The sequence below is a fragment of the Pelecanus crispus genome, chromosome 1 (genome assembly GCF_030463565.1).
Source record: "Pelecanus crispus isolate bPelCri1 chromosome 1, bPelCri1.pri, whole genome shotgun sequence".
NCBI classification, from domain to species: Eukaryota; Metazoa; Chordata; class Aves; order Pelecaniformes; family Pelecanidae; genus Pelecanus; species Pelecanus crispus.
Window position 1 is genome coordinate 26,743,277 of NC_134643.1, and position 60,948 is coordinate 26,804,224.

The 60,948-nt window shown below is 41.2% G+C and overlaps 2 protein-coding genes across 2 annotated transcripts; one reads left to right on the forward strand and one right to left on the reverse strand.

Moving 5' to 3' along the window:
- Window positions 1-20,567: 20,567 nt before the first annotated feature.
- Window positions 20,568-36,384, forward strand: FAM3C (FAM3 metabolism regulating signaling molecule C). Its single transcript, XM_009480183.2, has 9 exons — window positions 20,568-20,580; window positions 23,289-23,393; window positions 24,583-24,612; window positions 25,031-25,154; window positions 30,488-30,546; window positions 31,971-32,021; window positions 32,500-32,584; window positions 35,074-35,200; window positions 36,266-36,384. Exons 1-9 carry the CDS (start codon window positions 20,568-20,570, stop codon window positions 36,353-36,355), a joined length of 684 nt encoding a protein of 227 aa, XP_009478458.1. The 3' UTR covers window positions 36,356-36,384.
- A 12,237-nt stretch (window positions 36,385-48,621) lies between these two features.
- WNT16 (Wnt family member 16) lies at window positions 48,622-59,370 on the reverse strand. The gene is made up of 4 exons (XM_075723044.1): window positions 59,282-59,370; window positions 58,928-59,187; window positions 56,701-56,987; window positions 48,622-49,086 (listed from the first exon to the last, which is right to left on the reverse strand). The coding sequence occupies exons 1-4, from the start codon at window positions 59,368-59,370 to the stop codon at window positions 48,622-48,624; spliced, it is 1,101 nt and encodes a 366-aa protein (XP_075579159.1).
- Between the last annotated feature and the right edge of the window lie 1,578 nt (window positions 59,371-60,948).

Below are 60,948 nucleotides of genomic sequence, written 5' to 3' on the forward strand. Positions count from 1 at the left end.
CTTGCCAGAGAAAGGAAAGAAAGGTCTTGAGGAGGAGTGGACAGATACTGCAGATCACCAGCTGGCATCACACAGCTGGCATCAGTAACAGGGATTTGCTTTTTATGATTATAAGACCCTATCTGAGGGTCAACAACTGCTAAGAAGAAATAGGATCCACCCGACAAAGTGGGGCAAAAGCAAGTCTGCCAAATGGCTGGCCAACGTGGTGAGGAGAGCTTTAAACTAGGAATAACAAGGGAGGGAGATGACAACCTACAATCAAGTAAGGAAGTGGTGGACCACTTTGGCAAGGAAATGGCGCAGGGTGCTGTGTAATCAACAGAAGAGGGTGAAAGAGGTTGACTTAAGTAAATGCACATCAATAAGGAAGTGCCAATAGTATGGCATTAAGGGGAAAGACCTCATACCTTTTCCAGGAAATCAGCATGATCGGGTGTCCATCTGAAGTGCCTGTACATTAATGCACGCAGCATGGAGAACCAACAGGAGGAACTGGAGTTCTGAATGCAATTGCAGGGCTACAATATCTCATTTGGATCACAGTGATGACGTGGGATAGCTCACACAATGGTGGTGGTGCAATGGATGGATACAGGCAATTTAGCAAGGACAGGCTGGGGCGGAGGGGAGGAATTGCCTTTTTTGTGAGAGAGCAGCAGGGATGCTCGGGGCTCTGCTTTGGGAAAGGTATAAGCCAGTTGAGAGCTTATGGGTCAGGAACAATATCTTGCTGAAATGAAGCATTAATAAACTTGGAAGCAAGCTTTATATGCTTCCTATGAGGAAGAGCTGTAGTTGGAGGAGCTTCGTTGTGCGGAAAAGAAGAGCTCTCATGCTCTTGATGCTGTTCAGAGTGGTGCTCGTGGCCTTCCACAGTGCAACTCATGAACAACACCATCTGTACTGTGTCTGTCTCAGGGCATCTACAGTTTCCAGCTGGTGATGCTTGTCCTTGATCTGAACAGGTACAATCTCAGTTGGAAGTGTTCCTCAGATGCTCCTCATCTAAAACTGGAGCACTGATTTGTAGGACTTCTAATGCTTTTGGGAGACTGCTTAGATTCAATAATGTCATATGTGGGAACCATCAGATCTCCACATCCACAGATTGGAGGTTTTGCAAAAGATTGCCAGTTTGCTCTTTATCACTGCATGCAGATTTCATGTGGGTCTCCAGCCCATTACACATTCCTTATAAGACCTCAGGCCAGCAATATTTCACTGCATCTGCACTAACACCTATGTACCAGATGTTAATACAAATATTTATGAGTCCCATATGGCAAAAGAAAATTACCACCTTCCACTTCTGTCTAAATGACAGAATATCCTGTCCTCATTGGTACCAAATTGTCTGATTTCACAAAACCCATTGTACTTCATAAGGAACTAATAGGACATCACATACAAGGAATAGCTAATGTAACATTTAAGGTACTTTAACAAACAAGGTGAGAAAGCTTCCTCTAACCTATCCTGCATATATAATTTACAGAAGACTTTGGTCTCTACTATTATCAGTCTGTAAGAGTTAAACAATACTAGATGTACTCACAGGGAGGAAAATTAAATAAGAAACTCTGTGGTCAAAATGTGACTGCAATTGCAGTTATACTGATTCCAGTGGAATTTTGTTCACTTACATACAGATTTCCTTTTATAATCATATGCACTTAATTTGAAATAAAAATAGACCTAAATAAAGGGAATGGGAAAAAAAACCCAAACCCAAAACCCAACCAAATCTGAAAGTTTGGGTATGCTTGGACCTGGAGTTTATTTTGACATTACAGAAAAAGCAGATATCTGTGAAATATTGATCAGGATCAGTGCATCAATGACAAGAAAGGTTTGGAGGTGTTCAAATCCATCCTCCAGACTTGGATTTTTGGATTACTTCCATATCCATCCTTTCTATCCATTGTTACTCAGACTTCTCATATCAGAGACCTGATATTTTGGCTGCTTGCAAATTAACTTCTGATAGCAACAGGGCAAGAAATGACAAAAATGAGAAGGTATCTATTTTAAATACCTACCACATCATAGGGAAAAGACTAAATAATACATTCTCTTTCAGATGCACGCCCATACTCTTTATATAAGACTTGACGACACCAGCCAGAAAGACAACAAAATGTTGTTTTAAGGAAGACTTTTCTGTACATGTTTTTGCCTGTTTGGAAGAAGCAGGAGAGGACAGAGGAGTGGGCTTCATGTTGTGCTTATACATTTTAGTTTCTATTTATAGTTAAGTGACTCACAACCTGGTGAAAATCACATTTTCCTATTACTTCAAGGCAAATGGCCTGGAGCATTCTCTAAGTAACTTCTTTTTTCTTTTTTTTTTCTTCTTTTTTTTTGTTCTGTATAACATTTAAAAGATGGCTTAGGCTTTGCACCTTATTCAAAACAGCACTGTAATACTGATCCTATCAAATGCAAAGATAAGTGTTTCCTATGATTGTGCTACTGCATTGAGAAAAGTAACTTTTATGCCACCGATTTCCCAAGCTTCAGAGAGCTGTGTCTCTGCCAGCAGTCTGAGGCTGGCTCATTGAAACCTCCACGGAAAGATCAGCTAAGGCAGAAGTATTAGTTTATAGCATACAAACATGAAGTTTAGACTTACAGAAAAAAGTACTTTTAAAAAGCCACCAGGAATTGCTCTGATCCCAGAACTGAGAATCAAGACTGATGACTGATTAGCTGAACACCTATTGCCAGAGGCAATAATCAACAGCCTAAAGATAAAGCACTTGAAAGGGTTTGCTTCTGTATTTTACCTTGGTTTTGTTTATCCCCATTAGCCCCAGGATGCTAAATAAGGCATGTATCGTATTTAGCTTTCCTGTAATTACATGAAAGAAATCCTTCCATTTTCTTAAAAAAAACCCCAAACCATAGTGCAGTGCTATAATTTCACTTAGTAAAAAGTAGTAGTTATGAGAGAGACAAGAAAGCAAGTTCAGGTCAAATGCTAGAGACACTAGCAAAGAAACTTGTCAAAGATGTAAGGCCAACAAGGTCATCTTTGTTCAGGCCCTAAATTCTGAAGACACCTTGGTTTCTGATGTTTGCAAAATAAATAGTTACAGCATATGTTTTTCTTAAGTTTAACAGTTTAACAGTTGAACCATAAAAGCAAGCTATTTTATTGTTTTATTGTTTTAAATAAATATAAGCATTTTGGATTTAAAAATTGTAAATTTAGAACATACTATGTTGTGATGAAACATTTAGAACATATGTGGCTATGAAACACATTCTGTTTCATACTGAATTTCTTACTCTACAGAAGCAAAAATGGTCAATTTGTCACAGACCATAATAAAAAGGAACACAAACTCTTCTAGGTATAGATATTATTTGTACTTCTTATGGAAGACCTCCACTTAATGGCCATAGCCATTTCATCATAAGGCAAATGACAAAAAAGGAAATTAAAAAAAAAGGAAAAATTATAAGGCAAATTAGGAAAAAAAAGGGAAAAGAGGAACTTGGAGACTTCTTGAGAACTGTGGGATCTGACACAACCCTGTTCTTTGGGCTCCTGCCACCTGTCACGTTTCCAGGGAACTGTGACTCTCCACCCTGCATGCGTGTTGTGGCACGCTTTCAGCCAAGTAGATAATCAATGGGATTTAATCATGGCCATTCTCAAGTTTCATTTATTTCTTTGACTTTTATACAGATGTATTCTGAGGTGTTGGTTACCATGCAGATAGCATTATTTCTCCTTCTAATAATTTGATACTGCTACTTATGTAATCCCTTTAAAATGTTTGTTTCTATTGCAAACATTTGCTTATTGAAGGAGCCAGCCTTCTTTAGCATACTGACCTTAGTAGTCTGTATTGTAGACAGTGTCACCTAATAAGTAATTGAGGGAACGTGGTGAAATTTCATATACTAAGCACTGAAGCAGCTGTCAAACTAAGATATATATAGATCATCATCTAGAATTAAAAGCTATAAAGCCTTTCTTTTCTTGAGCAATGCTCCCACTGGGTATTTCTTTGCTCATTTTGAGGTTACAGTATGCCTGAAACCTCAATGTGTCATGAGAATTTACTGAAGAAATTACTTGATGTTCAAATAACCATCCCGTACGAAGGAGCAGTTGGTATCAAAATATGTTATTTTAAACCCATTAAAAGAAAGATCTGTTGACCAGGCGTGGTTAAAATAAGGCATGGAAACTTCCTTTTGTCTACCTGACTTTGATGATGTGTGATATGCCCTATATTTTAGCTGCGGCTTTGTTCTCTGCTAGGAGAAGTGCCACGCTGATTTTGTAAAAATGCTCTCTTTGTGGCTTGACAATAGTGGAATTGACTGAATCTGGCTGGCTGCTGCCCCAGCACTTTCTATACCCACCCCAGCAATAGGCCAGCTGAGGGAATTAGACCAACAGAAATCTTTTTCCACACAGCAAAATGGTTATAGAGTGCTGCCAGCTTATCTCCCGACTCACGGTGGGGTTAGAGGAATACCAGTGCCAGAAAAAAAAAGAAAAAAAAAAAAAAGAAAGAAGAAAAAAAAAGAAACAGCAGCCACAGAGCACAGCCAAGGGTAAGAAAGAAAAAGGGATTACCTTTTCTTCTTACGCAGTAACACAGATCAGCCCTGTCCTACTGATCAAAAAGCTTTTTTTAAAAAAAGGTTGGTTTTTTTTTTAAAAAAAAAGCAGAAAATGCCTTTTCTGTTCAGTAACTGAAGGTGACTTCTCGTGTGTTGGGGGGAAGGAAAAAAAAAAAAGTATTTAAAATAGAAAAGAAAACAAGCCTGAGCATTGCAAACAGCCTCCCAGTCCCGCCGGCCCGGGACACCGAGCTGACTTTTGGGCACACCTAGCACCCTCAGTCGCCCACTGGTGGCTGCGTGGCTGTGGATGCACACACGTAGGGGATTTTTTTGCACATCAGCCTCCATGAAACTGCCCAAAAACTCGCAGTCCTGAGCGCCCCTTCCTACGCGAAGCCCCCGCGCCCCTGCCAGCCGCGACCGACCTCTCCCCAGGGCGCCCGGGAGTGCGCCCGGAGGGCAGCTGGCAGCTGCCGGGGGGCCCCGCCGCCCCCGGGACGGCACCCACCCGCGCCGGGCCTGCGGGTCGGGGGGGACGCCTGGAGAGACCCCGGGGGCAGCGGGAAGGGCTCCGGCCCCGGGCCGCCAGAGACGCGGCGGGGGCGGGGGCCGCGGGGCGGGAGCCGGGGCCGGGGGGCGGTGCTGCCGCACCCCCGGTCCGCCACCGGTAGGGGGCGGGCGCAGCGCCCTCGCCTCTTCCTCTGCCTCTGCAGCGGCGACGGCTCCGCTCGGCTTCCTGCTCCCTCGCCGGCGGGCGGGCCGGGGCAGCCTGCGCGGCGCGGCCGCTGAGGGGACGCGGGGACGCTGCGCGACGCGCCCGCGGCCGTACAGCCCAGGTAGGGGCTCGCGTTCCGCCGTGCGGGGCGGCGGGCGGCCCCTGCCCCGCCGCCGGCTCTGCCGCCCGGGCGCGCCTCGCTCTCCCCCGCCGGGGCAGCCCCGCCAGGCTGGCGCTGGCCGCCCGCCTCCCCCCCCGGCCGTGCGGCTTCCCCGGGCCGCCGGGGCCTTCCCCCGTCCCCCCGCCGGCCGGCAGCGCTTCGGCGGGCCGGGGCCCCGGGTGCGCGGCGGGGCAGAGCCCGGCGGCACCCCCGTCCCTCGGGGCCTCTCGCAGCAACCGGCCGGGCGGCGAGCGGCGCGGGGGTCTCCGCTCCTCCCCGGTCCCCGGCTCGGGGGTCTCCGCTCCCCTCTTCTCCCCCCCGTCCCCTTCCTCTCCGCCGGCCCGGCGAGGGGCTCACGGCCAGCCCGGCGCGGTGGCTGGCGCTGCCGGTGCGCTGGCCGTGCCGGAGGCGCGGGGAGGCGGCAGCGTGTGGCGGCGGCCGGCGGCGGGGCCCCCAGGTAAGGACGTGAAGTGCTCGGAGGGCGGGCAGCCTCCCGCTGCTGGAGCAAAGGCTTGGCGCAGGGGAGGGGGCACGGTGCTGCCTCTCGATGTCTTTGCTCTCTCCTCGCCGCTGAGTCGCGGAGGCTGTTGGCAGGTTAAGGCTGGGCTCCTGGTTAGCGAAGGCACCGAACGCGCCGCCGCACAGAGTCGTGAACTGGTAAGGAAGGAGAATGTGCTGTGCATCCAGGTTTGCAGAGGGGTACCTGTCGAAGCAGTCTGGGTTCCTTTAGTTTCTAGCTTCTGAGTTGCTGAAGTAGGAAAAAATATAGTAATTCTATCTCTTTTTTTTTGTGGGGTAGGTAAGTGCTACCATAGCTGAAGTTACTTTTTTGCCTGAGCTGCCGAGGGGCTGTGTAACTCACCTGATTTCTCGATCTTTCAGTTTTTTCACATTACAAGAGGTTAAACGATAACTTAATACTAACCCCAGACTTTTGTAAAGATCTCTGCAGCTATACCAGCTATTCCTTGTAATATTATGCACGCCGTGTAACACCACGCAGGCTTAGAGCCCGTGGTGGTGAACCTACCTGCCTGGTCCTCTTCTTTTAACAAAGGATTTATTTAATACTAACAGAAGAATTACTTAGGGGAAAAAAAAAAAGAAAAAAACCCAGAAATTGTTGTGCACAGTCATTAAGCAGCTGTCTTGTCTTTTTTTTAAAGCCTGCAAAACTAATCCAGGTATGAATGTCTTCATTAGCACATATTCCCCCCCCAGGGCTTCTTTTAAGTATGAAGAAATCTTTTTCATCTGTTGGTTCGCATAGTTGTCTGTGCGGCAAAACAAGTTTCGTAACTTGCTTGAAGCCTGCAGGTAGGCTCTTCACCAGCTAATAGCCTGGTATTGTCGTGTAATAACATCTAATCGCTTCGGGATGGAGGAGGCACTTGGTTTGTTGCAGGCCATTGCTTCCATCTTTTTCCAACAGTCCTGACCATTTCACCCAGTAAGAGGGCAGAGTAAATAGTTAACAAAAGTCCGCTCACGGTACCCACAAGTTGCTGCCTGGCCTCTCTCTAGGTGCAGCCTGAGTGCTTCAGGGAATACGTGCTCTATGAGAATTTTCTCTGGTTTAAGAGAAGAGTGATAATATAGAAAGATTTTGAGGATTTAATGAAACTTCGGCAAGCTGATATTTAAAAAGTGAACTGTTACTACTGAATATTTAGTTTCTGGTTTTGTTCAGAATATTAGCATAGTATGTGGGAAAGGGATTTTTTTTCTGTAAGATCACAAGATGGATTGGTAGTACGTAAGCTGCAAAAAATACCAATTTGCCTACAGATTATTTCATAGCCTAAAGGTGAGGTGTCGATGAATCCGCAACAGACACAGAGAACTTGTTCCTTAAGATCTAAATTGTTCAAAGAGAAGTTGTTATTCAAATAGTTTTTAACCTACAGTCCCAGTGAAGTCAGAGGGTTGACATGTGAGTGTAAGAGCTGCAAGTCTTACCGGTTGTATTGGCGATCAATATCTCCATGAGCCCTAATATAAGTGATATATATGTTCAGTTTTGAGTTTTTCACTAAAATCTGCTGAGAAAGTTTAGAATTGAAGGCATAATTATTGTAAACCTGCGTGTTTTCTCTGCCAGTGGCCAGCTGCACAACCCTGTGACAATCGTTTTGCTGTCAACAGCACTGGAATTATTGTAATTGTTTCACGGTTTAGAAGGATCCCTCTGGGAAGTCTCACATTGATCTGAAACCAAGACTGTCCATAAATTCTCAGGATTACTTTAGGAAAAATGTGATCTGCAGTAGTGTCAGAAGTCTTAAGAGTCTTACAATGAGATTTCATGAGATGGCTGAGCAAATCTAACATCCTGATGCTGCTGTGCTTTGCCTCCCAATGCTCCTAAAAGTTGTCCACTAATCTGGCAGAAATTATATTAATTCCCTTTTACTAGGTTAGCTTTCCTTAGTGAGCAAAGTCATGTGGCCGTTGCTGGAGAAATGGTGAGTGGGGCTGGAGGTGAGCTCACCTATCTCATGAATTTTCATGCTTCCTAGTACTATCCAGGCCTGAGGCCCAGCAACAACACAAAAGACCGGTGATGAGGAAATAACTTTAAACTGTCACTGCTGCTTGAAACCTCATTTCTTAGCACCAGAATTTTCAGGTTGGATGGATGTTAAAGCATCTGTAACCTATAAATAGGTGCTCCTGGCTTCCTACTTAGTCTAATATGCTGTGTCTAACCATGAATCCAAGCAGAGCCTCCTCATGCTTTTCTTAATGGTAGATGTGTCCTGAGAGGACTTTAGGATTTTTTTTCTTAAAAGAAAAAAATATTTTTCTAGATAATTTGTAGTTCTGATTCTGCCCTTTAATTGGTTTGTGTCTGCCTGCATCTTGATGTTATCCACAAATTTAAAAAGCTTATCCCTATTCAGTAGTCCAAGTCATTGATGACAATATTAAATATTATTTTACGCAGGCTTTCTGAAATCCAGTCACACTGAAGTTTTCACAGGGAGTCATCAATAGTTACTCTTTTGGAATTGTTCAGCTATTTTTGCTCCCCATATACAGTACCATATTTCTACAATACAAAAATAGTTTATATCTTCATTTGCAGACAGAGGTGCAACTTAGCTTTTTCCAGCTCTTGTTGGAGCTCAGTGCCAAGAGGATAGGGAAGAGGCTTTGTGGGAGAGGGGAGCAGCTTTGGAAGACTGTTGGGACAGAGGGAGCTGCCGGAGTAAACTCCGCCCTGCGTTTAATGTGCGCTGCTGTTGGGTCACTTTTAATGGCAGAAAGTTGCACAATATGTTTGTATGTACAAAAGCGTGGTAGTTCTCATGCAAGTCCAGTTAAAATCTTAATTAACATCAAAATAGATGACACTTGCAGTCTACCTTCTATTCATAAGACTTGCTTTCTTCTTGTGACTGGCTGACTTCCTTCCGTTCTCCCACGCTCTCTCCAGTTTTCTTTTATCTGGGGAGAAAGTAACCGTCTCCTAGTAGCAAAGACTTTTTTTCTTGATCTGTTTTGGTATCACCAGTTAGTTTAGTCGTCATTTCACAGACATTCAAGCTGGTATAGCTAGTACTGCTGCTGCTAGAAAGCTGCTGACCTGCTCCCAGACACTTCTGCTTTTGGATCAGCCCAGTTATTCTTGCAAGTACCAGGTGAGGTGGTTGAGGGAACTACCATGGCTGTTTGCTTGCTTGCTGGTCAGCTGAACATCAGTTGACACCTGAATGGCTTTGGAACTGCATTTGAGTTGATTCAGGCAGAAGTTTATTACAGGAATTTATGTAGTAATTGGTGAATTTCTCTTAGAACAGCATGATCCAGAGAGGCATGGCATCAGGAGTTGTTACAGTATACAGTGATTGCATATCAGCGTCTTCATGTCAGCTGTGTATAGCGTCTCAGTGGTAAGCTCACTGAGGGGTGTTGTTCCCCAAATTAGTTTATGTGTACCTAATGTGGCAAATTTCTCCATAGGTGATGACATGCAGGAACTTGCTGTCGCACATAACTTTAATATTTCCTACCTATGATGATCCTTAGATTTTAAAATCTCAAAGGATAGAAGATGGCTGTGTTGGATTTTAGTTAGTGGGGTGTGTACCAATCGTTAACTAAATATTAAAGTATACAAAGTATATATATATACACACACACACATTAAAATATAAAAAGAATACATTCCCCCTAGAATTTTTTTTTGCTGTGAAATTAATTCTTCTTGGATATGGCTTATGTGTTTACTACTGGTTGCTGGAAGATTGCACCCAGCCAGGAGGTGGGTTATGGATCTTTGTTCTAATCCCTTCATGCTCAGAAACCAGTCTAGAGAGTGCAATTTTTGTTGCTGTCTCTTTGTGTCTTCAGTAGGAAGAAGTGAGTCACTCGAGAGCTGTTAAGGATCATGCAACTGACTGACTTCCTCTCCATTTCTGCACATCTTCCGCCTCATCACTCACAAATGATGGCCTGTCCAGTGCCAATACAGACCAGTAGCAGTGACTTGCCTGTACCACAGGAGCACTGTGATTCGTGAATGATGATGCGTCATGCAGCATGGAGGTTATTTAGTCACTGACAGCAGCCTCTATCTGCAGTATGATCCCACTCTGCGGCGTCACGTAGGCACAGTGTGGCCTCTCCGCATCTTGGGCCTGCTGTGCTGCTGCTACCCCTTTTCCCCCTCTGAGCTGACACATGATGCTTTCTCTGCAGGGTGCTTCCCTCAGCCAGTGGCATCCACTTTCTGTCCTGCAAAAGGCCAAAGCCAAGTGCTGCCTCACATGGGAGATGAGTGGATGAGAAGGCGCTCTGTGGTGGAGCAGGGGTTTCTGTGTCCCTTAGAGCAAAAGAATCGTAGAATTGTTTAGGTTGGAAAAGACCTTTAAGGTCATCAAGTCTAACCATTAACCTAACACTACCAACTCCACCACTAAACCAGTTGAGGGTAGAGTAATAATTAATTTCATGTCTCCTGGCTTGGTGGCTGCATTATTTTTTAAAGAAAGTAAAACTAGGAATAACTAAGGTTGGAAAAGACCTCTCAGATCATCAGTCCAACCATCAACCCAGCACCACCATGTCCACTAAACCATGTCCCAAAGTGCCACATCTACCTGTTTTTTGAACACCTCCAGGAATGGTGACTCCACCACCTCTCTGGGCAGTCTGTTCCAATACTTGACTATCCTTTCCGTGAAGATATTTCTCCTAATATCCAATCTAAACCTCCCCTGGTACAGCTTCAGCCCATTTCCTCTCGTCCTATCGCTCGTTACTTGGGAGAAGAGACCAACACCCACCTCACTACAACCTCCTTTCAGGGAGTTGTAGAGAGCGATAAGGTCTCCCCTGAGCCTCCTTTTCTTCTGGCTAAACAACCCCAGTTCCCTCAGCCGCTCCTCATAAGGCCTGTGCTCCAGACCCTTCACCAGCTTCGTTGCCCTTCTCTGGACATGCTCCAGCAACTCAGTGTCCTAAGAGGAGGGAGAGATTCCAACAGTGCTCTGAGCAGTGGTTGTCACCGGGGAGTACTTCCCCAGGGGCACATCTCAGCATCCTGATGAGATCAGCTTGCTACTGAGCAAAGATTAAAACTCCTCTCCGACATGCAGCCTCAGATCATGCTGAGCTTTTGTTAAAGAAGCTTAAATGCTTGGTAGTATCGTAGTATTTTTTTGGGCAGCAGCATGTGGTGATGTCCCTTGCTACCATCAGTACCCTTGATCCTTTCCGCCTTGCAAAGTATACAGGAGCTCTGTGCCGTGCTGTGTCTGTGGTCTTTGTATGCAGCTCTGTGATGAGGTCGATGTGGTGGTCTTTGCAGTAAAATGAATCTCACTCATAAGGTGACGATTTCATTGTGATATCTTAAAGCTACTCTCCGGATTCTGGTTGTGCTTGGGGAGAAGAATAGTGCGGAGGAGCAGATTGGTGTTCCTGCAGTAAACTTGGACCTGTAGAGGAAGTATTTGTAATGTTCCTTTCCTGTTCTGCCTGCTTGCTTGATAACTTTATTTAAAATGGGCCCCAGTGTGAAATGACGCACTGTGACTGTAGTCTCAAATAAATTTCTGTGGTGGTTGTGTGTGGTTCTATCAAGTCATAGTAATTATATGTATGTTAATTGTTCTTCAGACCCATAATCTTTTTGTATAGTAGTTCTATTGAGAATTGCTGTATGGGGCAGGATAAGATGCATGGTAGTGATGCATTATTCTGATAACAGGCTTGCTTTTTTTTTATTGATACAGAGATGTGAAACCAGTTGTACACTTGAAACATCTTGGATTCTGGCAACACCTTGTTTTGAGTGAGAGCTGGTGATCTTGCAGCTGAATGTGTTGCAAAGCTTTTATTTACTCCTTCCTGTTGTGGAAAGACTGACCAGGCTTTGCTGCCTTATGAAATCAAGGTGGTAATTTGTTTCTTAAAAAAACACAACAGAAAACAAATCGGTGGTTTTGAACTTTTGAACAGGTAGTAATTGCAACAGTGCTTCAGTTACAAAATAGTTTGCTCATTGTGTGACAGAAGAAAATGTTAAACCTCACTTTCTTAGATCTCTGTTGTGAGATTTATGTACTTCTCTGTGATGGAGTTGGAAAGCAAGTGGGTCAATGAGGTTCAGCAATCTGTCCTTGAGGATTTTATTTATCTGAATTTACGTGGTTTTATCCAGCCCTATGAAATACAGGGCTACGATTCTCTTTAATAGGTACATCAGCAGCAATGGTACAGTTTGTCACATATAAATAGTACGGATTTTAGGGGCAGTAAATGAAATCCCATTTTTAAATGTATGGACCAGTAAATTTTGTGTAATAGTTGGGAAGAGTCTTCAAAGTATGGATGAGGTGCTTAGGAAGTTTGCGGGGGGGTGTCTTTGGGGTTTTTTGTTTGTTTTGTTTTAACTGCAAAAGGAATGTGGATTGAGTTTCATTCTCAGTGGAAAGAATGCCTTAATATCCCAGGCTTCCCAGGATGTAGGATACTTTTTCTGTGTTTGAGACTCACTAGTTTGTGTGTTGCCTAAGGTGAAAGTACTGGATTGATGCCACTAGCAAAAGCTTGCACAGTTGGTAATTTGACACGTCATTTGGGAAACATTTGTTTTGCACATCAGGTACCAAAACACTGTGGCATAATGCTTCTTGTCATGTGTATTTCCTTTCTCAGGAAGATAATGTATAGTGGTATTTGCAACATAGGACATGCAACAGTAGCTGAATTACCTATTTTTAATTTTGGAATAAGTTTGGGTTTCATTTGCTAAATTTATCTGGATTTCATTTGCAGTTGATAGAAGTAAAATAAAATCTCACTTTAACCAGCAAACACTTTAGGTCTAATTCAGTGTTATCAGAACACCAAGCTGAATCTTACATGTGTGTGGAAGAATACCATTCAGGTGGTATCATTTTTGTAAGAAGTTAATAATTAGACTTCATGGTAGTATTTGTCTCAAAGGAGGGAAAAAAAAAAACACCCCATATCCAGGAGTCTGTAAGTTGTTCTGCGTGTACAAATCTTTTGCTTGTGTGGCGTTCTGCCATAACCACAAGGAATTTGTGTGGATGTAGGAGTGCCTGTAGGGAGCATCTACTTGGGTCACAGCCTGTGTCATCAGAAGGCACAAATGGTGCATTGATTATGCAATAAAATTGAACTACAGTAGTTACTTTTTTTAAAAGATGTAATTCTTTTCTATGTGTGCCCTTCACCAGTTTCAAATCAAATGAATTTTGTAAATATGATGGAAAAACTATGCTTAGTCTAGCAGAAGGGTAAGCAATCATCTGGGTAAGGAAATGCATCTTGTATTTGGATAAAATGATTGTATTAGAAGCCTAGATTCCTACTCAAATTTAGACTTGGACTGATTTTGACTGTCTCAGCTGTTTGGTCCATGGCATGTAATTCAGGCTGGCACAACCATTCGTTTAAAACCAGAGCTCATATAAGAATAGCTGATGGTGTCCCTGACATATCTAATTAACTGTGTCATTTTGAGTAGAAAACCACCACCACTCTGAACTGCTTCAAAACAACAGACTGAAATATCTATTAACAGAGGCTGGATTAAACAAAATGTTGTTTCACTGATTGCATTTTACCAGGTATGAAAAGGTAAAATGGCTTTTTTTTTTTTTTCAGCTGTTCTCTGACACGAAAAAAAATGCATCTGCTAATCACAGAGGAAGGCAGTTTGTCCTGTAAGAAATGGACACTGGCCTAATCTACTCATGATTCAGAAACAAAAATAAAAGCTCAAGCCCCGCCCTCCCCCCCTTTTTCTTTTCCCCTTTGGTACTAATTTTGAATGCTTATCTAATTCTAGTACAGTGTACTTGGTATGCTATTCATATTAACAAATAGTATATACAGATAAAACCAGGTATAACATTATTTGACCATTATTGAAAGTATACAAACTTTTAAATCCCATTTAGGAGGAAAAATTTCCCTCTGAATTTAATTTAAAGCATCTTAGGCTGATACAGATTTAGTATTACATGTCTGGGTACAAATTTGCATATAACAGTGTAGAAATATGGGGTTAATATTGAAGGGGACACTAACTTGCAGCTTGTAGACTGCCTAAGTTAAGAAAACATGTCTCTTGTATTTTTCTAGACTTTTATGATGATTTACAGCCTTTAGTATTTCTTGTGTATCTTCGTACCTGGAAAGTTGTTTTTCTTCAACATTATAGCTACAAATTGATAAGCAGCAACCAGTGGATATTGAGAACTATCCATCTCAGCATCTTTTAAAACAATTTTTAAATTACAGAGACAAAGGTGTCCGTTCCTTACTTCTCTCTTTGCTTTCACAATTCCTTGCAAAGCAAACCTGATTATTTTAGTCCTTAGTTGTTTTATTTGGGTCATGTAATTGTTATCTAGATTCTTCCATTTGGGGGTTATGCTTTAAGATAGACTTAGAAAAAATTACATATGGGTCTCAGTTAAAAGGCTAGATAGCACATAGAGTGGAGTATTTTTTGCTTGTTTAGGCAGAGCAGAATAATTGCTTTTTGTTTCACACACAGCAGTCCTGTTGGTACAGTTCACAATGAGCAGTTACACGTTTGGAGCAGTACCACATTATTGACCCCAATATTAGTGATCTGCTAGAATCTCTTGGATCCTTTTCTTCATTACTGCTGCCTGTTTTGCCGCACTTGATGTCTGTTTTGAAGTGTATCACTTTCAATTTTATTAAATATCATTGTTGATTTTGGACCTTTTTCTAATCAGCTAAGGTCAGAATTCAAAATTATCTTGACTTTCTAAATTCTTGCCTCTCATCTTTGCTTGTTTTTGTGTGCCCGTTTCATAAGCGTAATCTGCGCTATCAAATTGCTGAAGGAAATACTATTATCCTGGGAATGAAGTAGACTAATCTGCATGTTTCATTATTAGCCATAAAAACATTTATTACAATTGCATTTGAAAAACTCCTATAAACAGAAGTACATTGCAAGTGGCCAAAACTTTCACATGCGGTAAGGAGGGCAGAGGCTGTGCCCGAGTGACGTGTGCCCGACGCTGTGTGTCCAGGGCACCATCTCTGGGCTAGAGGGTTGAGCAAGGCTGATAAAGAATTGACCAAATTTCAGCCTGGGACTGAAATCTGGCCTTTGTTCAATGTTGTGTCAACGTGGCAGTATTACTAAGAACCGTTTGTGTATATTTTACCAATTACTTTACACTCACCTCAATACAATTTCCTCTTGCACCTTGATTCTAGAAAGAAAACTTCCTTGATGACCATCATATCAAATACATGAACACGGAAAGAACTCGATCTTGGCATGTTAGAAACTTTCTATCATCTAATAAAACATTATGATGATTTGCTTGGCAGCATTACAGGCTCACTGTTTTCCTAAATAAAGTTACGATATAAGCTCCCTGTGTGAAGTACCTGCCAGGATTCCCTCAGGAGAGACAGGTCACTTCTAAAAGCAAGTAACTGCTGCTCTCCTGATTAAAGCTAGTTTTAGTATGTATCAAAATTTGTACAGTAGCTGTGTGGACGTGTGTACTAAATTTGTCAGATTTGTGTTGCGTCTGTCATCCCCACACAAGTTAATCAACAAGTGGAGCAGAGGGGGGGAAAGCCCTTTTCTCTCTCTTTTTTTTTTTTTTTTTTATTGTAAGCTGCTGTTTTCTGTTTTTCTTCTACTTTTATGTTGCCCTATTTATAGCATTTTGGGCTGTCATGGGGGTTGGTTGGAATGGCTTTGGCACTGGAGATCGCAACATCTGGAAATTGCCCCTGCCTTGGGACAAAATACAATGCACAAGGATGGGTGGAGCAGAAAAAAAGCAACCATTAACCTCAGTTCCCAACTGTCCTTCCACATATCCACTCCATAGTAGTTTGCATCCAGAATAAATAACTCTTTTCTGCACGGGTAGATGTGCAGCTCCATGCAGGGAACTAGATGATGACATGCCAGTGTTCAGAAAGGATTTATAGCCTGTAACTTCTTGTCTTCTCTGGTTCAGTGAGCTGTCTACCTTTTCGTTCCTATTCTTGAGGGACTGAGCAACCCATGCACTGGGCTGTGCTGAAAGAGCAATTCCTGAAATTGCTAATATGGCAGCACCAGCTTCCTGCCTGTCTGCTGGCTTTCTCTTACTTTTGTTGTTGAGCCCATCATGTTCTGCCAGTTCAGAGAGAAATTTCTATATCAGTTTAACAAAGCATTCCCCTCTTCTTTGTTTTCTACTATTCAATATTTCACAGCTTTATGTACTGGAATTTTACCATCTCGCTGGACCAGTGTGGCTGGCTGGCTGAACTTGACTGAAGGTTAGCATCGTCGAAGCCTTACACAAAAAATATCCCCCAGCTACTGACAAGAGCCCTGACTCTACCAGACTGTAGACCACAACCTCTTTGTAGTTTTGTGCTCTTTATTCAGGATGTGGATATGGCTTACTGTAGCTGAGAGGTCACTGGTCTGAGTGTCTTGCCACTTACTGTTCCCCTGAATGCTGGCTCCTGTGAATTGGTGAGGGCAGGCAGCGGGGTTCACAAAGCTCTTTGACAGATGTGGTTGCTGAGAGAAGACGTGTCCGCACCTTTAGCGCTGAGTGAGATCTTACGAAAAGGAGAGCATGCTCCTTCAGCCTCATGAAGAGTTGCACAAGATTCCTTTGGCAAATAGGAATATTGGAAGTTTAACAGAATAGCTGAAATTCAGCGATACTTATCTTGTGAACGAGTGCATGTGCCAAGTGCAGATACTTGACTATGCTGATTGTAACTAGAATTTGTTCTGAGTTAAAGCAGCTTTACTGCTGTCCATGATAGATGTAAACCTGCAATTTGCCACACCTATCCTTCCAATAGTCCACCCTGGGCAATAGTAACTTTCTTTCTCTTGACATAGAGGAAAACCAGCATCTGAAGGCACCAGTTTTAGGTTCTTCTGCGGATAGCTTCTTGTTTAAAGGCACTTGATGCTGCATGGGAGGGGTATTTTGGTTTCTTTCCAGTGCCCAAGTTTTAGACCTTGACTGATAAACTTCTTAAGTTCTGCACTAAGAAAACAATCTGAAGAAAAAGAAAGTCCACGTTTCACAGTCATACAATACAATGCTTCCCCAAACCAGCCGTTTTACTTTCTGAATTGTAGATGTTGATCGCTTCTGTTGCCTGTGTTGAGGTGCTCTCCTTGTCCTTTGCGTCTGTATTGGGTTCTGCTGTACTCGTATTGGGTTCTGCTGTACTCACCAGGGAGCTGCCTGTAGACCCTGCCTCAGTCTCTGACTAATAAGTGATAAATGTGAGCCTTGTTGTACTGCCTGACAGAGATAAATTATGATAATATAGTAATAAAGTGGTTATTTGTATTACTGGACATTCATAAGTCAAGAAGATACTTAGGCTGTAATTCTCCTGCCCCTGCTTGATGGAATCTTAGGTCAAAGAGGAGAAAAGTAGTGTTTGGGGGTTTTTTAGCCCATTCCTAAAGCAGTCAAAGGAATGTTGTTGCTACTCCTTATGTGCATCTGAGTCTGAGCAAGCTCAAGTTGTGGTTGGTCCTGTGTTCTTTGTTTTTAAATGATCCTAAAATACGCACTATTAGAAATTCCAAATCCATATTCATATCACTTTTGTAATTCCACTTATGAGGTCTAATACTAAAGATGTGGAGTAATGGTCTATAAGAACTCAGAAGAGCTCATGGCCTGTCCTATTTCATTCCTGGCCTGTCCTATTTCATTCCTGTTCTGTCTTGAGTTAAAAAAAAAAATTCTAAGATAATACTCTATAGGAAAGAGACTTGGCATTCATAAATTATTCTCTTGCAGCTGGAAAATGCTGTGCAACATTTATCTGTACTGTAGCATTCCTGTATTTATTCTTTAGATCAAACCCCACAATTTTTTATTATGGAGTCTCTAAATCACTTGTAAAATTCTTTTCAAGTTGAGGCATAACACACTCATTTTTATTTTTTCTAAATCAAAAACATTTCACACTTAAAAAATGCATCTTATCTGTTGTGTATGCAACAAAATAATGATCACTCTGATGGGTGGATGGGGGTCTTGGACTAAAGGCATTCTGCGGTCAAGGTTGGATCATGTGATCGTTTTGTTTAGTTTCTGCTTTTTGGTTTTCATATTCTTGCTTTCATGCTTTGAATTCGTTGTGGTTTTGCTTATAATAAAACAAAAAGAGGAAGCTGGTTTTTTTTCCAGTGCTGACTTAAAACAAGCTGGTGGTTGTTCAAACTACAGATGATGTTTATTTTAATGTTGATATATTTCCAGGGGTGGGGAGGGGAGAGAAAGGACCTTAGAATAATTCTGTTCACAGACTTTGAAATAAAATGAGTTTATCTGCCCTGGCAGATTCCTTTTGCCTTTTTATAAGACAGATAAATACTAGCCTTTCACTGAAAGAAGATATTATATATGGATATAATATATGTGGCTATAAAGATAATGGATATATTATGTCCATAATATGCTATGAGATTTCCCTTGTAGTACAACCTTAGCATTCAAAAACATTTGTCTGTTTTTCAAACTTTGTTGATACTTATTTTCAAATTCTTATGGAGTAGAAATAAATATTTCTATACTTGTATTTGTTTTTTCCTGTTTATTTCTCTGCTGACCATTTTCTTAGAAACTTTAAGCAATAGAGCACAATGACTGTGTCTTTGGCAAAGAGGATCTGGACCCAAATCACTGAACTTAGAGATACTGAGTTAAGTGAAGACAAAAGGTTGTTTGTGTAATACCAATTTTTCCTCCCTAGCGTAGACCATGAGAACTGGGGTGGGGTGGGGTGTGTTTGGTGATCTCCAAATGATTTGCATTTCCTGGCTTCTAATAACAGTAGTTTTTCAAATAATTTGTAAAGATAATGGTTTTGGTGGTTTTCAAAATCATGGCATAGAACTGCAGAGTGTTAGGGATGCTGTAGCTTTTGTAATGGGGGTGTGGGATGGCTACTTGGATTAGAATGATAGGTTATTATGTTTTCAAATTTGACCCTAGCGTAGATGAAATTACTACTCTACCCTTAATTAATTTAGTAGTGGACTTGGTAGTGTTAGGTTAATGGTTGGACTTGACGATCTTAAAGGTCTTTTCCAACCTAAACGATTCTATGATTCTGTGATCCAGCAAGATCCCTGAATGCCAATAGTTTTTCTTCTGCCGTATTAAATATAAGTAGTTATGCAGCAAAATGCAAATTCAGAACGAGCTTTTTTTTTGTTTTTGTTTTGTTCCCCAAATCCAGAAGGGAAGTACTGATTACAGACTGTTATTTGTCTGAATGCCTCATGTATTTTTGAAAGTAACTGAGGGCTCTTTCTTACGTATGATGATAAGAGTAGAAGAAATGACATAGAACAGTTCAGGTAGCATACTGTTTTCAAGCAAATTCTAATTTCATTTTAAAAAATTTTTTTTATATGTTTAATCTACTTAAATGTTGTAAAACAAATTACCGAGTTTCTAATAGATGTGTAGTATTTCGTTAGTAAAGATTACAATGTTTGCCAAAGCTGATTTGTATAAATACCATGTCAGTGCTGGGGGTGCCAAGTGTCTGTACGTGGTCGTCTTTGCTCTGCGCTTCTTGAGTCGGGCGTAGGGGGAAGCTCGAGACAGAAGATGTCTAGGCTCAGTGCAGTGTGGGCCCACCGTGGCCGAGCATGACCATGGTGCAGAGCCGGCAGCAGCCGTGGCTCTGCAGGCGGAGGGCAAGAGATTTGGTGCAGCCCAGGAACAAGGGGTTGCTTGAGGAGGAGGTGGTAGCCTTTGAGCAGCCTGTATAGGTTGTTGCCTGTTTCAGTTTTACGTGGGTGGCAAGCTCTTCTCAAGACGAAACTTTTGAGTGCTTACGTGGTGTTTGCTCATAGGCAGTGGTTTTCAGTTCAGTCTGAAATAGTCTCAGTTCTAGGGTTGGTGCTTCTGTCACATTGACCATCACGTGAATCTTCTGGATGCTGCTATGAGTGACAGATGTGTTATTACATATCTGTAATGCATCGATTAAAGTATTAGAATAACCTTCTTTCAGTTCCATTGAATGCAATTTATGCAGTATCCTAAAGGCCAAAATGCTTAAATCTTTTCTCTCCAAAGCATAGTTTGCTATGTTATGTTGCCAAATAACAACTTGCATCCCAAAGTTGCTAGGGCTTTGAAGCAATGCAGGTGGAGTCGTTGACTTTTGCCACATAGCTTTAGGAAATCAAAGACTGCTTAGATACAGCACTGATAAATACTTACGTCACAGACTGAAAGGTTGAAGGTTGAACGGAACTTGTAGTAGATTTGATGAAATTAAATTGTTTTTTTCAGAACACTTGTTTCATGGAGTAACAAATGAAAGCAATACATCAGAAATCCATCTTAAACCTTCTTCCCCTTACTGTCAGTGTTAAGAATAAGGTATTCAGGAAAATCATCATTAATGTTATTCGCTAGAAAATCTATGGGGTTTTTTTACTGTTAACTGATCACAAAAGTGCTTATTTGGCTGTAATTAAAATAATGTGCTTTTCTTTTTCCCTAGGTGGCTATTTTTAATGCAGTGGTGTCATCAGCTGGCTGAAGACTAAACATGAGAATAGCAGGTAAGTACATGCAGTAAAATCAGACTTCTGTCACCTGTGAAACAAGTGCTGTGGACAGCCCTAACAAGTTGTAGCAATAAGGTTTTAAAATAAACTTAACTGGCGTAACAGGCATTGCTCTTCCATTTAATTGATGTTTAATGAAACTCATTTTGGAATTTGGGATGGTCTAAGAGCAAGCAGCTGGTTAACATGCTTCAGCTGGTCTGCAGTGACTGGTTAAGGTGCCATGACTTGACGTACTGGCTGCTAATTCTGTAAGATGATGAATGAATAAGGAAATAGCCAGTTGATGTCTTAAGCTATTTCTTCCATGCCTCACAGCCCAACCAAAAGTGCTATGCGCTATTATAATATAGTGTGTGAAACTTCCGGAATGGTTACTGGGAGTTTGAAAGCTATACAAGCCTTGTCATAGAAGTAAGTTACTGTAGTACAGGGTTTGAGAAACTGATTTTACTTGATAGAAGGTGTAGTCGTCATAAACATAAGATCTTTGCCAATATAACACTACAAGAAAATACTATTTTAGACATTTCCTTGCCATAGAATAGCCTGTGTGGCAATTGAACAGTTTTGAGTTTCTGATGCATTGCACTTTTATCAATAGTTGTAGCGTTATGTTGCAGAAGGAGCAACTGTTGGCTCTTCTAGGAGAGAATGACACCTTTTCCAAGAGAGTTGCACATTAACCTTCTTAATGAATGAAATTAGTCCTGATTTTTGTCACTACTTTTAAAGTTATTTTCTTAAGCTCAGTATGTATAACTGGGAGCAACCTGCTAAAGTAAATCTGATAAAGAACTGGAAAATGCTGCAATTTTTAGAAGATGGCTAAATCACCTGGAAAATCACTTTTCCAAACCTCTTTTTTTTTCTTCCAGCTAACTACTTTTGTTGCTAAAACCCACAAAGAAGATATGACAGTTCTTACAGAATGTTTAACCTGTAGCAAACAGGCTAGCTTTCGTTCAAGTGCCAAAAGAATTTTCGAGGAGATTTCTTACCTCTCCTTCAGAGGGAGCGCTCACAGTTCATTTGAAAGGCTCAGGATATAGAGTGGAGGGGATGGTTAGGGCTCAGACTGAGTTCTTGTTCATCTCACCTACTATCTACTGAAACAACATGCTCTCCAAGTGCCACTTGTTAGATGACACATTCCAAAATCTGGTATCATCTTGCCTTTTTAAGCAGTGTTGCTTTGAAAACCTTTTCTCCACTTCTTAACGTATGTTCAGCTCATCTGTTTCCTCTAGTGCTTACATGAGGTTCACTTCCCTTCAAGTGCAATAATCTTTGCAATTCTAGCACAATTAAGTTTGCATCTGTGTTTTCTTGCACAGTATGTATGTGCTCACACACATGAAAAAGGAAAGTGGGAGAGGAAGACTGAACTACAAGCAAACAAGAAAGTTGTGTCTTTTTTCTTCATCCTTCTTTTCTTTTTCTATCCCCTTGTCTTTTTTTAGACTTTTGGAAGGACTGATTAACATCTCTCATCCTTCTGAAGGCTGAGTAATCTGTCTCTTTTAAGGTTTTCTGAACAGCCCATCACAGCAGCAGTCTGAGATCTGCAGGAGTACATAAGTTTGGGTTTTTTTCTGAAGGATTTATTTGGCTGGCAATCTGAGAAAAACAGAAGCATGCTGTAAGGTTGCTTCTTCCAAACAGTTTGACATACTGGGGTGAGACAGCAAGGCAGGATGTTGACCAGGTGCCTCCTCACCTATCTTCTCAGTCAGTATTTTACCATAAGCTAAGAGTGGAGTATTCTGTAAAAATCTATTGAACATTATGCTAAAAAATGGTGGGGTTCGTGGCAGTACCACATACACCCAAGTTTCAATTTCAGATGTAAATTGCTGTGGTTGTGTGCTTCCAGCTCTTCTCACAGGAGGTAGTTTGGCCGCTCAGTGCTGGAGAAAGTTAGGATTGTAAAACTTCAAGCTACCTGAGGCTTCAACATATTAAAAGGGGGAGGGGAGAGGTACTGCTTTTTATTACTTCTTAAATTAGCCATTTTGAGTCTTCAAACTCGCTTTTTGAAGGTCAGTAATGTAAACTTGTTGAAAAGGAGGTGGAAGGCTTTTTTGTTGTCGTTTTGTTTGGTTGGTTTGGGGGGTTTCTTAATGTAATGCTCAGACCTGACTAACCAAATCAGCCAAGCTCCAGTATATGAACAGATTCCTAATCACTCAGGCTTGGCCATACGTTAAAAAAAGAGATAGCTCAGGTTGGGGGGGGGGGGTGGGTGGGAAGAGGAATATTTGTGAACAGTGAGGAAACAGGTACACATGGCTAAGAACAGGGAAGTGGAATGCGAGCAGGTGGGAATTTCCCCTTTGGACAGCAGCCAGTTAGATCAGCGTAGTTCATCTTGTTAAGCTGGATTTCCACAGAAAAGTGTGTGGTTTCTCCTGGCTGCTGAGCTGAGTTGGTGTACTGTGGCGTCAGGTAAGCATGAAGCTGGAGAAAGCTGAGAGCAGGGTATTTGGTGTCGTAACCTGATGGACTGGCTCAGTTGCATCCTGTTACAAGGTCCGTTTCTTGCCGATTACTTCTGTTTAGTGAGTCCACAAATGATCATCCTCTTTGAGTGGCCCTTAATGTAATCTGATACACATTTCTCACATAGTTAATTCTGGTAAACTTGATGTTATAATTTGCAGATCATTTTTTGAAACTTGTTTTTCTCTGCTTCTGAATAGGTGCTGCAAAGTTGGTAGTAGTCGTAGCAATATTTTTATTGACGTTTTATGTCATATCTCAAGTGTTTGAAATAAAAATGGATGCAAATTTAGGACACATATTTGGTAAGTGATGACTTTGTTTTATCCAGACATCTATTAAGATTTACTTGAGCCATAGTCAAGAATATCATATTCATTTTGCTTTAAGCTTGACTTAGGCTCTTACACCTAAGAATTATGTGTTTATTTTTAATGTGTGTACTTGTTGGGTTTTTTATATATATATTGTACATATAAAATACATAATGTGTGTATTAAGTTATTTTCTGTATGAAATATTTAACCTACTCTCTTAATCAGTTTGATTCCTTTGCCTGCCAAGTATGCATAATTTTACCTGCTTTTTCGGTTTACTGGTACTTACAGTCTTAGTCTGGAGTTGTAAACTAGATGACTTGATGTTTCTGGAAATCTGCACTCTGCCTTTCTGCTCTTTAAGTAATTCAAAATTTATATTTTGGGTGGGCTTTTTTTGCTTGCACAGGTCACTACCATGTATAATTGAATATGCAGTAATCAAAACATTTCAGATGTGCCCAGGTTCTACACAGAAAAGGATTAGCAGCTGAGGTGACTTAAAATTCAGAGTCTGTGCTTTGAACCACTCTTATCTTTAAAGGGGCTTTTCATTACAAAAAAACAATTTTTGGTACATGGGTAGGGTTCATGTTATTTAACTCCAGAGTGCTACAGTGTGAGCTGACATCTGAACCAGTCACCGGAGACATCTTTAATAATCGTTGAAGAGACGCAGGTGTCATTAAGTGTTGCAGATGTGTTGTAGATATGTGCATGATGAGGTCACTTGTGTCTCTTCCTTTCCCAAGAAAGGGAGTCATGAATGCTTGGCTTCCAATACACCTGAGTTGCAGGCTTCCAGTGCTAGGTGAAAGGAACCCCATGCCGGTGAAGCTTTAAGAAGGGAATTCATTTCACTTTAGTGCCCAAACCTCCACAAATCCCTGATGGTTTTGTATCTCCATGGATCTTTGTGTTAATCGGAGAGTCATAAATTAAGGCAGTGCTTCTGAATGTGGTTCCTGATCACTTTCATTCTTCTACCATGTAAAAGTTAATGTTTTATATTGGAATGTATTTATATTACTTTATATAATGTTGAGGTGTATTTGATACTTCATTTCAACCAGCCTGCTTTTATAGGGGTACAGAAAACTTTTAAATTTATAGGATATTTTATAGCAGATGACACTTTAATAGTAACATCTTGTAAAACTTTATTTTTCCATTTTAGCTAGATCAGCACTGGATGCAGCTGCACGCTGTGAGTATTCATATGCATGTGTTACTGCTGTGACTTCCTTTCGCTAATAACAGAAAGACTGTTGAATTTTCATAGTTAAGAAAGTCTTAATTACACTTTAAATGCAATCAGAAACTAATTTTCCTCTTTCCCTGATTTTCCTAAATTTCTGGTAAAGTCTTTTATTTGCCAGGATTTCACTTGTGTTGTCTTGTGGTTTTTGATGGCAGAGCCAGAGGAAGCAGCAGGGTGAGAATAAGAAGTAGAATAATGAGGTACTGCAGGAACCTAGATTATTTTAAGCAGCTATGAAATTGCAGATGAGATACTGTTTGTCTTTGCTCTTTTCCTTGAATTCCTTCAGAAAACCAGCTGGTACTTCTCTGTTAGCCTACCTGTGGTGTTGTGTCTAAAATCCTGTTTTATTTCCTTTTGAAAGCTACAAAACCTCCAAGATACAAATGTGGGATCTCTAAAGCTTGTCCTGAAAAACATTTTGCATTCAAAATGGCAAGTGGAGCAGCGAATGTAGTTGGACCTAAAATTTGTGTAGAAGATAATGTGTAAGTATTTTTATCTGTTGTCTCTAAGTATCTCTTTCATATGCTGTCTTGGATCACTTTGTACACAAAATCAGTAGTTTAAATGATTCTTTGTAGGTTTTGTTTTGCCAATGGTTTGACCACATGAAAAAATTATATTATGTTGTAAGTTAATCTTTGAAGCACACTTAATGCTCTGCAGTAAATGCAGAGATGTACGCTACTTTAATACATGCAAGACAGCTTACATTTTATTTCAGGTTTACAGACTTAAGGATTAGTTAACTTTGTCAAGTCAGATGCAAACTTGCCTCCAAGTAACTTGTTATTGTGCCTCTAATAATAATAATTCAGTGAATGATTGTGTTTTTAAGTAATTACTTTTGATAGTTCTAACTGAATGTCATCAGCTAAAACTGTGCTGTGGAATTGTCTTTTTGCAAGTCATCTTTTAAACTTTCTGTTCCCATAGTACCAATGTCAGAATATATTTTCCACTTTTCTTTAAAGGATGACTTCAAAAGGGAAAAACAGTATTTTAATGATCAGTAGTTACTTGTGTTGATGGTAACTAAAGTTAATAAACTGAAATAATTGTGAAATGAGGAAAGGAACTGCTTGAAACACAGTTTGGTTTTGCGTTTAAGTCCTGTATTTCTCATAACCGTATTTTTAACACAGTATTATCAATAATACTTTGCCTAGAGTATTTAAGCACGTATCTTTCAGTAATCCCCATCATGGGAATATTAATATTTATTTTTAGACTCTCTGTTTCTTTGCTCTTAGGTTGTTCCCGCTCATTGTCACCCAGAGCGTGCAGCTTCGTATAACATAATCTGTCCTCTTAATTTTGCATGTCGCGTGTGAGAAAAGACATGATGTTAGCATTTTTGGAAGGAGATTTTTTTTTTTAATATCAGTCACACTTACAAGCCTTTGCCTTCCATTTGCATTTAAACTACTCCAGTTCAGCTGTTTCTCAGCCCACGCTATGTTAGTAGAGTGGTTCAGATAGCACGTACAGTGGTTAGTGCTAATGAATTCCAGAGCAAATGGCAACTTCACTGTGAACAACATTACCCCATGTAATATAGTAAACAGGATAATTAATCTATAAGAGAATAAAAAGTATTGGTTTACATTTTCTATCACTTTACTCCCTAAAGTAACTGTAAGATTAGTTTTATATGATCTTAAAGAGAAGATTGTATTTTTAGCACTAACTCTAGCAATTAAGATGTAGTGAAGTTGAAGTGAGCGCTTTTTTCCCTGACAGCTAAACACGTGCAGCTTCTTCGTTTTGAGTTATTAGTAGACACACGAGCGCCATTCAAATCTCAAGCTGTCCTTCTCTGAGGCTGACTTAGCTCAAGCTTGCTCACTTGTGTAGGAGTGCGTTTGCAGGGGAGCATCATGGTGTAGTTGGGGAGCATGTGCAAAGTGAGCATGAGCTCACCGTTGGCACGTACTAACGAAAAGCTGCTAGGTTCTGCTTTCCATTCTTATCATCGATCCACTTCCTGACCTTGGACAGTCTTACCTAATCTCCCTGCGTGGTATTTTTGTGGCTGTTACAAAATGTGCTACCTTCTCATTCTGGTTGCTAGGAAGCTTAATATCTCTGAAGACTTAGGGTGATTCACTGATTAGAAGTTGTGGGAGTGCAAGTAATATTTTAACTTCAGGATTGTAGGGTTGTTTGTTGTGGAATTTTTTTTTTTTTAATGTCTCGCTTACTGGTTAACTAAGAAGAGATTGTTGTTCCTGTCCAAAACAAAAAAAATCCTCTACTGGATATTTCACTGAAGAAAGTGTTGAAAAGAAAGTAGTTGCTGGCAAGAAATCCTCTATTCTTTTAATACTAGTGTGCACCTTAGTGCATGGCTATTGGAGTCTTAAGTCCAGTTTTCCTTGGCAAAAATCTTTCTGAATTCCTTCTGAGAAGGACTTGTAATGTCTATTTAAATGTCCACCAGAAAATTTGATTAAAATGTTATATTTCCTGCTTTGCTCATAAGACGTTTGATTTCTCTTTCAAAAGGTCTCATAACTTGTTGATGGTAAATTGTTGGAAGAATTCTAAAACTGATGAATGGCTGCCCTCATGTGAGAAAACTGTCACATTACAGCCTGTAGTTTTGTGACAGTGCACAAGTTCTCAGGCGTGTAAAGTAGTATCTCAGAGCTCTGAAAGAACTTACTTCCTCTTTGGTAGCTCTCTTTTTAGTGGTATTTTGTGAACTCACTCCTGGAAAATGCTTTTTTCTGATTACTTTGTATTCTTCTTCATACTTCCAAGACAACCAAGCAGGGACATGTTTTCATTAATTCATCAATGATATTTACCATGTAGGTTTTTTGCTGTGTATTAAACATAAGGCTGTCACTTGGTTTATGAGAGCGCTGAAGTTGCTGATATAATTCAGAATGCATTTAATTTCTCAATTTTTAATTATATAGATACTTTGGTGTGAAATAGGAATCCTGCTGTACAGAAGTTCAGTTATAGCCTTGTTCTCCTATATTGGAAGGACATAATGCAAATTAGAAAAAACATAACTGTAGTAATCATCAAAATATTTAATATTGTAGTTGCTACTTCATGGGCTTTTTAGAAGAAGGGGCAATATTGCTATACTTCTTTACCAGCAACTTCTCCATGCAGTTTTACTTCTATTAACAAGCTAGGTGCATGATTGTGCCACGGTAACCTTATAGCAGAATGTCACACTACATTCCTTTAATAACTAGTAATTCTTGCATTCTTATTTGCAGGATTATTTTGTTGTCTGAAATCCATTATAACTTTTGTTATGTATGTGTGGATTTTCAGCGTCTAGTCACTCCAGTACTGGATATTTTTTGACTGGTACTTATTTACAGAGAATTTTATAGTTAAAATAAAAGGAAGTTCTTACTCTTTTTGGTATACTAAACGTCCACTAAATTTTATATGAGCAAAGGAGTATGTTCAGAACTTCACTGCCTTCTTTTCATTCATGTTTTCAGTCTTTATTTGCCATATGGTTTTATTGTTTACAACGAATGCTCAGACATGACATGAAAATTACGTGATCAGAGAAGAAATGATCCTCCAGTGGCTAAAATACTTCTGGACTGCCCTACTAACCAGAATTGAATTCTGCACTTCAGCAGAAAATGGCAAGTCTTCTGTTTCAGAAGTTACTGAATTAGAGTTTCAATTTTAATCAGAATTTTTGGCAGTTGGTACAACTTCATCATGGTTTTGGCTGGGATAGAGTTAATTTTCTTCCTACTAGCTGGCATAGTGCTGTGTTTTGGATTTAGTAGGAGAAGAATGCTGATAACACACTGATGTTTTAGTTGTTGCTAAGTACTGCTTATGCTAGTCAAGGACTTTTCAGCTTCCCATGCTCTGCCAGGTGCACAAGAAACTGGGAGGGGGCACAGCCAGAAGAGTTGATCCAAACTGACCAAAGGGCTATTCCATACCATATGACATCATGCTCAGTATATAAATGAGGGCGAGTTGGCCAGGGGGCAGCGATCGCTACTTGGGAACTGGCTGGGCATTAGTCGATGGGTGCATCACTTGGTTGGGTTTTTTTTTTTTTTCCCCTCTGGGTTTTGTTTCTTTCTCTCTCATTGTTCTCCTTTTCATTACCATTATTATTTTATTTCAATTATTAAACTGTTCTTATCTCAACCCATAAGTTTTCTTACTTCTGCCCTTCCGATTCTCTCCCCCATCCCACCAGGGCGTAGGGTGAGTGAGCGGCTGCGTGGTGCTTAGTTGCTGACAGGGGCTAAACCACAACAAACTTAAAGGACTAACAGAAGAGTATGGACTCTTCCATCTCTGATTACTGGTTCCTTAAAACCTAAGTCACTGTGCCAAGAGCTACCATTAACCAGTAGTCTTTCACAGCCTCTCTGAACTAGCTAATACTGAGTCTGTTCCTGATAGTGGTCTGTTAAATTTGACATTCCTCTAAATTTTGGCTTCTGTCTTCATTCTGGGTGCAAAAGCTAGCATCAGAGAGGAAGATCTTTGTCATACTTCTGTGATAGACCATTTCTTGTTTCTGTCACTAACAAGTTAGCATGAGAAAGCTGATGGTGCAGTTGTGTGTGTAAGGATGCAGTCCTTCCGAAGCATTGCTTAGAATGGACGTTCAGACATGACCCAAAAATCATATGATTACAGAAGAAATGTGAGAAGTTTTGAATGTAACAGGATTGTACACATCTGCAGCCCCTTCCTAGAGCAAGCTAGGGAGGTTAAAGAAATCCTCATTAGGATGTAATTAAAGCATCTGTTAGAGTGTGTTCATAATTGATGAGATATGTGCACCTGTAGGCTTATGCTGAGGTGCTTTTTGAATCTGAGCTGATGATTTCTTCTTTATCTTAATTTATGTAATTATTTCAACCCTTACTCCTATTTCTCCTTGTGTATGTTAACTCTTTTACCCCTAGCTTCAAAATGCTGGGGTGTTTCGGGCCTGGAGGCAGAACAGAGATCTTTATACAGTGCCAGTGAAAAAGGATGATGAGGTCTGGAAGCTTCCTCTCACCGGAGGGGTACACCCACCGTGGCCCAAGGCAGCGCAGCATCTTAGCTAACAGTCTTGATGTTCCCATTAGCAATTCCTTACAGCTCTGAAGGGCTTCCATTTCACAGTGCATCTCTTCTTTCCAGCTCCTTTGCCACTCTGAGTTCGACCAAGTAATTGCTGTCATAGACTGTGACAGTTTTCTTGGGATGTGTAACTGTACTCCAAGTTTATGTTCAACTTTTTAAAGTCCCACCAGTGTATTAACTATTTTTCTTGGATTTAGGTTTCCTATTAGAGGTACAAGTAGCTAACTGCTTTGACTTTCTTGTTTCTAGTGTGATGCTGCAATATTACTTTTAAATGCCTCTGTTCAGTTAGCTTTTAAACTCATTAACACATTTTTGTTCGTCATGTGCCTACAAAAAAGCTTAAAATGTTGGTTACATGACTATGCTAAGCTCCTCAAATTATTATTTGTTTCAGGCTCTTTAACTGCAAGGAATTTTCTTAAATACATTAATAGCACTTTATTTTTCGTGACACTCTTACTATACAGACATACTTTGAAACCAAGATCATTAAGTGATCAAATGAAATGGATACAGCTGGGGATATTTGATCTATTGTTCTCAATTCAGTGGTGTCATAAGAGCACACAGATTAGTTCAAGGAGATTTTGCTTCATTTAAGTACTCGTGAACATGTGGTCTTTCAACTATGTATCTCGTACAATTTGATTGATCCTATTTAATACCCAGAAATATTTCACATCAGAAAATTGTCCTATTAAAAATGTTTATTTTGTTTCAGTTTAATGAGTGGAGTTAAAAATAACGTTGGCAGAGGAATAAATGTGGCCTTGGTCAATGGTAAGTGACATTTTAAGTGAGCAGATTATTTTCATTTTCAAATTGTTCCTGAAATTTAATGTGAAATACTGAGGGATGGTGAAAGGCAAGCAGGAGGAGAAAAAGAAGTATTTAGCATATTTATACTGAAGTAATGTCAGATCTTGGAGCTTACACCTTTTTGTTAGAAGGCAGAACAACTCAGTACTCTTTTGTTCCTAAAAATGTGTAGTAAAAATCGTAATGTGGAGTGCTGTGGTGACTATCTCAGTGATACATCAGATAAATTCCTAATGCATGTATAAAATGGAAGAAGGCATGAGATGTGTGCTACTTCTTTTGACATTGTGTGTTGCCAATACTATATTAGTCTTTATAGACTAAATTCTTCTTTGTTCTCTTTTCAGTGAAACTTATTTAACAACGCTGTTACTACATGGAAAGACCAGCTCATTATTTCCTAGCTTGAAATCAGTGTATTTGGCTAGTCCATATCTATAGATCTTGTCCCTAAATACATCATATTATGTAATTGTGTTCAGGATTCTTGACTTTCATTAAAACCAAACAAATTTACCTGTGTGTCACCTTGAAAGCCGAACTGAACGTCAGTACTGCCAGATTTGTCCTTAATGTGTAGGAAGCAATTCCTTGTAGCACTGAGATAGCACTTTTGTCATTTCACTGCAATAAAAATTCATGTTATTTCTGGATTGTACTCAGGTTTACGTCATCTAAAGCATGACTTGAACAATACTCATCTAATCCTATTTTGCCCTCCTAAATTGTCTCAATCTGTTCAAAACCAAAATACCTACCTTTGTATTATATAGCTGCCAGTCTTTCTCCCTGTTTTCCAAACTTCAAATGAATGTGTATTAAAAGAAAACTCTACCTTCCATCCAATATGGCCTTTGTAGACAGTGCAGTAAAAAAAAAAAACTAATGAGATTACTGTGTTGTCCACTTCCTTCTATTTGTTCTGGATGTTTAAATTGACTAAGAATTTCCACTCTACAGCAAAACATGCAGTGTAATTTTAATCTCTCTTACTTTTCATGTGGCACTAAAGGCAACCTGTAGCTGTACTATGTATTTTTGCAAAAACAACTTTAAAAAAAAAGGGGGGGGGGGCAAATATATGAAGTGAATTCTCTTTATTGGTTTTAGAGGCTGTGGGCTTTTTGTTTTATTTTCTATTCCACTTGAAGCGAAATCAGAAGTTTGCGTCTTCTCTCTTCTTTTCCTCTTACTTTTTCCTGCACCTTTTCACAAACTACTATGCTGTTTAAGGAGCAATCTTCATAAGAGTTACCATAGGAATTGATTTATATGGTGTCTTCTGCAGCACTTTCTCTGAAAGAGTTATAAAGAGGAATTGGGCATGTTGTCTGTAAAAAAAATTTGGCTATATTTGATGACACCAAATATTTCTTTTTCTCCAGGTAAAACAGGAGAACCATTAGACACTAAATTCTTTGACATGTGGGGAGGAGGTAGGTACAGTTACCTTAGCTGGTTAGAGAGAAGCAATTGAAATGCTAATGCTTTTTTTTTTTTTTTTTTTTTTTCCCTGCCCCCGCCCCCCGCTTCCATTTGCTGTGGTGGTTTAAGGTGATAGTTAAGGGAGTGCTCTACCTCTGCCTTTTGTAATTGCATGGTGTATGCAACTTTAAAGAAACACAAATAGTTGAGGTGGGAGGTAATGATACTGTTGATCAAACATGCTTTTCTTCCAAGTAGTTCCCACTAGTGGTTAATTTCTTTACACAATATGGATGAAACTCTTTCTATAAAATGAAAGAGTTTTCTCTAATGCATTTTATCTTTCTCCCATTTAGCATTTTTTAATAAATTTATAAGTACATTTATAAATATTCTTAAAAGGAATGACGTTGCAGGAAGGCATTGCAAGTGTTTAAATATGGAGTGGTTGCTTGTTATTAAACAGTTTTATGTTCTGTCTCTTTTCAGATGTGGCACCGTTTATTGAATTTCTGAAGTCCATCCAGGATGGAACGATAGTGTTAATGGGAACATATGATGATGGTGCAACCAAGTACGTCTTTGATTTATATAGTAAATATTGCTTAAACTTTTAAATGCTGTTTTATACTTAAAAAATGCATTCTTTATCACACAATCACTTTTGATAAAGTTTTGTTCTTCCAAGATGATAGATTTGAAACTGTGCTTTCAGTTTATTAGTTTTATAATGCTGATGTGGGGACAGCAAGGATCAAACCAAAACCAACCAGGTGTAATGGGTTATGTATGTATTTACATAGAGGACTGTTAAGTGTATACTTTTGTGCTCCCAACAACAGAGAAACAATAAATTAGATATTAAATTAGACCCTTTAGCAGAAATATCACAAGTGTTTGAAAATCTGAAAAGGCTAGAGATTAATAATTGACCAATTAGCAATTGCTGTATCAGTACACATAGTTGGTTTTGTTGCTCCTCTGAGAAGAGATTTTAATGCAGCAAGAAGATGATGTAGGGCATGTGGTCAGTCCAACAAACTGCTTACTCATAGCTATGAAGAATATATTTGCATGTCAGGCATTGTACTTTTTTTTTTTTAAACAATACCCTTATCCTCCCTGGTTCCTGAAGACCCTGTAGGTTTCTTGCTGCTCTCCTAGAATTTGTCTCCACCTCTTTCTTTTTTTCCTTTTTTTCCTAAGTGTATGCTGCCAAGGATATCTGTCTTTTTGGAGATGTGCTGATTTTCCTGTTGCTGATAGCTCATTCTGTCTTATACTAGTAAATTCAGATATGTCCAGACGTAGGAAGATGACTGTGAGAACATACTCTGGTGGAAATCGGTCTGTTCCATCCAGCACTTCTCTCAGATTAACTCCAAGGCAGAGTTCAGTGGTTCCAGGGGTGCAGAGACCATTGCCAATAGGCCTTGCCTGTATCCTTCCTTTTGAAGTCTGAGAGGTTACTACTGTGTGCGTCATACTTTTTGGCCTCAGTGTTTGTTCTGTTCCACCCTAAAGCTGTTCAATTTGTTAATGTAGACATAGCCTAAGAGGTTTTAGTTCTCTTTACGCATTATCTTCCAACCTTCCCAACTTTGGTCAGGTTTAATACATACTAAAAATTACCGTGGAGTTAGTATTGTGCTTCTCGCTTAAGTCATCCTGTCCAAAGGATTGCTTTTCATAGTGAAAATTAAGAAGTTTTTTTTCCTTTTCCTCTGTTTTAATAATATTTAACTTTTTGCTAATGTGTTCTGTACATTTTTTTTTGGTCTTTTGGTTCAATTTGTTATCCATAACTTGTCTGTATTTTTGATATAGGATCAGCTTTCCTGTGACAAAGTCCTGACTTTGCAGTGTGCAATATTTGCAGTAAATAGTTAAGTGTCTGTATGTTCACTGCTTTTAGGAAAAGAAAGCAATGCAATTTTCCTTTGTGCCAAGGCTGGATCTTCTGTCTGTTGTTCTATTCACTTGTTTTGTTACTTTGCTTTTTGCTCTTTTACCTTTCTTCTTTGATGTTTTAGATAATAAGTACAGTTAGTTTGTTTCAATAATCATGTCACAGCTGATGTTTTTGAAAGCTTGTGTGTAGATACAATATCAACTAAACAAGAAGGTGAATTTGGTCCATTCATGCTGACAGCCAGGAACTACTGCTTAGTAGTGATGTTATGTAATTAGCCAAAACCTTACCACTGGTGGTTGATGGTAATCTAAATGCCAGTTCTTGAAAACAATTAAAATTGTGAAGAACCAACACGTTTAAAAGATAATTTTTACTTCGTTTTTTATTTTGAATATAAGCTGTCCTAATGCTCTAGAAACTTGGAGTGTAGGTTGTGCAAATAACCTCCAAAGAACTTAATTTTCATAATTTTAGCTAAAGTGAGTCATACAACTATATCTCAGTAAGTAGTAATAATCTGAAGTTGTGTGTGTTGTTTAGTAATCAGGCAAATATAGTAACTGAAAGGAAAAAATAAAGAGCTGATATTCGGAGGTTTTGGAGTGATAACTTATCCTACAGAATTGCTTTCCCTTCCATACTAAAGTTGGACCTACAGAACCTACAGGCACTGAACTGTGCTGTGGGACAGCATTCTGAATTTTGAATTAATTGACCCAAGCAGACAAGAACTTCTTTCATATATTTAGGTCATTCTTCTAATCTAAAATAGCTTTACTTCATCTAGACTTCAGCTTGAGCCTGCAAACAATGTTTACTTTAAAGGTTGACTTTTTTAGTTGCTTGGAGAATTGCTGACGTGACTTGAGATGTATGTATAAATTCCGACAGGAGAGGGTTCTTGGCTTTTGTTGGTGTACTGATAGGTTTGTGTGCTGGTTCCTTGAGACTATAATATCAAAGAGCAGAGCTCATTAGATCAGGTGATATCAGAACTAGCCTTATCTGATTTTGAAAGATAAATCTTGCCCAATACTGACTGACTTAAACTATATTTAATCAGATTAAAGCTGAATGGTCTATTGAACAATGAAAGCTCTAAGGGCATGTGTTTTATTCACATATTGAACTTCTCTGTTTTGTTCAAGGCTTAATGAGGAAGCACGGAAACTGATTGCTGAATTAGGAAGCACATCTATTACTAACCTTGGCTTTAGAGACAACTGGGTCTTCTGCGGTGGAAAAGGAGTTAAGACTAAAAGTCCATTTGAGCAGGTCTGTGATTCTGTAACTTACTGGAATTTAACAGCTAACATTAATGTTTTATAAATACAATGCATTTGTTTGAGATGGGTATCTCAAACCCATTGAGTGGCACACAGTGTTATTTTCAAATTTATTCCTTGACTAGCCTCCTCCTTTTAAGTGTACAAATAAGATTCTCTGGTGATTCACAAATAAGAAAAAAATCTTATATGGGCTAGATCTCAGTATCCCAATAACTAGATTATTATCTTTTTAATGAATGCAATTAAAGTGAAGAATTAAAAACTTACTGCTTAACGCTTGTATTCTAGATGCACTAACAATAGTAGACCTCTGACAGATAAATGGTAGTTAAGGTGTTCCCAGCTGTTCACTTTGCTCTTCTGGCAAAAATTATTCCTGCCATAGCAAAATTTGTAAAATAGAATATGTTCCCATATTTTAACTGTTTAAAATTCAACATGTGTCATCGTTGCCTTTAATTACCAGTAAAGGTAGTTTTGTACTAGGAGGATAAGGAAGGTGTGTTCTCTTTTACCAGCTTTGCAAGGGAGTGGGAACTAGTGCAGGAGCAGTGGCAAACTTTTGGAGGCAGTAATGCCTTACCTGATTGCAGATGCTTGCTTGGTGGAAAAATAAACCCCTAATTAAAAAAAAAAAACAAAAACAACTGAACATTCGACATTATTTAATGTTCTTAAAATTCTGACTACTGATTTTCAGTGCCTTCTAAATTTAGTATCCTTATTTATTTTTCCCTAGAGGTTTATGTTTTAGTGCACTTGGTCTTTTTCTTCCTTGTCTCTCTTCCTAAATAAACATCCATAACAAATTTTAAAAATGCTTTCCCAGTATGGCTTAACTGTTTTAAGCATACACTTGTCTGAGCAAGTTACATTAAGTAGTGGATACTGAGATTGTTACATTTGATACAAAGCGTAAGAGGCTAATAGTGATGATTCTCTTTGTCCGTGGTCTGAAAATAAGTAAATAAAACGTCTTTTAAAGCTGTGAGTTAAAGCAACAGGATAAATGACTTGACATTAATGCTAGATGGATGTTTTCTATTTATAGCATATAAAGAACAACAAGGACACAAACAAGTACGAAGGCTGGCCAGAAGTTGTTGAGATGGAAGGCTGTATCCCTCAGAAGCAAGACTAAATGAAAACGGAAGGAAAGGAGAAAGAATATGGAAGAAAATGCACTTTCTGCTATTATTAGGGAGAGGGCTATGAAGGAGACTGTACTGTAAATAATATTTTTAAAGCATGCAACCATCTTGTCGGTGTGTGCATGAGCACTGACATTTTGAATATTGGGATTATTTATTGGTAACACACATAGAAATCCTTTTTGTAAATATGTCCAAAATAAGAGACATCAAATCATTTCTATGCAGATTTCTTAAAAGCACAGTATTTAGTTTGCCTGTGGTAAATAATATGTTGTAGATCAACTAGCTAATAAATTGCATACCTGGATAATAAACAGATCCTGACAAATGATGTACTGTCCTCTTAACAGTGTAATGTTGCTGTGAGTATGTAACCTTTGTGGAATATGTAGATTTTAGTGATAAGTTAATAAAGAGCTTTAATTTTTTTTATCCTCTGCCTTTTTAATGGCAGCATCACTTTTTATTAAAGCTATTTGGTTATTGTAATACCAACTGCTCCAGAAATTTATTTTGTAGTCCCCCATCAAAACTGAATAATCAGCAAAGGCAGAATACGTTATAGTGTAATACAGATATGCCATGAGAAGCACAATATAAATTATTCTTATTAGGGGAAGAACAAAAGTAAATATATATAAAGCGTGCATGATATTTAAAAGCAGCTTCGGAGGAATTGTACTTAATGTGAAAATAGTGTTTACTTTGTTGAAGAGACTTGGCATGTTAAGCAGCAGTACTGTGGCTAACTTGTTCAGTTTTTATTGTAATTTTTGTACTGCTGCTTAACCATCGATTCTACCTGTGGCTGCTCAGCTGTAGTGGCTAGTCACATAGTAAATGGGCATAATGGAATAGGTTCCTCTTTTAGTTCTAATGTGAGAAATAAATTTCCCATCACAAAGAGGCTGTAGAAAGCAGTCTGCCTTCTAGTGAGAGTTGTTTCAGGGTACACACTTACGCACCTTTACCACCTATGTTACATCTAATGTTAGCTGAGACAATTTGACCTTACAAGGAGATGTTAGAGAAGGCATTGTATCTTGGGTTATGCAACGTGTGACGTTTAAACTTAACTGACAATGTTTCCTTCTTTTTTTTTTTTTTTTTAAATGGAAAAAAGTGGACCAAGTTGAAGTGGCCTTATTCTTTAGCTCGTAGCAGAGCTGTGAGAAAACATTTCTTTGTTTGGAAACTTCTGTTTCTTTTAAGTAGGGCCAGCTTGAACTTTTGCTGTAACTGAGTTAGTACAGTATAACTGATGGTGTCGTTATTCACAAAATAGGGGCTGACACAGAATTGGGTGTAATCTCTTGGAGCTTTATGTTGTGAGTTCTGGTATACATCAACAACTTCTAGCTACTACCATGGGGCAAAAGCCACAAAGGATTTTTCAGAAGCCCACAGTGTGAGTTGAACACAGTGGCACTCAATACTATTATTGTTGATGTATTCTGAGACAAATTAATTCTGTGCACTACAAATTTCAAGAAATACTGGGAATTGCTTTGTAAGTCAAATAAGTAACCTGTGATACCAGAGTAAGACCGGATTCTGAGTTGTTCTGTATGTTTAACTAGCTTGTTAAATAACGTGGTTTTCCCTCAAGTTTAATGTAGAACAGCAATAAATGCACCTTATACAGTGAAACTGCTTTTGTTAAATCTTTCAGATTTTCTTGTGTAGGAGGACATGTCAAAATAATGTATATTTTTTTCATCAAAGTAAAGCCCCTTGTTTCTCTGAGTTGGAAGATAACTTCTATTTCATAACATTAGGCTATTGTTGAAAACTAGTTGTGTAAGTCCTGGAATTTTCACAGAAAGACAGTTTTGTTGGTGTATTATGCTGGTATTGGTTATGCTGCTATCCAGAATAATATCAAAATAATTTTGAAGCTCCTTGGCAGGGGCTTAAGAGAAGAAAACATTTGTCTGCATTAATCGTTTCCCTGGACTACTCTTGTCTTCATTCTTTTGGTTTTGAATGCTAATGAATATTTTGCCTTTCATCAATTAAAAAGTTCAAATTTCCTCTACAAAATTAAATGGAGAAGAAATAAGCCTAAAGGCAGACCTCTTTGAGCCCTTGTATCTTTTAAATCTGTGCCTTTTTTTTTCAGCAATCTGAATTAAGTAAATATTACCACTCCTTTAACCCCTTAACGTTGCACATGCCACAAACCTTTTAAACAACAGATTCTAAAGCAATAAAATGATAGGATTATTTTTGTAACTTCTTAAATAATTTGATTCTTGTGATTTTGATGGAAATTTTGCTCTTATTCTCTACCTGTGTCCTCACAGCTGTATCACATCATATTTAATAATACTCTCTTCAGGTATATAAAACTTGTACTGGAGTACCCATGCAAATGGGGTCTCCTTGCTCCTGTCCATCATCCTGGTCTGTTGACTTGCCACAAGATGTAGTCATGCCATCTCTTCTGTCTTGAGTGGGCTTGTTACAGTATCCCTCTGTTGAGCTAAACTTTCTGATGCTTGCTCTTTAGAAGTGAGACTCTTGATATTCTATGTGCATTTCCTTTGAGTTACGACGCACAAAGATTACTTCTGGTTTCCCTGGTCTCTCCCGCAGGTGGTGGTAGGGAGTACTCAGTTGCAAAGATGAAGGCATTTTGTACAGGTAGCTTCATGCGAAAGTACCTTTGTGTTACGAAGCTCCAGGATGCATATTTTCCTACACAAGGTGATGGGAACATTTGCAGCATCTTACGGACTTGTTGAGAACAGAGCAGTGAGGGAAGGAAAGAAGAAGGTTGTGGGGGATGTCTACTTTAAAAAGTGCAGCTGTGAGAAGATGGGAGGGGAGGACACAAGAAGGTTGTAACTTCATTTTCTCCGAGGAGCACCCAGCTCGGATCCAAGCCACCTGAAGACTTCTTCATTGTAAACCACAGCTCTCAGCTGCTGTGCTAGTGTTGCTTTATGTGAGTAATGGGAGTCTTAAGAAAGAAGCTGAAGGGGGACTCTGCCTTGATAAGCCTTCTGCATCTTTCCTACTGTCTTTCATGATCAAACTTGTTTGTTTGTTTGTTTTGCTCTGGAAACAGCAGAGCCTTTTACAGCTTTAGTTTCCTGAGTGCTAGTTTGGAAAAAGGTTCCCTTTGCTCAGCATGTTTTGCTTTCCGGATGCCTTACTGTGGCACTTAGTTCCTTCAAACATTGACATGACTACTAAATGCTTGATGTGTATGTAATGTCTCCTAAAATGGATTTTCTGCAGTGTGAGGGTTTTAGAATGATTGTATTAATAAAATAGAGGCCACGTGGATTAAATTCAGGGAGGAAATAAAGTAGTAGTACTGCTACCATAAGTGTTGACTGACTTTCCTGTGTAAGGATGGGAAGGGCCATAGTTCCTCCCTAAGCTGAGCTGGGTCATGAATACCAGGTGAGGGACTTCTTGTTGGTGAAATCCTCTTCAGTTTTATGTCTGTAAGGCCAGGCTATATGCCATATGCTAGCCTTAATACAAGAGGCCTGGCTAAGAAAATTGAAAAAAACCTGGGAAGCTGGATGGGAACTTTGAAGCCGAAGCAGGAAGGTGCAAGAACAGCTCTCAGCCTGTTTGGTGATACCATGAGGTGTCAGTGCTTGTGATGCTGTACTAGAGATAGGAGGGACACTGCTTCTCACCCTCTGAGCAGTGTGCCAAAAGGACACAGACCTGGGCTCAGCCATCTCCTGCTGCTGCCTCCCTGCAAGCAAAAAAATGAAGAGTAGCAAGAGACAATGTGCTCTACTTGAGATGTTTCGTTACATTTCTGATTATCTTAATGTTAGCTTAAACCCACTTTTAGTTACTCCTTGCTGCTCCTGTAGTCAGCCCTTTCAGCCTTACAAACAAGATCTAATGCATCCTTCATTGATGCAGGATAAAACACATTCATCAGATGTCTCTTCCTGTGCTTAACTATCTGTCTAGATAGATTGTCTCATGTACCATCCAAATCTTCTTTGCTGAAGGTTACTGATTACTTCACTGCAAGTTAAAAACTGATGACTCTCCTCTTTGATGTCTTTTACGTTCTTCCTGGCCCTGTCTTTTCCATTCTAGAACATGCAACCCTGTTCCTTTAATCTTGCATTTATCCTTTTAAAATTGCTATAATCTGTAAATCTGTAATCACTCATTCCCTCAAAAAGGTCTGTTCCTTTCTCAGGGTGTTGTCCATACAGGATATAGCTACAACCACATTGACATGAAAAAAGGCACTCCCATCTCAGGAGGAGTCATGTCTCCTCTTTGAGCTTGATGGATGGCGGTGGAAGGGAGTGCTATCTTCTGTGGAACGTAGTCTGCAAATGTTTTTTCCTACCAAATGCTCCAGCAATCCTCTCTGGCTAATTATCTTCCTTGGCCTTGAATACTTCAACATTGTCTTTATCAGTACAGCCTCATGTTCCCAGATCTTGGCAGCTGAATCATCCTTCCCATTGGAAAACTTGGCGGATGTCTTGATTTACGGCTTTTATATCATAGATGTCTCAAAAACACCTAACACACAATGTAGATGATAACTATACCTTGTGTTAAGTTTTGTGGTGTATTAGTAAATAAAATTAACATCATCTGTTTGTTATCCTGAGAAGTATATAGAAATGAAAACTTCCTTTCAGGACTTCAGAATGTACATGGAGAGTGTTAGGGATCAGTATAGAGCACTGTAATAGTCCAGCCACATTGTGTACTGTGTAAAACGCACAGAAACCACTCCATCCTCTACGGAAAATTTCAGATCCCTGGAGGCAGCCCAAAGCAGCTGGTTAATTCTGTTCCTCTTGCTACTTGTGCTACAATGCCAGAGGTTTAGAGTGGTTTCTTAAGATTGCACTTATGGGATAATCAGCAAATGGAAGAAAACCCCACTGAACACAACTAATATTCCAATATTGTTTAAGTGGGCAGAATTGTGTTACCCCAAATATGGTCTCAGCAGAGAGTACAATACTGTTCTGCCTTGCCTTAGTGCTGTTTGGTCCTGAGTGACCCAAAGCAAGGAGGGCTTCTTAAAGAGCTTACTTGCAGTTGTGGTGCTATAAAATAATTTATCAATGGAAAATGTGCCTGCCCTGACGCATCAACCCTTCTTACTGTACATGGCTTGCTTGTTTTCCTGAGAGGTCACAATGTTAGCACATTGTGAGGGATCATAAAACTTTTACAGGAGGTGGTTGTAGCATTGGATAAGCCCAAAAGCTTGGTTCTACCTAAATCTCTTGCATAGAAATCACGAAAATGGGTTTCTTTCACTAGCTGCTTTGTTTGCATAACTTCTGTCAAATACTCTCCATTTGTGCTGTGTGGGTTTTGGTTTTGTTGGTTTGTTTTATGTTAAAAACCTGGCGTTGTCAATGCATGTGAAGTGTGAAACCGTAGTTGGGCAATATTCTGATCTTGGCAGCGCAGTCAGCTCAAGGAGTTGCTACTCCTGGTCACCTCCCTGAGTTCTTACTGCCACGTCCTTGCTGCAGTTTGCTGCTCCAAACTGAGCCAAATGTATTGTTTGTGGAGTGTTTCTGTGAACTGTATCGCTAAACCGATTGACGGGCTGGGGTCAGGGCAGGGGGTAGGGAGCCTGAGCTCACTCTCAGCCAACCTGGCGGGCAAACCCAGCCTGCCATGAGAGTACAGACTAAAGCTCCAAAGTCAACAAGTGCAAAACTTAAAAACTTAGCTCTCTAAGTTTCAGGTAACTTCTGGTTTTGCTCCCATTGGCATAATCAGCACTGACTAGCTAGAAGGTTTTTTTTTTTAAACACAAATAGCACATCTTAAACTAGAATTGAATAGTATCTTGATGTTGTATTCCTCTGCATGTTGATTCTCTTAATGATATATAGATCCTCTAAAAACTCAGTATGTTTAACGTCAAAATATTATTTAGCACATGCTGAGACACAATAGAGTGTCAAATTAATTTCTTAGATCATGGGGCAGATTGGTCCATGCAAGAGAATGGGACATTGTTTCAGTTGTCAGCTGGTTTTTGTGCTACTGACACGAGGCACAATGTACCTTACAGCACAGAGGGTAAATCATCATCCACATAAATAATACTGCAGTCTGTTTTTAACCCCTAGTACGGTGTCAAGCTTTTTCTCTAGAAAGCAGAAATGTTCATGAAATGTGATTCACTCTGCTCCACAGTCAAGTACTTTGTACTTTGTCAAGTACTTTGGGGAAATGATTACAGAAGTCTTACCCAGTCAGAAGTTTCAGCATTTTAATTAAGGCATCCTGATACACACATAACTTGATATTAAAAAAAATTATAAAAAAGGGATGGTGAGCTGATGATTCTTGAAGTATTAACAAGGAAAATGTGCAGCTCATTTAAAATCACACTGTACAGTCATAAACATAGCAAGGCTGAGGGGAAAATGGAACGGCCAAACCCAATCTTTTAGCCTGTGACAAGCTGTACTCGTGCTTGCAGGTCAGGTTCAGCAGAAGGTTTCACAAGGTCTGTGGCACTGCCCTGTAACGAAGCTCACTCTCTTTCTCCAGTTCAATTAGTGCATCTAAACTCCACGTGTGCCTGCCTTCACTCTCCTTTATTTGTTACACCTCTTTGCTGTGCTAATGAAGTGAGAGCTCCCCTCCACCGAAGGCCATCCATCTACAGTCAGCCCTGGCATCCAAATTCCAGCCGAGGGATCACCAGTCAGTGTTACCTGCTAGCTGGGAAATGAATTGCAGTCTCATGTTCCTGTCTGCCACCACACTTCCAGCCCTGCAGACCTGACACAGTGGCCAGGGAGCATTAATTCCCATTTCATTCTCTGCTGAGTAAACCATTAGTTATTTAACAGAACTACCCGTGGAATTACATAGTTGTCGATTCAGTGTAACAGCAGACTCTGGGACAGGCATGGGTATTTTAGCACTAATTATCTGCAACATTAACGTGGAGTTCACAGGCACCATTCCCTTCAGGATGAATTTGTCATTTGTGGGGGGGAAAAAGCATGTTTGAATTCCAGAAATACAAACCACAGGAGGCCATATTTAGGAAATGCAATTTTAGCCAACCGATTATTTTAGTCTTCGCCTATCCTTGAAAAACTGTACTGGGCTCTGCAGCAGGACTTGCCCACGACTTGTCATGACTTGGATGGTTGCTGTGAAGTCCTAACTGGCAAACCACAGTTTTGAAACTATGTGGGCTGAGAAACAAATGCAGTGACCAGGTAGCCAAAGCATTAGGTTGATGATGAGGAGAGCTGCCTATTTTTTATTTTTTTTTTTTAAACCTAGGTCTACCACTGCTTTTGCAAGTGACTTTGAGCAAGTCATTTCTCCCCAGTTTCCCATTTATAGTCAGAATACCCCTACTCCCCTCCTTAGTGATGCTCGTTGGACGTATGGGTGTGAAGCCCCGTTTCGCAGTTAGGTATTGTTAGCTATTGTCCATCCATGATGATTTACTAACAGTAAAAACTGTGAAAGTGTGTAAAATCCTAAAAATGGCTATTGCAAATCCTTGGCGAAATGAAAAATAAAGTCATGATACCGTATTCACCGTTACCACTGCTACTGGATCTGGGCACTCCAGATTACCTGGCAGGACAGATGGGATACAGTCAGGAGAGGATTCACAATTAGCTTTTTTGGCAGGTTATCTAGAACAAATAATAACATTTATTCCACTCTGATGCTTCCTGATATTCCACCCTGTGTGATACCTACCATAAGTTAGAGGGCTCAAACAGTGCCTCATTTGGCATAAAGTCTGCCACAGTGGGATGATGCTTTTACATGGTTTTAATAAATTTTAGCCAGCAGAGCGAGTTAGTATGGGTTCAGCACTTTACATGACTTAGCCATGACAGTTTCGATCTGTGAGGAACCGCCCTAAAGTCAAGTTTGCTACCTTGTGAAACCTCATTCTTCGATGAAATCAAGCATCTCAGCTCTGTCAGAAAGCTCAGCCAAGGTGGATGTCCTTTTAACGTCATTTCCTCTGAATGCCCAATGCTAATTGTTGCTGTTTGCTTTACACATATGTTTCACATACTTGTCATTCACTGAAAAGTGCTGCCCAGCACAGAGATATTTTGATAGCAATGGAGACAATCTCCATTTACTACACATCCTTTGACAAGGGATGTCCAACAGGCAAGGACAAGACGATGTTCTTCAGTTGCCAATGCACGCACAGGCTGGCGTGTCGACAGACTGACCAGCTGTATTCCTGCAATAACAACTCTGAGTATGTTAGCACTTCAGCCAACAACACAACTTTGCTCTCAAAATACGCAGCCAGTGCACATGCATTTCTGTTTTCAAAATAGCATATATCATTTTCACTTTCAGAGGAGGTTACAATTTTCCTTTCTTCAAAAAGTAAACTTGTGGCATCTTTTTCATAGGTTTGCTACTTTTCACAAACTGCTGCTCCATGCATAAAAGGGCAGTGCGAGGGAACAGGACTGAGATAAGACCTTCCCTCCAATCAAACTGTGAATTTCTTTCCAATTTTTTTTCTAATCTCGCTTGCTCAGATAAGCACACATGTAGCTACTTTCAAACAGAAAGGATGTATTATTGCAAAGCTATACAAGAGTATCACAAGGCTACATTTTCAAAGTCAACAGCCTTGATCCTGCAGTCCCAACACTGGAAAAAAACCCCACCACCCTATGAAAATGAGTGAATTAAATTCATCCCAGTGCCATACGCCCACAAATGTAGCCGAACCACATGTTGTACATAGCCTCCTCTCTGAAAGCAGAGGCATGCTGTCTTACAGAGGGTTCTCCCTCTTGCTCTCACTCAAGGAGAGCTTTTCCAGAGTGTGGAATGAGTAAAGGCAGTTTTGTGGAATAAATACTGCAACAGATGTCAGCTAATTTCTTTAGCCTTGATGCTACTACAAAACAATGCTCATACCCCGATCCTGACCAGAATTGCTTTTACAGATGCTGCCCACCCAGAACTAGTTTTACTGATGTAACTTACGTAAGTTACAATGGAGCTTAACTTAAACAGCAATTTCAGCTGTGATAGGTAAAGAGAGGGACTCATGCTCCAGTCTCCCCAATGCACTCAGCTTCTGCTTCCCCCACCAAGCCCCCAATGTTAGTGCAACAGGAGAGTGAGCAGCAGCCCCTCAGACCGCATGTGCTTGCTCTCACCAGTGCTCTGCCCTCGGTGCAGAAAGGGTAACGCTACCTCCCATGAAATAGCCCTCTTCAGCTCCCTCAAGGCAAGACAGGTCCTTCTGCTGCCAGTGAAGCTTCAAATCCCTTACCTTGTTTAGTCATCTATTGTAGTTTTCATAAACCATGTGTGTTGCCACTTCTCTTCATTGTCTTTTGTCATTCTTTGAAAAAATAAACTCTTCCCCCCCCACAAAACCAGAAAAAAATCTTTTATTAACAACATTTAAGAACAAAAATAATTTTTTTGGAACTAGATGACCTCTCAAAAATAATGCAGTGTCAAATACTGGCTAGCCAAGCAGGCAAGAGACACCCTGACTGCGTTGGCTGCATCATGACTGCCCACTGCCTCCATGCAATGCTGATGTGAGCACCCTTCCCCTTCAAACCCACAGAAACAGCCTCCTGAGATTTTTCTCCTGGGCAAATCCCTGAAGCTGACCTTAGGCCCAGGAGTCCAGGACCATTTTCTCCCCATTTCCTACCCTGCCAGAAGTTAACAGTGTACCGAGAAGTACATTGGTGATTTTCTTTACTATACAGATCAGGCATGGAAGAACCTTTAGGTGCAATAAAAGCTAAGTTAGTTTTGAGACACAGATCAGGGCTGCTTCAAGAGAAGATCTTCGTCTCCACACTAAACTCCCAGTGGCTGATTCCTGCTGGAGCCCCATACACCAAAACTGTGGTGACCTCAACACTGAACTCAGTGGCAGTACTGCTAGAAGCAGTCTCACGTAGGGCACCAAGGCACTTACCTCTGCCAGCAGCTTGACATAGGGCAGATTCAGAGAGAGGGTTGGTCTCTACAACACCTTCATATCAACAGTGACCAGTAGCATGTCCCACCCACGCTGCCAATAGGTGCTGTGGCATGGCTTGTGGAGCCTGTGGCTTTACTTTCATTGCTGGAAGATGGGAACAACCCAGGGCTCACAACTCTCTCTTCAGGATCTTCCACCAGGATGTGTCCTCCCCATCCAAGTTTTCACAGGGAGGGTGTTGAGTCCTCCTGTGACAGCAACTGGCACTCTGACCACCCTTCCCATAGACAGCAGATTTTGTGGCCTCAGGATAATTATCTGGCTAGGTCAATGGAGACAGACTGGCCAAATGGGGAGGGAAGCTCCAAAAAGAACCAGCAGATAAAGGACTTCTTGGTTGTTGAACTGATGTTCGTAAGATACTCCACGTAAGGCAGTGAAGTACCACAACACAGAAGATTTTGTTTGGTTCTTCCTGACCTACACATCCAATAAAGAGTGACAAAGAGTCTGGTCACCATCTTCCATGGGAAAATAATTGATAAGTAAGAAATTAATTCCTCAAAGTAACTTTGAAAGCCACAAACAAACTGTCTAAGATGATTTCTTTCTAAAAAATGACTCTTAGTGTGGAACACTTGCAAGTCCCCTTGATGTCAGTGGGAGTTCTGCACTTACCACTGGAGCCAGGATTTCACTGTTTGTAAAATGGATTAAGAAGAATAAAAAAAGTATACAGAATATTAATTAACTGATCATTTAGAAAATCACAGTAAGTTTTTCTCATCAGTATGCATTAACTGCAAGAATTATAACCAACCTGATGGTAAAACAAAGAACATTTATGTAATTCTCTGACTAATTTCCCCCTGCACATGCAAATAAAAATCAATTAAAAGCTACTACAATAGTAACAGATATCTAACCAACAAATGTCAAAGGCTGTCAACTAATCTTATCACATTAGTTTTGGAAACCTTTTACATAACTTGCATAATTTAAATATTTACAAAATATAAACTTTCTTGTCTTATCAAAAATAGGTCTTTGCATATTTAAACAACAGAAATCCTTTCACATGATGCTTTTTAAGCCAGGCATTAAATCATTGCATAAAAATAAACAACGTTTTACAGATGTAAAATAAAATAGAGCCGACGTATGGAGGGGGAGAAAATGTTATCAATAACAGTTTAAATATTTTAGTAGTGTAAGCCAATCTATAAATTACATGGGGCATTGAACTTAGGATGGAACCTAATGAAAAGTTCTAGCTGATGCTTCTATAAGAAAAAGCAATGTTTTAAAAAATTTTTCACTTTATGGCAGATTTCTTTGGGCTGAATCTCGTATGGTTGATTGTGAAAATGATGGTAAACCACCAGCAAGATGGCTGAACATGGCAGGTTATTGCATACAGTCCAACAGTGAGGTGACGACTGGCTGACTCACAAATTGTGTGTTCAGATACTGAGGAAATGCCTGCGAAGGATTTTATTTCCTTCAAACACCAAACTGCATTTATGTCCTTCCTCAGGCCTGTCCTTTGTGCATTTAAAAGACTACCTATAAAAAAATCCCAAGGTTGCTATTTGGTGCACCGTTCACTTTCATCAAGCTGTGCTCCAGCACCTCTACTCTGAACACAGCTTGCTCCATGCCAATGGACCCTTCTCTTCCACCCAGGCAGTGCCCAGCTCTCTGCAGTCATGCATGTTCCTCAGTACCAGACACTTTTCTACATATTATGCAGAAGACAGCTTTCCGAACGGTTGCAAAGCAAATGCTTCATGGTCAACAGCAGACCATTTCCCCTATCTTTGTCTTTTTTTTCTAAAGTCTGCAGAAATGAACCATCTAGTGGATCCATCTAGTCCCAGTTTTAAAAATACAGACATAGGGATTATATCTGACGTGTCTTACACGCCCTCTTAACTCTTCCGTCTCTGGCTAACAGATCTTGAGTTTTCTCCACTGTACCTACCATCCACATGGATCTTCAGGACGTTGTGGCTATTAAAGACTTGGAAAGTTTAGCGTCTGTCCCTGCTCATGGAGTTACATGTTCAAACGTGTCATCAGGTGCCCTTTTTTGTTGTTTTAGCTCTCCCTGTGTGCAGGCTGCTGTTCACTCAGTTGCTCTTTCATATGCCAAATGCTTGGACTACATGTCTTTTGCCAATACCCGTTCCCCCTGAGGTTGATCCCACTGCAATCCCACATGGTAAGAGTAATTACTGCCTTGTTGTGTGTACAAAACAGTGTGGGATGGTTTGGCCTTGTTTTCTGTACTTCATCTTATTTGCAGGTGTGTACGTCAGTCATGGTCTCACACCTCCGGCAGCGCACGTAGCAGCACCAGACAAACTTGCACTCACACCTTTCCACGTGCCTGACGACATGGGTGTTGTACCCACGCCCACAGCAGAGGAGGTTGCAGCCATCGGGTCCCTCCGAGGTGCGGTTACATTCCCTTCCCTGAGTCCCAGGGATCCCCAATTTTTGGTCTTCGACACAGTAATTGGGTGATTTGTTCACATACAGCAGGTCTTCTTTCCCAATTGGTATTTTTCGCTGGCTTTTCTCTTTCCTGCGTAGCTTTTTTTTCAGTCTGTCTGATATCTGTATGCTGTTTTCATACTTATCTTTTAAAAACCGGCCAATCTTTTCAAAGGAGGACATTGTTTTCCAACAAGTTTTCACAGCACAGGACCCAGAAACACCGTGACAACGGCAATCCACTGACATCAGCTTTGCTACAGCCTGAAAGCAAAGGGAGAATGACATTTGGATGCGGTCTTTCATTCATTAGGAATACTGCCTGACATCAGCAACACAGAGGTCTTGAAGTATTTAATGTTACAGGTGTCATTGCCGTTTCAGTGATGGGAAAGCCAGAGCACAAGCGGATACGTGCTAGGAATCCAACTCCAGAAGTGCAGTGCATTTGCACTTTGCAAAGGCAATAAGGTAGCAATATCGAATCACAATAATGAAAGCTTGTATTTCTGGCTGGCTTTTCATTCCAGAGGATCCTAAATACCTGAAATGGCACATCCTGTGTCGCTCCTCCCACTGCTGGAATGCAAACAGCCCTTGTGGGGAATAGCAGGAGGGGAAGCATGGACAGGGCAGGTAATGGCACCGTTCCTACTTTGGAAGGTATTTACTGGGCAGGTCTATGCCATCTTTTGAGGGTGCCTGGTGGCTACCATCAATATCACTAAACATTCACAACACAGTCTGTAACTAAGGCCACGGGAATGGCTTGAGGTTGCACAACAGTGTCTCCGCGACCAGCATGGCTCAGCATCTGAAGCAGTGCAGCGCATGGCCTGGAGGCACCTGGGGGCAGACCTGTGTTGGAAGAGCAGGAGGATGCCCACATGTCTGAGCAACACAGAAAGTCTATCAAAGGAGCCACTATAGCTCAGCAGAGGTGTCTTCAACTCAGGTATTCTGGAGTAAATCTCAGGTGGTTCCCACTTACAGGATCAAGCCCTGTTCTTGTAATTTAGGCATACTAGTACTATCATGGGTTTCCAACATTTCCAGTTGCATAACGGCTCTATTTAACACAATTTGATAGTTGCACTCGCATTACTTCTATAACTTTCAATGTTTTAGCAAAATTTCCACTGTTATTACCAACATTAAAATACCCTTAGGTGTGTTACTTTTCTATGCCCATGCAGATGCAAGCACTGGGCTGAACAATCACTGTCTGACAAACAATGGGAATCTGCAGCCTGTGTTGAGCTTTTGCAACACTCAAGAATTTTGGCTCCATTTATAAGAGACCAAGCCTTAAAGAACTGGAATCTGTAAACAAGCAGTAACTTTATCTGGGACTGCAATTCAAATACACAGCAGACAATCAATATAATACTTTCGTCTGGGAATATCTAACAGTTATAGTACAAAATTATACAATTAGACTTGTGACACATCTCACATTATAGTTTTGAAAAGTGCACAGAAAAATATTCACATGCACAGAAACAGCAAAAGGACAAGGTATCATAATTCTGGGGTTTTTTTGTTTTTTGTTTTACCTTTCTGTTTTACCTCTGGAGCCATCCTGTAGACTCATACAAGCCATTGGTTAATGGTGTGGAAAGCCCATGCTAGTGTCTTCCATTTTACTAAGCTTTTCCCTCATATTTAATTTCCACAATAAAGGCAGTTGGGAAACGTAACAGAAAGAGTGAATTTTAATTGAATTCATAGTAAGTTTCTCTTTAAACTTCTCATGCAGCAAGGTCAATACAGATTCGAATTATTCATCTGTGAAGAAACCACTATTTTCCACAAAGTGGGGAAGACAAAAAAAATCCAACTTCATGCTGTTTATTAAAATTCACACTAAACATTCACTTACCCCATACCCCCCAAAAATATTAACTATTGCCAATCTATGACTTTCTCAAACTGTCTTAGGGAACTAAAAACAGAAAATAAATCTAACACCCTCAGATGGTTTTCTCTGAGAAAGTAGTTTAATTTGTGCCTGTTAAGCCCTGATTCTGCAGTACCCTGAAATCCTGCTGAGCCCTACTGACCCTATGCATGACTAGAAATAAACTCAAGTCCCAGACTGGTTATTTGCAGCTCAGGCAGCACAAATGCCATCCTCAAAGTTTCAGAGCTAGTCAAGGCACGGAGCAGATAAAATGAGCTGTTTCTACCCCATGTGTTAAACTGGGACTTTTCATCATGGTAAATGCGGTCACTGAGTCCAACATGGTTAAATCCATTGATTTCAGTGGGAGTTGAGGCCTCCTGGCACATTCTGCCCCAAAGATGTTGACACAAGCCTCAGTTGGTATTTGCATATAACTCTACAAACATTATTAAAAATACACATGACCAAAGTGTTTGCTTGGAGTCACATCTTTGGTTAATGAACAGGACCTATTTGTTGGTAGAGGTTACTACAGAAGCCAAACAAGCAAAGCATTCAAAGAACCATTAGCAAGAAAGAGCAGGTGTATGCCCTGACCTAGAACAGCCATTAGCTTTTGCACACTAAACCTGATGAAGTGATGCACCAATACAGGAGATATTTCCAGGTGCTGTGGATTGCTTTTGGGATTGGAGACTTTTTCCCTATCCTAGAAGAAAGAGGAATATTGCAACAAGCAGACCCTCACCCCACAGCACACACAGACTCTTTCAGTGGCAAATCAACTGGCAGTAATTCTTGTAGATACTTCTTCTCTCCTTCACAGGCTAGTTTCTGTTTAATAGACAGACATGCCCTTGTGCTCCTATCTCCAGGATCTATCAATAAGGAAATCACTGGGTAGTCAGAATATGCATCATTAAGACATAACATTGATTGAGGCAGATGGGAATTTGAGATCCAAGGACAGAAAGTCTTTGTTAGAATACAGATGACCTAATAAAATGTCAAGGGAAAGAGAAACACGATATCACAAGATAAATTTTACACACAATTTACAAACAGAAGGGATTTAATAGTATTTTCCGATTTCTAATGATTAGTTATTTGTATTATATCAAGTAACTAGAATCTCAAAGTAGTTTTAAACCACATCGTGCTATAAGATTTATAAGGTTACAGATGTAATCCTTGCTTTCACTGCAGTGTGACAGGGTACTAAATAGGGAAGAAACAACAGGGGAAAAATACACAGTTTGGCTTGGGGAAAGAAGCGTATTTCCAAGTCTGCTAGAATCAGGCATAGTAAAATCGGCATGAGGCAGAAGGATCCAGAAATTGTCAGGGGAAGCATTGGATGTGTCTGCTAGGTGCTAAGGGTGAGTTACTTCCATGTGGGCAAGTAGCCCAGCAGATGACACCCAGAGTCTTTCTGTGAGGATAAATTAATGAAAACTAAAGGGAGACAGAGTTTCTAAACAGCAGAAACTGATGCTGGAGTCTCAGACTTTTATAAAAACATAAAATGCAGCATATATTAGCAGTGTATGGAAGATCAGATCAATGCAAGAATTACAAATGTGGCTGAGTGTGGAAGCACTGAGAACATCCATAGCAGTTACAAACATTTGTGTTTTTATTCTGTGTTGCTCAGGATTCTTACATGAAGCTTTGATACAGTCTATTGTAGAATGATTTACGGTGTCATCACAAGTGTGCATGACCCTGGGCTATTGCTTCCCAGCTGCTAGGATGGGCAAGTTTTCTGGCTGGACTCCAACATATTTTGGGTTGCCTCTATTGCCAGTACAGGGAGCTGACGTCTTGCTTTGCCTGATCACAAAACATGCCGCTGGATTTCAGGCTGCCATGTGAACTTTAATGAACAAACTTGCATAGTTGAACATCTGGCAAAATTTAAGAACTAGGAATCTTCTCTTGCTGTTTCCTTGCAAACAAACTTAGGGGGTGCCTTTAGAGCCAACACAGCCTTCTGGTGGGATGTGATTAGTGGATGAGCTGGATCCACGAGCATTGCGTTCAGCCACAAGCCCACCTGAGCCGTTCCTCTTGCCCGTATCGCCACTCGCTGCCCTCAGCCCTGATAGTACTAGCACAAGAGCACAGGGTTAAGTGATGAACTGGATACAGTGTTGAACACTGATCTGTGTTAAAAATTAACCTGAAAAAAATAATTTTTAAACTGACTTCCTTTCACTGATCCAATGCAATTAATGGAGGGAGCAGCATGGGGTGGGAATGTGTGGCTAGAACAGGTAGATGGGCAGAAAACACAGATTGGTCTGTAGCTAAGGAGAATGTCAGTGGAATCACAGGTTTTATACCCCTTAATGCCAATTAATGCTTAATAACACCAAGCTAAGTTCTCTGTCTGCAGGCACCGTTCTCAGCTGTGAGAGAGGAGCTGCCAGTACTGATTTGGCAATGGGAACTGATGTCTGTAATCACACAGCCTAATCCAAGCCACTGGGAGAAGAGAGCAAGACTATTCACAAAGACAAACACACGTCCTACTGGAGGTACAGCACTTAAGAACAGTTGCAGGCTGTTGGTGGGTCCCTTACCAACCCACAAGTGTCAGTAAAAATAAACTCTCTGATGAGCCAACCTGTCTCAATGTGAGAACACAAGTCCTGCAGATCAAATAAATTTCCGCAAGTGCAAAACTGAGCAGAAATTCTTCCAGCAGTGAAAGAATACTATTAAAGTAATACTCAACCCATAGTGCCTGACTCCCCTCATCCTTTAATTTAAGGAGCAGAGGTACCGAACTCACATATGCACATCTAGGTGTACTGAACATTACAATGGTAAAAGATGATGAACGTTTATCTTGTGGCAGAATAAGGAATGAAATCTGGATCTTCTGAGGTTCAAGTTAGCATCCTAAACAGTGGACAACTCAGTCAAAGGTTCCTTACTATTTTAAAATGTAAAAACTTGGATTTAACTATAAGATGTAATGTAAAACAGCGTTTTGTATGGAAATGGGAAAGGAACAAGAGAATTTTGCACATATCAGTTCCACTCACAACCCCAAACAAACACAGAAGTTTTGTCCCTGGAAGACTGCTGTTGCAAGACACAGAACCAGGAACATGATAGTATTTATTACAAAAGGTCATAAGGTACCAAAATATGTTGCAAAACATCCTTCTTGTAAGCCCCAAAACATGAAGATCAACATTTTCCAACAAATTAAGGATTTTGAAACTGCAAAAATCAAGAGTTCTGCTAAACTTTACTTCAGCTAATATCGCTGCTAGAAATCCCAAGTACCAACAATAAACATTCTCTTTCACTCTGGACAGTGGTCAAAATATTTGCTTTATCCTACAGTTTGCCACTAAGTTACAAAATATTTATGCATGGAAGCTGACTAAATACTCTGCATATTTTCTTCCAAGATAATGAACAAATACACCATTAATACAAAATCAGTAAAATAAGGATCTTCCGGCCTTTCAGGCTTGCAGTGGATGGGTTTTTTTAAAAAAAAACAGTAAAGCGTCTTGGAAAAGGAATGAGCATATGTATCGTGTGCACCAAATGAGCCTGTGACTGTACTTTGAGAGCCTTGTTGGAGAGTTCAGTATTGTGAAAAGCCTGAAATCCTGAAAGGTCCTCAGGACCTGACGGATCCTTTGGGCTGGATTCTACCACATCCCCAGAGACTGACATCCAAGTCTAAAACTCCGCTTTGATGAAGTTATGTATAGTAAGAGGTACCACTCAACATGAATAGTAATAGAAGATACTACAGTTGCATGACATTAAAGATGTAGACTCAGAATTGATTATATTTTCATGCATATAACCAGCATCTAAGATAACTTGGATCCTGTCAAAAATGCTATTCATGGAAAATGAAGACTCACTGAACCACATCCTTCAACCCCTTGTAGCTTTAGCTCACTGTTTGAAAATATGTTATCTTTGACTGAATGCACTCTTCCCCTTTGCCAGTCAGTCCTGTCCCCATGACGTAGATGGCCCAACCGTCTGTGTGACCCCTGTAGATGAGATCAGGGAACTGATCCAACTTTAAAGAAAGCAACCACAAAAGAAAAGTTTCTCTTCTAGGCTCTGTGTGTGTGCTTGTGTGTGTGTGGTTTTTTTTAAAACTGAACGGTTCCTTGGTACAGTTCACAGAGCAAGACCCCAGACAGATGTGCTGGCACACCTGCAGGAGTGAGTGATGGGCACAAGGATGGTGCTGGGAGCCCATAAGCGGTCACTGTCACTGAAGACAAAAGGACAGCAAACTGCTGCTGCTGCTATCATAGAGATAGAGGCAGACAAGAGAACCCGGTATCAGAGACCTGTGTCGCTGCCACCTAAACACAGAAATCACATCTCCGTTTTTCTTTGAAGTTTCTCTGGAGCCTTGCACTCTTCTTCCCTACATTTTGACTCTCACCCTAATCTGAGAAAATAGTACTGTCTAATGACAAATATGAGTATTAAAATAAAAATTCATACCTGGACTGTATATTAAAAATAATGAAATTAAAAGAGTTTATTTTGTGGAGATTATTATCTCCTCCCTTAACTACCTCTCTATACAAATGTGATAAATGACCCTTTGCTCTTTCCCTAAGGAAATAATCACTTCATCTTCTGTTCCTTTTATTAACAACCCCTGCTACACAGTTCCAGCCACCTTTCCTTGGAGATGATTTAGCTGACTGGCATCTAATTAAACTCACAGTAACTGTTCTCAGCATCTACTTAGTTTTAAAGTTTGCTGCTTCTACTTCAGTCCTGAAAAGGGCCTATGTCCCTGAAAGATTTTCTGGTTTTCCAACTACATAAGTAAATTAACTAAAATATAGTACATTGTAAACTGTAAAAATTGGTTTAAATTAAAATAGTTTGCAATGATACCACCATGGCTCTTATGATGGCTTACTATGGCTATTCCCCATCTACGGCTGAGAGGAAAGTTGTTTTCGGTAAAACCCACTGATGCTGCTTCTGGCTACGCAAAATTGCTGAGTTACAATGGAGTCCATCAATATGTGTAGTCAAAACCAGAGGGTATCCATTTCTTTTCTTCAGTTATAGCTGTGTCACTGAACAGAACAGATTTAAAGTACTATGGGGCCAGAGAGAGCCATTAAACACTTACGAAGTCAAAAACTCCAAGTTAAAGCAGAGAAACTAATTTTAAAGCAAGAACCAGATTCCAAGCCTCTGGCATTCCAGATGCAAGCCTGAAGCACTAGATTACAGACTCACATCTCCCTGTTTCTGCCCCCGTTTATCATCCTCTACAGAACAGGACAGGAGGACCCAATGTCACACACACACACATGCACATTGCCTCTGCAGCTGCAGGTTTGAAGTCCTTTGGGCTGAAGAAGAGCTATCCGAAGCCAGCCTCCTCTCACTTCTCTGACAAGTGCCCTAACCAGTGAGCTACTTTATAATAGGGGTGTCATTTCCATCCCATCTTTTAAAAGAAAAGGTTAACTCTCAATTTCCTCTCTGAATGCCTTCTGCTCTCAGACGCGGACCCCAGGCTGTGGATGGGTAATGATGCCTCGTGTCCAGTCTGCCTGCTCGTTCAGGCTTAGAGAGAATTCAAAATGCAGGTCACGATAATAACAGAATAATCAGTGAAAAAACTCCTAATGTATTATGCTGGTAACAAGACCATTTCAGATTTGCTTCAGAATATCAAATATCTATTTGACATTATTCTGATTAGCACTCCACATCTAATTCTTATTTTGTGATTTTGTTTTAACCTGTGAACTTTAGTTGGTTAAGTAGTTAAAATCACCTCTGATTCTGGGTTTGTACACATTTGCTTTGGCAGCGTTAGTGCGGTTCTTGCCATTGGCCCCATCTATACCTGCAGGCAAGGACGGGCCTCCTTTTGTTGATGCCATTTGCCAATAAAACCAAACAAGCAATTGCTGCCATTTCCAAATGCTGACACATACCTGCCTCCCAGCCTCATTGTTGTGCAGGTTCATTGCCGCCAGTCCGCTCCCGCTCTTGCCCGTTATGTTCTTAACGGGCACATCCAGGAACTTTCTGCTGAACGACATTCCGTAGTGGACATCATCGGAGCAGCCACCCCAGTGCCAGCCCTCGCTGGCCGAGCCGCCGTGCCGCAGGTTTGTGTCGCAGGAGCACTCGGTCATGTTTCCTGCGCTGCACGATCGCGTCACCGAATGCACGAGGCCCGCCGACGTCACTGCATATATGAACGCGGTCTCCTTCGTGCCTACGAAGCAAGGCACAGATACGTTACTTCATAACTCCCTTGGATTACCTTCCTGGCGGAGCTGTAGAAACCGATTTTACAAGCCAGACTACTATTAAAAGGAACAGTTACAAGTTTAAAGTCATCACAGCTTGGTCTGTAGAGTTAATTTGTTTAAAGCAGTGGATATTCACATCCAAAAAAGACTTCAGGGCCTCTTCATATGACCATGCTATTAATGGTACTGTTTCTGGCTGCTTGTACCGTGCGATTTTTGGTAACTCCTTTCTAAATCTGGTTGGAACTTTATTTGCCCCAGAAAGTTTCAAACCAATGAAGTTTTAATAAATAAAAAAAGAAATCAAACCCAGAACAAACCACACCCTAACCCCCTTACTCTCCACTCTGCTTTTCACTGTTCATATTGATTTGAAGAAGAAGAAAAGGTTACTTCAGATCTCAGAGGAGGAACTTGAAGCTGTCATGATCCTGGGTTACTTTGGTATAGGGCCAGGACTTACCTCATGCTAAATTTAGCAAACATTGAGGTTGTTCTAACTCACAAAGGTTGCAAACAGCCCCAAGAATCTTAAACCAGGCAGAAATCAGGATGGCACAAGAACATTTAGGCCATGTGCTTTTCCTAGAATAAGCTGGCCATGGGAAAGACAGCAGTATAAAAAGCCTTTAACTGGTCCTATTACATCTCAGAAGAATCACAGAGGGACCTTCCTGGGCCTCTTAAGCCGGTCCCATTCTCTGAGACTTCTGGCATAATGTGGCACGGATCTTTAAACGGTGTTAAGCAAGGTATACTCTCTAAGCAAACCAAAAATCAATGCCTGTCCATTAACTGCAGCTAAAATTTCACTGTACTAATTTTCACTGTTGTAGACACAACTTATTTCCAGTCTCCCAAGTTCCTGTTCATGGGCAGGAAAGTTCCTGTTTGTTTCTCCTGTTTGTATTAGTCTGTGGTGCTGGTACCGTCATAAAATGTTTCCACAGGACATACGAGTGAAGCTTCGTGGGTTAGCAGTGTCACTCATTTACGGGTCTGTAGGAGGAGTCCTTCCCATTGGACAGAAGGACTAAAATACGATACATATGGCTACATATAGTAGGGTAAACTGCTCCCTGTTTTTTTGGGGTTTTTTTTTTTTTTTTTGTCTTTCCCTTTTTGGAATATGCATCACTTTGTATTGCTCATTTTACATTTTCATGGTTAGTATTTGGGTTTTTTTACTGTTGTAGTATAAAATGAAGATTGCACAAACACAAAATGAAGTACTACAATAGAAGTACTACAATACCTAAGTTCACATCCAGGGCTACGCCAAAATCATCGAGCAGAGCGCTCAAAAGAAACTTGCAGGATCAAGACCTTCGATACTGCCATTTGATACAAACAAAATGACCCCATTTCAGTACAAATTTCAGCAATTCCATTATCGGTTCACGCGACGAAAGCAGCTTCGGTCTTGCCGTGCTGAGCAACACCGCCTAACTGAGGACACACGATACGTTTTAAAGTCATTCACGTTGCATTTGGTGCTGTGCGCAGATTTTTACCTGCAATCGAGTGCCCTTTTCGAAATGCTGCGTGTCATTACCCCGCTCATTTAGTAATTATGACATAAGGGGATAAACCCGACAGCGGTCTAAGAATAACAACGTTTCAACACAGTTAAGTGGATCTAGCTAAAGGCGCTGTCATCCACGGCCGTATTAAGCAAAAATTACGATAGGCAACAGCAATTTTGGGAAGACAATGGCAGGTTTTGTCCGCCCGCTGCATTTCGTCTACCTGTGTCAGCCTCCCGGGGCGGACGCGGTATCCGCCCTGCACGCCGGCACCCCTCCGCCCGGCTCCGCGGCGGCACGGCCGCTCCCTCGCCCGCCCCGCCGGGCTCCTCCGGGGCGCGGAGAAGCGGGGCGGCCCCGTCGGGGCGGACACTCACCGCTGCGGAGCTGGTGGCCGAAGGCGGCGGCGGCGGCGGCGGGGGCGGCGGCCCCGCGGCGGGCGGCGGGCGGCGGGCGGCAGTCCCAGCGCTCGTGTCGGAACTGGCTGCGGCACTCCTGGAGGCCCAGCCGCGCTCCCTCCCGGATGGCGGGCACCAGCTCCGGCTTCTGCTTGCACAGCTCCTGCTGCCGGCGGCTCAGCGGCGGGCTGGCGCAGCCCGGCTTCTCCGGCCCGCCGGCGGCGGCGACGCCCAGCCACCTGCAGAAGCAGCCCCCCCGTCAGCGCCGGGCCCCGGCGGACGCGGCGGGGGCCGGGCGCCGCGCAGCCCTCCCTCCCGCGCCCGGCTACTCACATCCAGGTGCCGCCGGCGGCGGCGGGGCAGAGGGCGAGCAGCAGCGCTGCCCGCAGCAGGCACGCTCCGAGGGGGGCCCGGCGCCCCATGGCCGCCGCATCGAGCCCCGCCGCGCCGCCGCTGCCCGCCGCCCGGCGCCCCGGGCGGCAGGGACCGAGGGGGACGCCCGCCAGCGGCGGCCCCCTACGCGGCTCTCGCCTCCTCGGGGGGCAGGGGGCGGCTGGCGGGGGAAGCCCGGGCCGTCGGGGGGCCCTCCCGGGGAGGACGGGCCGGCGGGGCGGGCGGCGGGAGGGTCAGCATTGGGAGCGCTTGAGTCCCTTCAAGGTGAGAAAGTTGGCTTCGACGTTTTCCCCCGGCTGCGTCCCCGGCTCTGCCTCCCCCGGCCGCGCATTGGCCGCCCGGGGGCCGGGGCGGGCCGGGGCGGGCCGGGGCGCGGCGGGGGCGCGGGGGCTGCGCGCCGCTGCGCTGTGCCCGGGCCGGGCCCGAGGGAGCCGCTCGCCAGCCCCTCGCCAGCCCCTCGCCCGCCCCTCGCCCGCCCCTCGCCAGCCCCTCGCCCGCCCCTCGCCCTGCTGCCCCTTTCCTCGGGGGTCTGAAGCGCCTGCGAGGGGGGCTGGCGGGGGGGCCGGGCGCGACAGAGCGGGGCTGCCGGCAGAGGAACCTGTAGGTCTGCAGGGATTTCCTCCGCAGGGAGAAGAGAAGGCACCAAATACTGACGTTAATAAATCGCAACATTCCCCACACGTCTTACTCAAATTTCCCAACGCTTCGGCAACTGAAGCCAGAAGCCGGCTCCAGAGACAGCCTTAGTATTTGTTAGGACAGCGTCTGTCCACTCCTGGTAACTCCAGTGACAGACCCTTATCAGCTACTACCTTAATAATTTTTAGTTTCTCATTTTGCACATTAAAAGCCAATGGGTCAGCTAGCACCTGATAAAGAGCTGCTGTTGGCACTCTGGACTTTCAAGTCCTCTTTGATCACAATATATCGCTGCTTCCTTCTGTGGACGTGAAACACCTGCACTAAAAATAACCTGGCTAAAATGGCAACTCTGGAAAGGCTTTGATTTGACACAGTCGTAAATTAGCAGAATAGCTCTTGTTGACTGACAATAGCTCTAAGTGAAGAGCACAATAAATCATCTCAAATGACAGATGTACATTTTTAAGAGTACAACATGTAGAGAAATAATCACATAAATGTGGCATGCCCCCTGTCTTTGTCCCCACGGATATGCTGAGATATTTTAAGAGCACAGGCTGTGGTACATTTAGATCTATAAAATTATGCCTCCTTCCTACTTTGTGCTCATTTGCCTGCTCTTAAAGGGTCTCCAAAGCACCACCAGCTCTGGGGAGATGCCGTATGACCCCAGGAGCTACTTAAACCCTCCGATATGCTTGTTTTCTCTGTTCTGAATTGTTGTCTGGAGAACATCTGCTTGTGGTTGTGGAGGAACCGAGTCCGGAGTGAGGGAAACGGATGGAAGACCATACTGGAACACAGGGAACTGGCCATGAAACAGGCCTGAACCAGCCAAAACTGTGTGGGCTGTGTCAGAGAATTATCCAATTATTCCAGGACACATGGTTCGCTTTATCCTCATTGCTGCTCCCTGGCTCCACCTACTAAAGTTAATTCAAAGCCCTGGTCTAACAGCCACGTAT

Bases quoted from the DNA above. Each gene is read 5' to 3' on its own strand.
- FAM3C (XM_009480183.2), top strand. The intron at 30,547-31,970 runs GTAAGTGACATT...CTTTTTCTCCAG, and splicing joins AAATGTGGCCTTGGTCAATG to GTAAAACAGGAGAACCATTA. The intron at 35,201-36,265 runs GTCTGTGATTCT...TTCTATTTATAG, and splicing joins CTAAAAGTCCATTTGAGCAG to CATATAAAGAACAACAAGGA.
- WNT16 (XM_075723044.1), bottom strand. From the start codon at position 59,370: ATGGGGCGCCGGGCCCCCCTCGGAGCGTGCCTGCTGCGGGCAGCGCTG. The intron at 59,188-59,281 runs GTGAGTAGCCGG...CTGCTTCTGCAG, and splicing joins GCCGCCGGCGGCACCTGGAT to GTGGCTGGGCGTCGCCGCCG. The intron at 56,988-58,927 runs GTGAGTGTCCGC...CTTGCTTCGTAG, and splicing joins CGGCCACCAGCTCCGCAGCG to GCACGAAGGAGACCGCGTTC.